We start from the raw sequence: 72089 nt of genomic DNA on the forward strand, positions 1-72089 counted from the left end.
CCAATCCTGCTTCTCAAGAGTTTGATCCCTCCTTTTGGTTACAATCACCACCTTCTTCATTCAGGTCCTGCTTACCTCCCATCCATTCTAGCCTCCATAAGAAACAGTCACACATAGTGATTCAGAATAGGTAAGAATACTGCCTTTACTGCTTAGTAACTGCATGGCTCAGGCAAGTTACTTAAACACTCTAAGCCTCAATTTCTGCATCTACAAAATGGGATAATAATACCTCTTGCTAGGAGTACTCAATTGGAGTATATATGTATATAAAGTGGTACCAGCAAAGTACTCACTAACAGTAGTGATTATCACTATCTGTTCTCTCAGTACTCCAATTCATTTTACTCACCACTGTTAGACTTACCTCAACAAGGCAGCGCTGATCATTTTTTACAAACTCTCAGTGCCCACATTCATTATCTTTCTAATACCTAACATTCCCATCCTGAAATTCCAGAATTTTCCATAAAGTACTTGTTCCATCTTCTGACCTCTTAGTCCCTTCTATGCTCCCTGTGTTCCAGTCAAATGGACCTCTTTGCCCTTCCCCACACCACCTCTATACTACAGCCTGTGTGTATTTGCTTGTGTTATATCTTCTATTTTATTCCTTCCTTATCCTTCAAGGTCTAACACAAAATAGCTTCTTTCTTATGTTTGAATGTCTTTTTCTCTCCTTTTAAAGTCTCAGCATATAATCACACCTTTCTACAGGATGGTTCACTTTCTTCCTGGTCCTGTAGTTGCCTGTGTGTTCATCTTAACCTCTCCAGCTGGAGGAACCTCCATTCCCCCAACCTCAAGTCTCTACATGTCAGGGTGAAAACTGGAACATTCAAGCATTCATTTCCCCCATCTGCCAACAAGATGCAAAATAACCAATTTGAACAAATTCTCCACCACATCAGTTGGCTAGATGAATGTTTGATGAACAAATAAGAGCCAAGGCTGGGAAAATAACTGAGACTATGAGAAAGGGAAATGATCCGACTGTTCTAGCTTAAGCAAAGTTCTGTTCACCCCATTTCATTCCCTGCTAATTCCCCTGCTTCTAAGCTCTCTGCTTTAGTGATTAGGAATGCAAGATTCCATGCAGGATGGGGTAGGTCAATTCCTATTTCTTGAATGTTTTTCAAATGAAACTTGTGCTTTTAGCAACAATGGATATAAATGTCAGTTCTCTTTAAACTCTTTTAGGACTCTCAGAAAATATTTGTTTTTCCAGTGGCTGCTTCTTTCAGAATCCATGCTAGTTTCCTTAAAACCCTTAAATTTACAATAAAATCCTTAAAATTATGAGTAGCAGTACTTTCTTCCAGACACTGACCACAGACGGGAGGGTGTGGGAGGAAAAGTATGAATCCTGCCAGAAAGCAATGCTTTAAAAATATGAGGTTAAATTTCATTTTGAAAAGTTTTAACACAAATTCCCTTCCCTCCAGAGCCCTACCTCACTTCATACTATTTTTTGCTCAATTCAAGAGTGTTTTAAAAAAATCTGTTTAAAAAATTTAAACAAAGAAATCAAGAAGATATTGTCAGTTTTAAGAGGAATATAAATTTAGGAAATATTTTATGAATGAGGCTAGGCCATTCAGGCTTAAAAGAATTATAAAAGCTTAAAATGTTTGTGTGTATGATCCTGCTTTTATAATTTTAATTTTTTGCATTGAAATATACCACACGGCACTGTTGACCCACGGTTCCACGAATGGCACTCAGACATGTCAGGTTTGCTTGATGGACTTATCTGTCTACAAAATACTTTAAAAATTTTATTTATTTATTTGTTTATTTATTTTTGGCTGCGTTGGGTCTTCATTGCTGCGTGAGGGCTTTCTCTAGTTGCGGCGAGAAGGGGCTAATCTTTGTTGTGGTGCACAGGCTTCTCATTGCAGTGGCTTTTCTTGTTGTGGAGCACGGGCTCTAGGCGCGCGGGCTTCAGTAATTGTGGTATGTGGGCTCTGTAATTGTGGCTTGTGGGCTCTAGAGCGCAGGCTCAGTAGCTGTGGCGCATGGGCTTAGTTGCTCCGTGACATGTGGGATCTTCCCGGACAAGGGATCGAATCTGTGTCCCCTGCATTGGCAGGTTGATTCTTAACTACTGTGCCACCAGGAAAGTCCCAATACTTCCTTTATTATTGTTTTGAAATTCATTTCTCTGATTTATTTTTACCTTTGCTTATGATGTTCTGAGTATATTTGTATTTGCTTTCCTCTTTCTCTTTTTTAAAAATAATTTTCTTAGGAAAAATTTCAAGCATACATAAAAGTAGAGAAAACAGAATAATGAACTTCAAATATCAATCACTCATATTCTAGAATTATCAGTATTTCCCCACTTTTCCTTCATCTATACCTTTATCTTTCTTCTCCCTTTCTTTTGGCTGAAGTATGTTAAAGCAAATCCCAAAATCATGTCATTTCACCCTATGTATTTATATGTGTGTTGCAAAAATATCAGTGGTTTCTTACATACCACCATACTATTATCACACCTATCAAAACCAACAAGAAAGAGTTTATTGGTATCGTCTAGCACACAGTCTGAAATCAAATTTCCCTTATTGTCTTAATGTGTTGCATTACACTTGGTTTGCTCATATCAGGATCCAAGCAAGGTCTATGCATTTTATTGAGTTGTTCGGGACTGGAGAAGAGTTTTAGGGTTTGGTAAGGGAGGGCAGGTGAAGCAGGTGAAGGGTGGGAGAGTACTGTGAACTGGGGGAAAGGTTTTTGAATCATGATCTTCAAGAGGCACAAGTAAAGGTTGAAACTATTCAGCTGCTAGATAGTAGTTACATTACTTTAAATGTAACTCCCTGCAGAGACTGAAATTTGAGGGAATCCAGGATTTGTTCTGTTCATGGACATGACTTCCAGAAGAACTAGTCTATCTCCTCCATCCCATCTTATTCCAGTTAATATCATAGAAGTTCCTTCCCAGACAGAAAAAATATTTAGAGTCTTCCAGAGTAGGCATTGCTAGCCATCCATTACAAAATTAGTTATTCCTGTTTCTGAGACATATTATGTGTAATCTCAATCTCTTTACCTACTACTCCATTCTCGGTAAAATAGACGTTGTGTTTGATAAGTCTGAACGTGCCCTGTGTCGATTTTAATGGCTTCTAAGTCTGCTAACCATAGCAGGATATATGTCAGCACCTCTAGTGTTAACAGTTTAGCCTATAAAAATCAATTCTAATGCAATCTGGGAGTATTGTGCAACCCACCTGTTCGTTAATATTTCACCAGCTGGGGATCCTAGTGAAAAATAGGTCTAATTCAAAGGTTTCACTTCAAATATATTTTCTTTGGCTCTGGAGACAAAAGTAATTGGCAATAAACAGTGGTAGGGGCAGCTTCTGTCAACGCACAGTGTCAGTCAGGGAAGAACTCTCAACTCCTACAGCTCTTCCCAGCAGACTTCAAACACATATTTTTCATCCAACAGGGAGTCCTCCAGCCTCCTAATCACCGACCCAGTGGGATCCCAAGTTGCTGGGAATTTCATAAAGCAAAATTCCCCAGGGAGTTTCAACAGAGGTGCTCAGGAAGCCAAAACCCCATTAGCTCTTTGGCCCAACTCAAAAGCCCAGCTGCAGAATTACCTCCCACACTCTAGGCCCCAGTCACTCTCGTTCAGCAGCTGCATTGTTCTCCTCAGTGTCAACTGCTGTCCATAGCAGGGTAACTCTTGAAAGTGAGAGTGGTCTAGATGGGGCAGGGTTGGGGAGAAAACACCATCATACCCACTGTCATTATCATGCCATATGTTTCTATAGTACTCTATGGTTGCAAATTATGTTCATGAACATGGTACTCTTGATCCTCATAGTGACTCTGTAAGGTAGAGAATGTAAGAGCATCTTTAACTTTTTTTTTTTTTTTTCCTGTACGCCGGCCTCTCACTGTTGTGGCCTCTCCCGTTGCAGAGCACAGGCTCCGGATGCGCAGGCTCAGCGGCCATGGCTCACAGGCCCAGCCGCTCCGCGGCATGTGGGATCCTCCCGGACCGGGGCACGAACCCGTGTCCCCTGCACCGGCAGGCGGACTCTCAACCACTGCGCCACTAGGGAAGCCCTTTAACTTTGTTTTATACATAAGCCAACTGAGGCACACTGAGGTTAAGGGCAGTGTCCAAGTCCTACACGTGGCAGAGCTAGAACCAAAGTATTGGTCTTTGGCCTTCATTCCAGTGCCTTGTCCTCCTCCCCATGTGGGCTCAGTCTAGGCTTGGCCCAGCCTTTGACTGAGTTTCCTAACTGGTGGACCCAGCTCACTTGTGCAAAAGAGAGGTCTTCCTCAGTCTTTGGGAACTTGAGTGGACCTGGAGTGACACAGGTCAGTAACCTCTGCCTCAAATGACCTAATCTTTTTACCTTAGTACCATAAAATTGTTGTCATTGTCTGTGTGTACAATGACATGGAAAATGTTGTAAATCATTATCTTAAAGGAAAATTTAAATGTTCCCTCTTTCCACTGAATTTTATATCTGACAGCCAGTTTGTATGCCTGGCCCTAAAGAGTCAGGTTCATCAATCAGAACTAGAAAATAAAATTTAATTGACTACTTGTCAGTGAATTTTTAAAATCTACAATATTTTCCCCAGTGAGCCTCTTGGAACATACATTGTGGGTTGAAGGCTATTTGAATGTTTCTTTTTGAACACTTTATGGTCAGTTGCCATGGAAAAACTTTTTGTTTCTTTTCTCTCTCTCCTCCAATGGAGTAATTAGTCTCCATCTCCCCCACCTCTGTTATATTTAGGCTAGGTTCCCTATCTACCCTCTACTTCCTGGTATTTAGTTCTGACACAAAATAAGTCAGTCCCATTGCTTAGAGTAATTTCTTTGTTTATACAAATTGGATTAGCTCATGTCATTACTTTCACTTGGGCTATTGTGAAAAATTTTCTTTTCTCCGTGGGTTTTGTTTTTATTAAGTTTTTCAGTTCTGCTCTTGATTTGGGTCGAAAGGCCAATTAATGGAAACATGGCCACAGGCAAAATTAAGCTGTTCATTTTATTAATTAAAATGTTTTCTTAATTTTTAAATTTATTTTTTGTCCAATTTTGAAAGGTTACTTTCCATTTACAGTTATTACAAAATATTGGTGGGCTTCCCTGGTGGCACAGTGGTTGAGAGTCCGCCTGCTGTTGCAGGGGACACGGGTTCGTGCCCCAGTCCGGGAAGATCCCACATGCCGCAGAGCGGCTGGGCCCGTGAGCCATGGCCGCTGAGCCTGCATGTCCGGAGTCTGTGCTCCGCAACGGGAGAGGCCACAACAGTGAGAGGCCTGTGTACAGCAAAAAAAAAAAAAAAAAAAAAAAAAAAAAAAATATATATATATATATATATATATATATATATATATATATATATAGGCTCTATTCCCCATCCTTGAGCCTATCTTACCCCCCATAGTTTGTACCTTCCACTCCCCTGTCCTTATACTGTGCCTCCCTGCCCCGTAACCACTAGTTTGTTCTCTATATCTGTGAGTCTGCCTCTTTTTTGTTATATTCACTAGTTTGTTGTAATTTTTAGATTCCACGTATAAGTGATATCATACAGTATATTTGTCTTTCTCTATCTGACTTATTTCACTTAGCATAATGCCCTCCAGGTCCATCCATGTTGCTGCAGATGGCAAAATTTCATTCTTTTTTATGGATGAGCAGTATTCCATCTTCTTTATCCATTCCTCTGTAGATGGACACTTAGGTTGCTTCCATGTCTTGGCAATTGTAAATAATGCTGCTAGGAACATTGGGGTGCATGTATCTTTTTGAATTAGTGTTTTTGGTTTTTTTGATATATACCCAGAAGTAGAATTGATGGGTTATATGGTAGTTCCATTTTTAGTTTTTTGAGAAACTTCCATACTGTTTTCCACAGTGGCTGCACCAATTTACATTCCTATCAACAGTGTACGAGGGTTCCCTTTTCTCCACATCCTTGCCAACATTTGTTAGTTGTGTCCTTTTTGATCATAGCCCTTCTGACAGGTGTGAGATGGTATCTTGTTGTGATTTCGATTTGCATTTCCCTGATGATTAGTGATGTTCAGCATCTTTTCATGTGCTTGTTGGCCAAGATGTTCATTTTCAATACATATCAATTCCTCTATCTTCACCTATTCTGGCCTCTTCCCTTAATCATTCTAGTATACCTTAGGACCCTGTACCCAGAGCCTTACATATTTTCTATCCTCTCGCCATTAACTCATATTGAGAAAGTCAATTCACACTGAGGTATATGAATATTACCTCTTAATGGTGCTCATTTTATTATTTACAAAACTGTTTCTCACAGGCTTCTGGGTGTAGGGGTGATTTCTAGTGAAGAAGTGTTTTTGTGTTGATCTGTCCCAGAAGAGCATCTGGGTTATCTTTTGCATGAGGAACCAACCAATGATCCATGGGAAGACTGCTGTACTCGTTGTGAACCTTTTCATTCAAGTGACAGAAATTCAACTCAACTAGCTTAAACAAAAAGATAATGTATTTTCTCATGTAACTGAAAAGTCCATGGGTATGTTTCAGTTACGCCTGGATCCACAGTCTCAGACCATATCATAAGGGCCCAGTCTCTTTCCAACTCTTGGTTCTGCTTTATCCTCTGTGGACTCTCTTTTCACATAGACTCTCCCTTCCTGATGGACCAGTGGCCATCAGCAACTTCACAATTACATCCTTGTGGCTACAAGTCCAGAAGTAAAGAGTTGGAATCTTATCCAGTTCTTTAAAGACGAGTCTAGAATTAATTCTGATTGGCTCTGTTTGGTTCCTGTCTACATCTTTGAGCCAGTCCTTTGGCCCAGGAGAGGGAATGTTTTGAGTGGCAAAGTCTGGGTAACATGTCCACCCCTGGAGTCATAGATTGATTGAGTATGGACTAAAAGTGGAGTAAGAATGGTCCCCTAAAGCACAATCAGGGTGACAGGAAGGCACAAAACAACTGTCTACTTCAACTGGCAATGAAAACATTTAGATGGCCAGTCTAAGAACAGTGTGGACAGACAAGTAACTCACCTTGAGGTGGGAGAGAATCCAGGTGTGTGGCAGACTTATCATTTTTTAATGTTCTTGGTACTAAAAAAAAAAAAAAATTCTTCTGACCGAACCTCTAGAGAATTTGTTCTAAGCTTGTGGTTGGAGAAACAAGTTCAGAGAAGCGGAGAGGGGGAGCAAAGGGGGCACCTGTAAGAGATCTGGAAGCTTAGCTTCTACATATACAGAATACCAGGGCACCATAAAAAGACTAGAGCACAAAGACACCATGTTAGGAACCTAGTTAGAGAACCATGAGATTGGTTGGCAAAGACCTCTCTTATCTCAGAGAGAGCTGAAGCAAGGCTATAAGAGTGATAAGGTCAACAGATATGAGGATAGAATTAATGAAAGCACAGAAAAATAGTAAGACCAGGTTCCAGTGTCACAGCAAGGTCAGCCAGTATAGCAGCAGCAGCCAATGCATAAAGCACAGCAGTTAATGGCTAGTAGTTCTGGACCCAGACACACCTTGACTCATATCCTCACACTTCCTGACTGTGTAAACCTGGGTACATTTCCTCCTCTAAGTGGGAATAATGATATTGTGCCTCCCTCTTTGGGTTGTGTGAGGACTGAATTGAATAATATCTCAGATGTGAAAGAGCTTAGCACAACACTCAGTAAATAGTAGCTGGTGGGAACTAGATGTTAAAATTTTTGAAGTTGTCATTCTAAGTTCTCAGAAGCCATTTTGGGTGAATAATGTCTGGAATTCTGGGAAGAATTACGTGAGCGGTCCCTTTGGGATTTGCAGTTTTAAGGCAATTATCTACCTCTTGGAGGAATTTTTGATTTGGGGTTTAGATGCTGTCGTCATACCTCGTCAGGCTGTGCTGTTTCCTCTCTAACCCCATATCTATTTGCTAACGTAAGTTTAAAGAAGAAGGAATCCTTCGTAGGAACAAGGATTTGCGGTTCACATTTATTAAACTATCTGATGATCAGAGCTGGACCTAAGGGAGGGCACACAGCAGGGTAGGACTACTGATCAAGAGGGGAGGGGACTGTGGACTAATGACTCCCATCTAACACTAGGGTCCACCAGCCCAATGCAAATGATGTGTCTTAGACAAGTGTGTGTGTGTGTGTGTGTGTGTGCACGCACATACATATACTGAAGGAATTTAACACTTGGAGTCAGAGCACTCCAGACGTCCACAGTTTTATTCTGAACACCTGGGATCTAGCCTGGCACAGAAAGAACAACCTTCCCTTCCAGCAAGATTGGGCTGGAGCTGTTGGAAGTGGGGTTACAGGCAGCCCCCGCCTTGACATGACTGTGAAACACGTCAAAGCAGCAGCAGCTCTGTCTGGAATTTCATCTTCCCCTTCTGCCTTCAGCAGCTGAGGTTAGATTTAACATTTTTTTTAAAAAGGGGGCGCATCTGACCTTCTAACCCACCCAAAGGCAAATTTGGGGGTCATTACCCAATGACACTGAATAGGACAAATGTCTTTTATGAGCCTTTAACTGCAGTGAGGACATATTAACAACCCTTATCAGTTATGAAATCGGACTTGAGGACCAATGACAGTCATTAACATTCCTGGAGCTGTGCTGGCCTGTTACTGGTAAATAATTTCAACCCCTGATATGCCTGCTAATTAGAAGAGAATGGCTGCCAACTTTCCATTACTTCTTTGACCCCACATGCCACATAAATGAAATGTCGGAAAAGAATAAAAGTTGAAATGCCTAACCTGGAATAATATTTAGAAACCTCAGGGAAGGTCAAGATTCAAAAAAAAAGAGCTTGATGCTGGTCCAAGAATCTTCCTCTTAGAAATATATAACAATAGGTCTAGAGGTTTCTCCATTACCCTTTAACTGCTCCCAGAGTGCTGGTTAAGTGATGGCCAGGAATTAAGTGGCAAAGAGAAACAGGTTGAATCTTGCCCTTTATCCCTTAATTAGTCTCACCCTAAACCCCACCCCACAAGCTCTTTTGAACAAGGAGGTTAGAGGAGAAATAAAAGTCAAGAGCAGAGAATTATGGGAGAAGACAGGCAAATATTCTGAATCATTGATTCTTAAAGCTGGCTGCACATTGGAGTCACCTGGGGAGCCTTAAAAATACTGATGCCTGAATCCTGTCCCCAAAGATTCTGCTTTCAATGGTATAGGGTATGACCTAGGCATCAGGATTTTATAAAGCTCCCCAGGGGGGCTTCCCTGGTGGCGCAGTGGTTGAGAGTCCACCTGCCGATGCAGGGGACACGGGTTCGTGCCCCGGTCCGGGAAGATCCCACATGCCGCGGAGCGGCTGGGCCCGTGAGCCATGGCCGCTGAGCCTGCGCGTCCGGAGCCTGTGCTCCGCAGCGGGAGAGGCCACAGCGATGAGAGGCCCACGTACCACGAAAAAAACAAACAAACAAGCTCCCCAGGGGGATGCAGCCAAGGTTGAAAACCATTGTTTTAATGTAACTCAGAAGAGAGAATCAGGAAATGAATTTGTGATCACCTCGTACCTGGCAAGACTCCTTAATGGTAGTGTTTCTAAACCCTGGCTGAATATCAGAATCATCTAGGCAGCTTTTAAAACATCCAATGCCAGGATCCCACTGCAGTCAAATTAATTCAGGGTCTCTAGCAGTTGGATATGAGCAGTAGCGTTATAATATATTGATTCTCCTTTGAGCCACGATCAAGAACTACTAAGACATGGTTCTCAAACTTTTAGCATACCTAGAAATCACCCAGTGAGACTATTAAAAATATATATTCTTGCATTCTCTCCCCAGAGGGTGGGCCTATAACAGACCCCGCAGGTGATTTTGAGGAAGGTGATCATTAAGACCACTCTTGTCCATTGCTCTTATTGTTTTCTCACGCTGACCAAGATGTGCTTTGCTCAACAAAAATGCACCTCTGCCATCTGGTCTTTGGTGGTTCTCAATTGAAGGGGTGGGGAGGGGAAGCAGTACCACCTTCCTGGGGGCATTTGGAAGTATCTAGGCTTATCTTCAAATGATCATGGTTGAAGCTGCAGCAGATATTTAGTGAATGAAGGCCATGGATGCCAAACAGCCTGTCCTACAAAAAGAATTGTCCTGGCCAAATATCAATAGTGCTTTCAGTGAGAGACACCAGAAGGTGAAATGGTTTGGATTGTGTGTGACCTGAAGTATCAAGGTAGAGATTTTAGCACCAGGTAGCCATCAAAGTCAGTGGTCATTAGATTTGAGGAAAGGTCTCAAAGTTCAGGAAGTCAAGAAATGTGGAAAAGCATCTTTCCCAGATATCTACATTTCTCTCTTCTCCTTGTCTCTCCATGGAGGCAATTCTAACTCCTTCACCCTAACCCTGGCCCCAGTCTCTATTAGGGACTCAGATATGGACCCCAAAGTCCTCTGCTCATTTTTGGTGAAGTCACAACACAGGCAGTACTCCCACTCGCCCCCAGACTGTCATCCTAGCCAGGTGACCCTGGGCGATTCACATAATCAAGCAGAGCTTGTGTTCTCCATCTGCAAAATCAGTAGGTTGAGCTGTGTGGTTTCTACAGCCCCATTTATTTCCAGCATTTAATGGTTCTATTCCAGGTTAGGAAGTCTTGGTCTCAGTAGAGAACTGTCTCAAGATATCATTCCTATCTGTTCAGTTGATACCTGAAATACCGTTACTGGAGCCAAATTTTGAATCTATAATGAGAGATCAGGCTTAAACTAAATTGTCCTGAAAGAAGGGTTACATTAACTTGAATTCCATCTCAGGACCTAGTAACTATCACATGGACCTTATCTGAGAGCAGAGTTTGATTCAGTGACATATATTCACTTTTTCCCCCCATTAAACGTTAATTATGTACTCTTTGTCCTAGGTCCAGGTTTCTATTGACATTTTGGGGTCTAGTAACATTTTGTTGTGGGAGGGCTATCCCGTGCATTGGAGGATGTTTATCTGTATCCCTGGCCTCTATTCACTGGGAGTTAGTAGGACTGCCCTCCCGTCATGTAAACCAAAAATGTCTACAGACATTGCCAAATATCCCCTGGGGGAAAATGCCACTCCCAGTTGGGAAGCACTATCCTAGATGTTGGGGATGTGATGACTAAGATCCATGCCCTGCTCACAAGTATCTCATGGTCCAGAAGTGAGGAGAGACCCATTGAACAGGTATGATACCTCAAGGGGGTGTTGTGATGAAGTATGCAGGGTATTTAGGGAGCAGAAAGGGCGCTAGGTCAAGGAACAGTCTCCTGGGCTGAGTCTTCATGGATTAGTAGGAGTTGGCCAAGTAAAGGCCAAGGTGAGGTGGTGTAGCACAGGTGACAGCAGAAATACAGACAGAGAAATAGCTTGGGGTGGGTGATGGATGTCTTGCTCAACCGTAAGGCAGAGGGCAGGTAGAGGTGACATTGAAGAGTCAGGCAAGGCTTTGTAAGCCTTCTCAGATGTTTTTTTCTAGGAAACAGGAGGCAAGGGACAAACATGCTCAGCTTTACATTGTAAATAGGTCCACTACACCTCTCTGAAAAGTCTGGATTGTAGCAGACACGTTCCAAGGATGTTGAAACAGGAAATCCATGCAAGAGAAGGTGAAGGCCTGAGCCCAGGCAAGGGGTGAGGCGCTGGAGAGGAGACAGGAGTAGGGTGCTGAGGAGGCAGTATCCCAGGAGCAGCAAGGGAGACCCCTTTGCACCCAGGGCCAGGACCCACATTCCAGTGAAGGTACACAAAGCATCAATATCGAACAAAATCATCATCCATCTATCATCTATCTATCTATCTATCATCTGTCATCTATCTATCTATCTATCTGTCATCTATCTATCTATCATCTATCTATCATCTATCTATCTATCTATCTATCTATCTATCTATCTATCTATCTATCTATCTATCTATCTTTGTAACTAACCCATCGGCCAGCCAAGCTTTTGACTAGTTTTAAATATGTCAGGAAAGACAAGCCTTCTTTCATTTGCAGCTCTGCAGCCAGTGGGTGGTGTTTTGCTGACAGCCAACTGTGCTCTGTAAGAGAGCTCGCCTTTACATTTCCACATGCTCCTCGGCAGATCCAAACCATAGTGGGCCACCCTGGGGAATTTCTGGAGTCAGGAGGGCTTCAACCATTACCAGCTGCTAATGCTGCTGCCCTAATTTTGGCCAAATGGACCCTGAGAGCTAGGTTGACGAAGATTGCAGGGAAGAAGCAAGGGGCACATACTGGGCTGACAGACAGTTTGGCACAGGTGTGATGGCTAGTTGGGGAGCTGTGTGTTTTCCCAGAGCCCCTGAAATCTTTCCTTGGTGGTAACTAAATTGTGCCATGAGTTACATTCGAGTTCCTTTAAGTCAGAGATCAAGCTGGACAAACAGCAGGGATGTAATAAGTACGTGTGAAATCGAACCAACAAGAGAGCAAAAACTTTTCCTCAGCTTCAATAAAGCTCCCAGGAGGGAAGCAGGAGTGACACCTGAAATCTTGGAGTCCAGGTGGAGACAGGACAAGTGTTTGTAACCTGGAGGACCGGGGTTATTTTGGCATGCAGAGCTGACCTGAGGCAAACCCAAGAATTAGACAAACTCTATTTTTCTACCTTTGTTTTCATGCCATCCCTGGCTTCCCAGGGCTCCTCACTTAGGCTGTTAGGTAGGACCGTGCCAGATGGCACTCTGCTTCTAGATTTTTCCTTCAGTCCTCCACCCCATGCGAACTCATCTCCTCTAGGACCTATGCTGACATGCTCTGCTCTCTGATCTTGGGGAATGTCGTTCATGAATGTTAAATAACAGCAGAAGTCCTCCATATTCTGTAAGTGAAAGGTTTTTTTTCTGCTTGGCTCTGTAAGGGTATAGATTTCCAGTTGCAAAATTTGGGTAGGTGAGGAGAGGCTTGATGGGCTTTGAACTGATGACACAATGATGGGCAAGAAGAGACAGGAAGTCTCTTCCTCAGAAATATCTACCTTCGTGGTAGACCATTTAGAGATTTATTGGCATTGAGCTCTGTGTTTAGAATGAATTGCTTTACATTGGAACATAATATCCTCCGCTGATTGAGATAAAATTCTGGGAATAGAAATTTTGCCTGGGCTTGAGAGGAGAAAGGAGGAATGTTGTGTTTTGCAGTAGATTTAAGGGACTAAATCCCTTAGTGAGGTGGGGAGTCTTCTGAAAGCAAGGCAGGGGAGAGTTGGGAAGGGGTTCCAAAACAGAGGTAGCCGTCAACAAGGGAAAGTTTGCCTTACATTGTGATGCCAATTAGTTTGTCTAGAGCTTTGTGATTGAATTCCAAATGTCACACAAACCCTTTTGTTCCAGAATGCTGAATCAAGGAGAGGCTGTCTCTATAGATCAGCACCTTTGCCATCCTCACCCCTGATCTAGGGCAAGGTGGAGAAAGCAGAAAGGAAACTAACAATGAGCAGAGAAAAAATATTTCCTGAAATTCCTTCATGAGGTACTTAGAATTCTAGGAAGTTAAAGCTGTGAGGGACCCAAGCGATCCCCTCATTTAATGCTTCTTTTTTATAGCTGAGGCCCAGAAAGAGTAAGAGTCAACTCTAGAACCCAGGCATGGTAGTTCAAAGACTAGGATCTGCCTAGCATCCAGTGGTATGGCGCTTAGCATGGGAGAAAAATGGTTTTTCTTATGAAACAAGAATACCTGAGTTGGGACTTCCCTGGTGGCGAAGTGGTTGAGAATCTGCCTGCCAATGCAGGGGACACGGGTTTGATCCCTGGTCCAGGAAGATCCCACGTGCCATGGAGCAGCTAAGCCCATGCACCACAACTACTGATCCTGAGCTCTAGAGCCTGCAAGCCACAGCTACTGAGCCCGAGTGCCACAACTACTGAAGTCCGCATGCCTAGAGCCCAAGCTCTGCAACAAGAGAAGCCACCACAATAAGAAGCCCAAGCACTGCAACGAAGAGCAGCCCCCGCTTGCTGCAACTAGAGAAAGCCTGCACACAGCAATGAAGACCCAATGCAGCCAAAAATAAATAAATTTATTAAAAAAAAAACAAAACAAGAATACCTGAGCAGAAAGGATATTCCACAGTGGCTGCATGGCTTTGGTTAAACCTCTTGCAATTACCCATCCCATAGCTGAGATCCGGAATTTCTGCTTCTTGATGGTGCTTGCCATTAGGCTTATTAAAGGGTCTGTCTCATGTCAAGCTGACGGTGACCTCACGGTCGAGGGAGGCAGAAGTGGCTCAATCTGCCTGAAGAAAACAGCCTCAGAAGAGCAGCTTTGCCAAACACGAGGCCATCGCCAGGTGAAGCTGTGTGTTCACAGCATATCTGCATTGGCTTCCTTATAGAAATGTGCACCGGGTTTATCCTGTAGCTTTGCGTTCCCTCTGGCTGCAAAACTCCCAGGGTGGCTGTACCTCAGTTTAAGCTGTGAGGCCTTAGACTAAGTACAAGTATGTTCCTCTCCAAGTATCAACCCAGATTCTCAGAGAAACTAAGTAGACAGAATTGTTTTATGAACTACCTCACCTTCCCTTCAGAGCTGAAGACGGGCTGCAATGTTCTTTTTTTTTAATTTTTATAAATTTATTTATTTATTTTACTTACTTTTGGCTGCGTTGGGTCTTCGTTGCTGTGCGCGGGCTTTCTCTAGTTGCGGCGAGCAAGGGCTACTCTTCGTTGTGGTGTGCGGGCTTCTCATTGCAGTGGCTTCTCTTGTTGCGGAGCACGGGCTCTAGGTGCACAGGCTTCAGTAGTTGTGGCTCATGGGCTCTAGAGCGCAGGCTCAGTCGTTGTGGCACACGGGCTTAGTTGCTCCACGGCATGTGGGATCTTCCCAGACCAGGGCTTGAACCCGTGTCCCCTGAGTTGGCAGGCGGATTCTTAACCACTGCGCCACCAGGGAAGTCCTGCAATGTTCTTGCCTAGAATTTTTAAAGAAGAGACTTCAGTGGATTGTGAGGTATGGTATACCAAACCATAAAGATTATAACCAAATACCTCAGGCATGAAAGACTTGTGACCTACAAGTACAAGGACAGGAAGTGTGAAACATATACTCAGTTTTCTGTATCCTGAATGCCATGAGCGAAAACTAAAATGACTTAAATCCTGTTTCGAAGCAAAAGTTTAGGAGGATAGCTCAGAGGTGTGTCTCCTAGGATCACTGAGAAGAGACAGAGTCTCAAGCTTGGGCAGGGCAGAGAGAGCAACAGAAACATGCCCAGGAACGAGCATTACACAATGGTGTGCTTTACCAACAAGTCCTCTAACCTTTACTCCCAACCGCAAGGGGTCTTTCTCTACAGCATCTTCCTAATACGAGCAGCCTCCTGGCATTTCCAGTTTACACAGCTGTATGTATAATTCAGTGGCTCATGGGGAAGTTGAATATAGGCAATTCATATTAAATCGTCATACGAAACTTTCAACAGAAATCCACCCAATTGTATTTCTCTTATTGGGCAATTATCCCCCAAAGTAAGAGTCATTCTCTACCTTGGTTTTTCAATTTATCGACTTTATCACTGGAGGGACATTTCAGCCCACATCCATAACTTCCATGTCCCTCCTCTAAGTACCGCTCAAGACCACCTCAACGGCCCCAGGATGAGCACCCAGAAGCCCTGCTGGCTATCTCATCAAATGTGGGTTCAGATAGTTTGTTCTGGCACATGTGGTCTACTTTAAAAATCTGTGCTTGGATTTAAAACAAAGGGGAAGTATTCAATGAACACTTTCAACTCCATCATACCCCCTTTGTGTCCACAAGAGAATACTTTGGGTTCAAAACCAGGGACCAATGGGGGATCCAATTTACCTTACACCTTATCCCCAAGGCCAATTCAGTTTTAGTATAAATAGCTTAGAGGTGATGGCCTAGTCCAGGTCAGGTTTAGGGAGTGAGATCTCTTCTGCCCAGAGATCATCTCCCCAAAAAACCAGGCATTAAATTCCACACTTTCTCCTCTAGTCTGTTTCATTTTCTGCTTCACTCTGAATGCTTAGGACTCAGCCCCCTCATGAGTTGTGAGACCACCTGCCTTGGCCAAAGTCACAGCTAGAGTTTCTATTTTACAGTGTTCTTCAGAGACAGGCCACTTAGCAAAACACAGGATGTTTTTTCAACAAGGGTCACTTCTAAGAAAGGGCTAGTCTTCACAGCCGGTATTTGACTTGCTTCACTGCCAATAAAATGGGGTTGGAGTGAGCAGCATCTGGCAGTCTCTTCTTGGCCCTATTAGCTTATTTAAAAAGGCCTTCATTTTCAGCCTTACTGAATCGTTATTTGTTTGGCTGCACCCCCCAACCCCAGTGATTTTTCTGGTCTGCCCACCATCCTCTGAGAAGAGTGACCAAAAGCAAAGTTGGAGTGACCCCCCGACCCCCAATCCCAGTTCCTGTTCTCAGCCTCTGCTCCACACACTAGGCCCCCCTGGGGTTTGATCTGCCCTTCAAACAATGAATCTCCAATATCGTGATAGGCATGTTTGTGTTGGGGTTTCTAACCCCTCACTGGAGTTAATACAATATAAAGCAACTCTGGATTTACAGCTTGCATTTGGCTTGGTCAGTGCAATCATTATCTGCCAAGGGAAATATCAGCAGGGGACAGAGACTAGTGAGAGAATCAAACAAACATGATTTACTCCTTACTAAACCAGAAAGCAAACCTGCCATCTGTGTCCACATATCCTTTTGCAGGAGGCTTGGAAGCAAATTCTCTTGACTTCAAAGTGGCAATTCCATACACTCGGCAGAGGTTCCTGTAGCTTCCTTTGAGTAAGACGCTCTCTGAAACCCTTCAGAATTAGAAGTTACCCTCTGAATAACCTATGCATTCTCTCCAACTCTCAGTGTTTTAGGAGGAATTCATTATAATTAATTCCCCATTCCCTCTTTTATTTTCCTGTAGAAGTTCACTGTGTGGTTGGCTCAGCTTCACTCACTAACATCCTCTTCATCTCAGGTTCTTTTGCCCGAAGTTCTTGTTATCAGGCGCTGGTTCCTGGGCCAGCTGCAGTCGCTGAAGCTGTTATGTCAACTTTTCTCCCCCTCCTGAACTTTGCTTCACTTGGCTTCATCTTCTGAATACATTTTTGTCTGAGATGGAATGAGAGGACTGAGAGGGGAAAAGCTGTTCTCTCAAAGCTGTGCCCACTCCTGAAAGATTGACCCGTTAGCTGAGTTCCGTAGGCTGAAAAGCAGTTTTATCCCCAAATAATAAAAAACTGAGCAAAATATATGACTCCAAGGAGTCTGTTTCCAGTTGCCTTTTTCTTCAAAGAAAGTTTCCTCCAATGGGTTCTCCAACCAAATGAACTCTTTTACACACAACTTTTGTTCAGAATGTGAGGGGAGGCCAAGGGGAGGCCGGAGGCATCCCCGCAGTGAAACCCAGGAGGTTTCATGAAGGCACTGTGATTTTCTGCCTGATAAAGATCCTATAACATCTTGCCACATAAACCAAAAGATTCCACCAATCCTCTGTCCATCAAGCTTCTGTCATTTCTCTAAATGAGAGAAGCTTCCTTCCCCAGGAAATGGCAGAAGCCTATGTAGGTGGGTCATGGTCTATGTAAAGGTGACACAGTTTTCCCCCTTTGGCAAATCCCTGACCTGTGTTTGGATCTCTGAGCAGCCAGATTCCTGTGAATCTTCTTGAGTCTGTTATTGGTGTCCATGGCTTCCTTCTGGTAGAACTTCTTGGAGGTCTCCATGTTAAAAACTCTGCTGCCCTCTTGGGAGCATCACCAACCAGAAGCTGAGGGACACAGTCTCATTTATCTTCCCTTTACTGTCCCTCACAACAGTGTATGCTCCCTTCCAGCACTGACAGTCAGCCTTCTTCTCTGATGGACAGATGGACCCATTCATGCTTGTAGCTTTGGTACCCAGCTCATAGGTCCTTAGTAGGTCCTCAGTAAGTGGCTCTATGGAATTTAGTAAATGGTCCCTTTTTGTCCCTGAAGGGCCAACACGAAAAGAAATAGACATAACATGACTTATTCTCATTCCTCATCAACTCCATTATAGTTCTCTCCTCAATTCTTTGCAAGGACCCAGCATTCCCAAACAGTTTCCTTAGGCTCTAGAATTTTCTCTTCTTTCTCACTCCACAATTCATCACCAGAGAGGTGCTTCCCTCCGAGCTGATATGTCAATAGCTGATGATGGTTTAATTCTACTAAAGCAGTTGCATTTCATCTGATGCCTGCATATAAAGACAAAACGAACAGGGAAAGTTTAGGTACCACTAGGAGCCACTGAGGAAGTTCCTTTTGACCAACAGTAGTCATCACCAAAAATGTCAGTATTATGTCTTGGAAACTTATGTCTCCTCAGCTTGTATACAACTGGATGACTCAATACTCTCTGATATTTGAGGACATGTATTCCAGGAACTCTGTTTACATAGATCAAACCTGCCCAAACAGTTGCAATGAAGAGTAGCCCCCGCTCGCCCCAACTAGAGAAAGCCCGCATGCAGCAACAAAGACCCAACGCAGCCAAAAATAAATAAATTAAATTAATTAATTTAAAAAAATTCTGCATTCAGTGGCATCACATTAATAGCTTGAAATCAGTTATGTCATGAGTATTTTCAACATGGAGATTAGCAAACTCTACAAAGCAGGGCTCCCCCCCTCTTCCCAACGCCTCCAGAGAGCCAGCACATCACTGTTATGTTGCTAAAGTCAATGGTCAGTTCTCAGTCCTTATCCTACCTGACGTCTGCACATGACAACACAGTTGATCACTCTCTCTTTTTGAGAGCACTGTCTTCACTCAGCTCCCAGGAGACCCTACTTCTCAATCTGCCTTGCTCATTCCTTCTCTTTTCTCTGATCTCTTAACATTGAGTGACCCAGGGATTTCAGTCCTGAACCTCTTCTCTTCCCTCCCCTACCTTCGCTCATTCTTTGGTGGTCTCGTTCAGTTTCATGTCTCTAAACTCCATCTGTGTGCTGAGGACTTCAAAATGTATATTATTACCAGTTTGGACTTCTCTGAATTACAGTCCTGCATACCAAGTTGCCTATACTGTATCTCTACTTGGATATTTAATAGACCTCTCAATTCGAAATGGACATCTCAATTCAACTGAAGCCCTGTGATTCCCTCCAAAACCTGCTCCATCTACAGCTTTTTTTCCATCTCAGTTAATGGCAGCTTCATCCTTGTAGCTGCTCAGGCCAAAACCCTTGAAGTCATGTTTGACCTCATTATGTCTTTCACAACCTCACATCTAATCCACCAGCAAATCCTAATGGCTCTGCTTTCAGAATCTGTATATCCGGAATCTGACCACTTCTCGTAACTGACCGTAACCACCCTCCAGGTCTAGATTTCTGCAATATTCTTCTAATTGCTCTCCTGTTTCCACCTTGCCTGCTTACAGTCTCTCAGGGAGAGTGAAAGTTCCATTCATTACAACGGACTACTGGGCCTTACTGAGCTGACCCTTCCAGCCTCTCTGACCTGATCTCATCCCCTACTGACTCACTGCAGGTGCATGGGCCCCTCCTGGTTTCTACCACACGTCAGGAATGCCTCCACTGTAGGCCTGTGCACTGCTGTTCTTTCTGCCCTCCCCGTGAAGTTGCTAAGCTTACTCCCTCACCTCTTTCATGAACATTCTCAAGCATCATTTGATTCTTAGTTAGGACTATATTGATCATTGCATTTTGGAAAACCCCCCCAGAAAAACAACAGTAACAACAACAAAAAGCTGGGTCTACGCAGGATACTCTCCATCTCCCGTTCCCTGCTTTATTTTTTCCATTGTGCTTATCATCTTCTAACATTACTGTATCAGTGACTTATTTTTTTCGTTTATGTTTTCTTCTCACTTCTAGAATGTAAACTCCATGAGGGCAGGAATTTTTGTCCGTTTTGTTCACTATTGCATCTCCAGGGCTTACAACAGTCCTGGTACAGTGGATACTCATTATTCATGATAGCTATGCTCTATAAAGCTGCCTCAAATACTGAATTAGCAAATCCTAAATGATTGCTTCTAAAAGAAATACAAGCTTAGGTTCCTGTGAACCTCTGGTCACAATATTTTTGCCAAATGATCAAAATATAACCTTGTCTTATGTGTGTGTCTGTTAAAAGACACCTTATTTAACATATATCATTGATTCATGAGCATTGTACTCACACAAAGAGCACTATAACTCATGCCCAAACAAAGCTTAAGTAACACAGGTATTTTCTCTGTAAGAGACATCATAGACTTATTGTTCTTAGGAACACCAGACAGTGCTTCAGCGCTACACTTGGGGGCCATTTTAAAGAGTGAAATCATCAACAAAAAGTACAAAAATGTGAAAACATGCTCTAAGTGGACCTGAAAGGACACTTGTTTACAGTATTAGAGGATGCAAAAAGTGAGGAAGGCAAAACATTGCCTTGTTGGACCTCAGCTGTCAATGGGCAAATCAAGTGACTGAAATTTTTCGCTGCTCTGTGCATGTCTATAAATGACCGTGAAAGCAATGTGAATACTGATTTGGGGGTTACAAATAAATTTTAGTGAGTAGGCAAATTTGCAAATATAGAATTCAAGAATTATGAGGTTTGGCTGTATATGCTTAGCATGTATTTTTTTGAGAGTATAAACTTGACCTTCTGACATCATCAGACATGTGGCCTCTAGAAATCTTGGTTAAAGATCTATAGGGCCTCTATCTGGTATATTTTGGGTAGTTCCTTAGAGCTGCATGTCTTAAAGTCTTTTCCTATTTCTCTTTAGCCTGGTTTGAAAAATCCACCAGAGGATTCACTCCCTGGGGATTCAAATCATCCTTGTTATATTGAACATATGTTGTAAATGATTAGGACGAGGAACACAGGAAGGCCAGGAGAGCTAAGGAGGAGAGAAGAGCAAACAGCACTTCCTCATTTGAACAATAGCATGTGATGGGTAGCAGACTGCATTTCCCAAAGATGGCCAGTGTCTCCCATCCCACATACCCTTCCACAGTGTGACCTTGCCCCTTTCTCATCAAGACAGAGAGTCTATTTTCTTCTCCCTTGAATCCAAGTGGGTTTGTGATTATTTAAACAGTAAAGTAGGCGAAAATGACACTGTTTGACTTCTGGATGATAAAAAATGATGCACTTTCCTCTTTATTTGTTAGAATATTAGCTCTTGGAGCCCTGAGTCTGACCACCCTGAGGTCACCATATTGTGAGCAAGCCACCCCATGTGGAGAGGCCATGGAAAAGGGCTTGGTTATCAGTCCTAGTCGTTGAGTTATTTTAGCTTAGGAACAAGACATGTGAGGGAGGGAGCCAAGAGATGATTTTAACTCTCAGCCATTGAGTAATTCCCAGTCTTTAAATCTTTCCAGTTGAAGTTCAAGACATTGTAGAGCAGAGGCAGACATTGCTACCGTGTCCTGGTTGAATATACCTAACTCACAGGATCCCCGAGCATGATAAAATGGTTGTTTTAAGCTGCTATATGTTTGGGGGTTAGTTTGTTTTACAGTAAGTGACCAGAACAGATGGTTATTAAATTCACTGGTATTGCTAAGCCAGACTTTGAGAGAAGGGAACACAGGACATGCATATTTTGATTGAGGGCATAGTCTGGTATACTACAATCAACTACAGTTTTGCATACTACAATTAACTACTAGAACTATTCAGGTTGCTGCAAGATTGCTGCTTCTCTCTAGCTTGTAGCATTCATCAACACTTGCTTGATAAATCTTTATTGAGCACCTACTAATTTTAAGAACAGGACTTACAGTAATAACAAGAAAGTCTGGTGGGCAAGAAAGATGATAAATCCTATAAAACAAACAAACAAACAAACAAATCTTGTCATGTTTAAGGCCACAGAATCTGGTGGAAGGGAACGTGTGCATGAGATGAGGCTGAAGAGATGAGCAGAAGCAAGATTGTGAAGGGTCTTTAGGCCGTGGGAAGAAGTTTGAACTCTCCTGAATTCATGGGAATCCACTGGATGGGTGCTGTGATCATCCACCTTTTGATAAAGTACTCTGGATGAACTGGATGAAGCAAGAAAAGCTATAAGGAGACTCATCCAGGCAAAAGATGATAGTGACTTGGAACAGGAAAGTGTCAGAGAGGACAGAAAGAAATGGCCAGTTTTGAGACTATTTTGGAAGTAGAATTGACAAAACTTGGGTCGAATGTCTGGGTTGAGGAATAGGTAAGTGGGCATGCCATTTATTGAGGTGGAGAAGATAAGGAGGGGACAGATATTTTAGAGGGAAGCGCGAGAGAGATTTGTGCATTTCATGTTTACAATGCCTGTGAGACATTCAAGTGGAGATGGACAGTGGTCACTGGGACAAATGATTCTGGAGCTCAGACCTCAAGCCTGAGATTTGAGATGCTATTAAAACCATAGGAATGATCTAGAAGGAAGGACAGAAAGAGAAGAGAAAGAAGAGCAGGTGGAGAAGGAGAAGGAGAAAGAGGAGGAGTTAGAAGAGGAGGAAGAGGAAGGCGAAGGAGAGGAGAAGGCGAAGGAGAGGAGAAGGAGAAGGAGAGGAGAAGGAGAAGGAGAGGAGAAGGAGAAGGAGAAGGAGAGGAGAAGGCGAAGGAGAGGAGAAGGAGAAGGAGAGGAGAAGATGAAGGAGAGGAGAAGATGAAGGAGGAGAAGAGCTCCAAAACTTAGGAGGAGGAGTCTGCCAAGGTCCTTGTTCAGGACAGCCCTGCCAAGACTTGTCTACCCAGCAGAGTATCTAGAGGCACCATAGAGGGAGCCACCCCCCATCCTTGGACCAGAGTCCACCGTACCGCCTGTTCAGACCCGCCAATACATGCAAGGATGTCATTGATGCCTCTGGTATGACAGTCACTGCCCACCTGTTCTTTGCTTGTTTATTTGGTTCTTCTGACACCAACCCCAATCTATTTGTTTAGAATTTCCTGATGGCCTGTTGCCTCCAGTTTTGCTTGATTCTTTGGACCCCAACTGTTAAGAAGGCATCCTTCCTGCCAGGCCATACATTTGCCCCCAGAGTAGCATTTTTTAACCCCATCCTTTTGTCTGTACTATGCCTTGAGAACTGCTGAACCCCCTGACCCGTTCCACACCTGGGCCTCTGCTAAGTGGGCTGTAGAAAAGGAAAGTGAGAAATTGAGGGAAACCATTTGCTCACCATAAGCCTTTCTTGGAAGTGGGATTAGTTATCCAATCTGTAACAAAGTAGACAATGTTCTATCATATTTAATAATGACTCAGGAAACTACTAAAATATGGCCACTCCTCTTCAGTCTGCTTGTCCAGTTTTTAATGACCCAGATAGCTTTTTTCCACTTGCTCTGCATACTGAGTGTTAGAAGAGCCCAGATCAAGAGCAAGAATGGGAGATGAAGCTGAAATTAACAACTGTTTCTTGCTCAATTTGTCTACTTTGCAGCTTAAAAGTGAATTTTTGTTGTTGCTGTGGTTCTTGAACAAGAAGACCTGATCCAGGGACTTTGGGATGACTAGACCTTTTATTCATCCATTAATAACAAGGATGACAAACTGTCTCTTTTCCACTATCTATCCTGAATTTCCGTCTGCGTGCTTATAGTACCGAGTGATTAGCCTTCAAGAGAAACAGCCTGATTGTAGCTTGTGACATCATTGATCAACTTTTCTTCATAAACAGTCTCACTGGACTGGGGGAGGGCTAGGGAAGGACAAAGAGTTTCTCAGGCAAAGACTTTCTGGGAAATTCCCAGAGCAGTCAGTCTAGCTGAGAAAAAATCCAGGCCAAAGCCACCTGGTGCTGCTTCTAGGTCCATGTTGGGAGTTTGTTTCTGGGACAGGGGTCTGCACAGACCAGGGAGGACTTGCTGGTCTTGCTGGGCCTCTAAGAGGCTGAAGTGGGCCACGGCTTACCCAGAGGTGTGAGTCCAGGGGAGCTCTGGTCCTTTCCTGGCGTCTCAGAGGGAAACACCTATTGTTGGCTCAGCTTAGAACCACACATGAGTCCATTGGGTCAGCTCTGGATCTGACAGGCTCAAGGTGAGGGGGTGAGCATCTTTGGGAGTAGGAAGTGATCAGGACCCTGACCAGGCCAGCTGAGTCCACTTTAGGAAGGTAAGTGGAAAAAAATTTATTTTTTGGGTCATTTTTGCCTTGATGTGACACACAACTAGGCCAGGCCTTCTGAGATATATATGGGCCAGGTCATTTAAAAATTCTCTTTTCTATAATTTTTAATCATGACTTCAGTACAAGGCAAGATGGTCCATTCTTCAGTAGCAAAGGTGGGCAAGAGAAGAGGTTGGAATCCAGCATGAGATTGAATCACTCCAGAGGGGCAGCTGGGTTGGCTCTGAAGGGAAAGGCCATTCTGTCTGAGCAGCAGACAGGAGTCTGGTGGGGTTCCCATCAGCTGATATTGGGAAAGGGTTTTGGAGCAGCACAGGCTGCTGCTGGGCTGGGTTAGGGGACAAGGGAGGAAGTCCCAACCAGCAAGGCAGAAGGGTCTCTAGACATCAGACTGAGGATCAGGGCAGGGCTGCCATCCTGAAGGGGCTAGGGAATAGTTTGGGTTAATGGGCCAGAACTAAAGAACAGGCACCCAGGCAGAGGATAACATGGGTTTGGGGAATGGGAGAGGATAACATCACCAATAGTTCATTTAACATGGATTTAATGCACAATCAAGATATTTGTTTACCATCCAGAGTAAATTATCCCAGGCACAGGGAACAGTGAAGCAGGAATGTTTCTTTTGGTGCCTCCCATGTCTACTTTCACAGACTACATTTAGCTCCCCATTCATCTATCTTACCCCCTCTTCTTTCTCCCTCTCTTCCAACCCTTTCTCCCTCCCTCCCTCCTTCTTTCCTTCCTTCCTTCCTTCCTTCCTTCCTTCCTTCCTTCCTTCTTTCCTTTCTCAAATGTCTATTGAACCCCTACTATGTGCCGAGGGTATAGCAGAAAGGTCTCTTGTGGATCTTTTATTCTATTCAGGTGAGCCGTACTACAAACAAGTATATAACCATTAAACATATCGAGTGGTAAAAAAGTGCTATGAAAAAAAATAAAGTAGGATAAGGGTATGAGCATGGTGGCCAGGAAAGACCTGTCTGCCAAGATGACATCTGAGCAAAGCCCCAGATGAAGCAAGGGAGCAAGCCACAGAGATACGTGGGCAAGACCAGGATGGGCAAAGGCCATGAGGTAGGACAGCATGTGGCTGATTGATCATCAGTCAGGAGGCTTGTGTGGCCGCAGCCAAGTCGGGCAGGGAGGGGGTGTAGGAGGTGAAGTCAGAGGTGACTCCAAGTCAGCTCTTGTGGTAATAGCTAGCTGTATGCATTCAAGAATTTGTCTTTCCAGGGTAAATTCTCTTAGCGGCTTCTTAAATACCGAAGAAGTAGCAAAGCGAAAATGAATGAATCTAGAGTGTCCTTTCAAGGTCTGGGGGAAAGTGCTTTAAACCCCACCATGGATATCTGCCTTTCACAGCCTTGCTTCCCTTCTCCTCTCTAAGCGTTGTTTGCAGGCTGAGGATGTGGCAGGTGGCAGGGGACGACGGACTTCCTGCAGCAGGAACAGAAAACATGAGACTGTGTTCTCTGGCAGTGGGCCTCCTCCCACCCAGAGGATGTCTCCGGGGAGCGGGGGACGGCCGCGAGACAGGCGGGAGACCGGCCAAATGTGGCTTGGGCCCAGCTGCCCCTGCCCTCCTCATCGTGGGCGTCATCTTCTAGGGGCTCAAAACCTCGCAGCTGTCCACTGGTTATTCTTCCTCAAAAAGGCTAAGCCTTGGGATCCTGCAAGCTTTGAAGAAAGTCACGGACTTTTGGTAAACTCATGGCTTCCACTTGCTCTCTGAGACCCTTTCGCCTTACATCTGTGGGCTTGAATCACCAAGAGCTTTTCAGCTAAATTTGAATGTTGAAATGAATTACTGACCATTTTGTTTTTCTACTGAGAACAGGGGAACCAAGGGGCCAAATTGCATTTTAAAAAAATATGCATTTAACATGTGGAAAGAGAGGAAGTTTCTAGTTCCAAACAGCATCAGTTGGCAGTATTTCGTCAAAAAAGGGATAGAGGTCATGCTTTCTTTTCTGTTTTTTTTTTTTAAAGGACCAACTCCTTGACTGAAAGTTCCATTTTTGTGAGCAATGAGGTCTTTGTGAAAGGAAAGATCAATTTCTTCCAGTTCTTTGCTTCTTTACTAATAAGCTGTCTAAGAACTTACTTCTATTTGTCTTTCTACGTAAATGTGTCTAAGATGACAAAAATCACATAAGAATCAGGGAAAGAACATCACATGAGGAGCAAGCATTGATTAAAATACCTCCAGTCTGTCTAGTTTAATAGTCAACAAGACCAACTTACCAACACCTGGTGTTCCAGACTGGCACATCTTGGCCTTACTTGCCCCATGATACCTTTCTGCTGTGTAACATCCACCAGGTCGACTCCATCTAATTCTGGATCATCCCTTGCATTTTCCCTCACCTTTAGTTTTGTTTTTTTTTCAATTTACTTATTTTATTCATTTATTTTTGGCCGTGTTGGGTCTTTGTTGCTGCGCGCGGGCTTTCTCTAGTTGCGGTGAGCGGGGGCTACTCTTGGTTGTGGTGTACGGGCTTCTCATTGCGGTGGCTTCCCTTGTTGCGGAGGACGGGCTCTAGGCGCATGGGCTTCAGTAGTTGTGGCTCGCGGGCTCTAGAGCACAGGCTCAGTAGTTGTGGCACATGGGCTTAGGTGCTCCATGGCACGTGGGATCTTCCCAGACCGGGGCTGGAACCCATGTCCCCTGCACTGGCAGGTGGATTCTTAACCGCTGTGCCACCAGGGAGGACCAAGCTTATCTCCCTGTGCTATGCAGCTGCCACTCTCTCACTTTGTCCCAGCTTCCCCTTCCCCTTCCTCGTGTCCTCAGGTCCATTCTCCACGTCTCTGTCTTTATTCCTGTCCTGCCTCTAGGTTCATCAGAACCTTTGTTTTTTTTTTTTAGATTCCATATATATGTGTTAGCTTACGGCATTTGTTTTTCTCTTTCTTATTTACTTCACTCTGCATGACAGACTCTAGGTCCTTCCACCTCACTACAAATAGCTCAGTTTCATTTCTATTTATGGCTGAGTAATTGTTTGTTTGTTTTTGAAGTATATTGACCTACAACACTATGTTAGTTCCTGGTGCACAACAGTGATTGGATATTTCTATACGTTTCAAAATGATCACCACAATGAGTCTAGTTACCATCCCTCACCCTTAGTTTTTATACCTGGACCATGTACTGGATTCCCACCTTCAGAAGCTACCACCGTCTCTGTAGTCATCACTGACATCAACTCATTCCTGGCCATCAGTCACGGTTCCATACTTGGCTTAATAATCACCTTTACTTCACCAGGATTACCCTCTTCAGTATAATCCCAAACCATATCCTGCTCTTAGAAACACTGACCCTGTTCCACCAAGACAACTACAGCCCAGCCCAGCCAGAGGCTTGGCAATATAGGGAGCAATGCCTTGAAACGGAAACTTCTCATGCTTTAAGTAAGACAGTGAAGAACAGGTGAAGACCCGGGGCTTGTGATTCCCTGGATGATAGAGCCGTTTTTTTTTTTTTTTTTTTTTTTTTGCGGTACGTGGGCCTCTCACTGTTGTGGCCTCTCCCGTTGCGGAGCACAGGCTCCGGAATCACAGGCTCAGTGGCCATGGCTCACGGGCCCAGCTGCTCCGTGGCATGTGGGATCTTCCCGGACCGGGGCACGAACCCGTGTCCCCTGCATCGGCAGGCGGCAGACTCTCAACCACTGCGCCACCAGGGAAGCCCGATAGAGCCGTTTTGATGGCTTCTCATGGCTTAGAGGTAGGAAGGTCAAAGTGAGCCACCAGTCTCAACAATAGACATTTTTTTTTTGGCCCTGCCACAGGGCTTGTGGGATCTTAGTTCCCTGACCAGGGATTGAATCTGAGGCCACAGCAGTGAGAGTGCTGAGTCCTAACCACTGGACCACCAGGGAACTTCTAACAATAGACATTTTTGATGATGTTTTATAGTTTATCTTCCTGGCACCACAGTATCAATTTTTTAAAAAATATCAGTTTTAATATTCCAGTTTCATCTTCAACGAAGAAGCAAAGAATTCTTCTTAGAAGCCTAATTGCAATGAACCAATTTACTTTGTTTCCGTGGGACTTGATTTTCTTGCTGCCTTACCATTCCCTTCAGCATCCTCCTCTGCTTAGATAATTTGTTAGACAGGTAGAGATAGACCTAAGCATGATTAGAAAAGAGAATCATGGAAGAGTAAGTTTTATTCATTTATTCGCTTTAATAAATATTTATTAAACACCTACACTATGCTTGATGCTAGAGATGTAAGAGTGAGCAAAAACGGACACAATTTTTTATTTCATGGAGCTTAAAATTTGGCAGAGGTATCATACATGAATGAAATAATCATGGTAACTATTGTAAAATTACAACTGCTCTAAGCACTACAAATGAGAGATACATTGTGCCAATATGAACATAGCAGAGTGACACTTACTTGGTCAAGGGGTTCAGGGAAGGTTTCCTCCAGAAAAGGACAATTGATTTCAGACCTGGGGGAAGAGAAGGAGTTAACCAGGTGATGAGGAGAGAAAAGAGCATTTCATACAGATGGAAGAGCACAGGCAAAGACTAGAGGCAGGGGCTTCCCTGGTGGCGCAGTGGTTGAGAGTCCGCCTGCCGATGCAGGGGACGCGGGCTCGTGCCCTCCGGGAAGATCCCACATGCCGCGGAGCGGCTGCGCCCGTGAGCCATGGCCGCTGAGCCTGCGCGTCCGGAGCCTGTGCTCCGCAACGGGAGAGGCCACAACAGTGAGAGGCCCGCGTACCGCAAAAAAAAAAAAAAAAAAAAAAAAAGACCAGAGGCAGGATGAAAGCTAAAGGGCTGAGACAGTACCAGGATGACAGAAAAGCAGAGAGCAAGGAAAGCATGGTAAGATAAGTCAAGAGAGGGCCAGTCCATGTTGATAATTTCTGTTTACATCCTAAGCCTTTTTTTTTTTTTTTTTTTTTTGCGGTACGCGGGCCTCTCACTGTTGTGGCCTCTCCCGTTGCGGAGCACAGGCTCTGGACGCGCAGGCTCAGCGGCCATGGCTCACGGGCCCAGCCGCTCCGCGGCATGTGGGATCTTCCCAGACCGGGGCACCCGTGTCCCCTGCCTCAGCAGGCGGACTCTCAACCACTGCGCCACCAGGGAAGCCCCATCCTAAGCCTTCTTTTAAGCTGTGTGTGTGTGTGTGTGTGAGAGAGAGAGAGAGAGAGAGAGAGAGAGAGAGAGAGAGAAAGAGAGAGAGAATGAGAGGGAGAGAATTAAATTTGCATGATTAGATTTGCAGATTCACATTTCAAAAATATCATCCTGGCCATGGTGTGAATGGACTCTTGCAGGGACGGACTAGATGTGCACAGATGAGTTTTGAGCTCTTTCAGTAATGCAGGTAAGAGGAGATGGGAGCTAAAAACTGGGTGTAGTGGAAGGAATGGCAATGGAGGGAAGTGGGAGGATAATATCAACAAAATTTGGAGATGGGGTGTATATAGGAGGTGGGGAACAGAGAGGTGTTGAGGTGCCTATATTTCAAATATGCATAATTGAATTGATGGTGGTATCAGTCATTAAAATTTATATGAGCTTCATTCTGGACATATTGAGTTTGCCATTGAAAGAGGTAGTAATTACTCTGGAGCTCAGAGAAGAGGTCTCAACTAAATTTGCATGGTTTTAAATCAACAGTGTATAGATGCTGATTGAAGAGAGAGTGTAGATGAGATTGCCTAGGGAGAAAATGTAATGTGATAAAAGACACGGAATAGGATTGAGCCATGAAGATTTCTAACATTTAAGGGTCAGGTAGAGGATAATGAGTGTTAAAGAAGATGGACAGGGTGCCAGAGAAGTAGGAGAAAACCCCAGAGATGATTGAGTCACAGAGGCCAAGAGAAAAAAGCTTTTTTTCTTCCAGTTTTATTGAGATATAATTGACATATAGCACTGTATAAGTTTGTGTACAGCATAATGATCTGCCTTACATATATCATGAAATGATTATCACAGAAAGTTTAGTGAACATCCAACATCTCATATAGGTACAAAATTAAAGAAATAGGAAAAATTTTAGGTTTTACTTTTTTTTTGCCATACGTGGGCCTCTCACTGCTGTGGCCTCTCCCGTTGCGGAGCACGGGCTCCGGACGCGCAGGTTCTGGACGCGCAGCCTCAGTGGCCATGGCTCACGGGCCCAGCCACTCCACGGCATGTGGGATCTTCCTGGACCAGGGCACGAACCCGTGTCCCCTGCATCGGCAGGTGGACTCTCAACCACTGAGCCACCAGGGAAGCCCTGTCTTACTCTTAACAACTTCCATATGTAACATACAGCAGTATTAATTATATTTACCATGTTGTACATTATATCCTTAGTACTTACTTATTTTATAACTGGAAGTTTGTACCTTTTGACTACCTTCATCCAATTATCCCCCCCACATCCTGCCTCTGGTAACTACAAATCTGGTCTCTTTTTCTACAAGTTTGTTTTTTAACATCTTTATTGGAGTATAATTGCTTTACAATGTTGTGTTAGTTTCTGCTATATAACAAAGTGAATCAGCTGTACGTACACATATATCCCCATATCTCCTCCCTCTTGCGTCTCCCTCTCACCCTCCCTATCCCACCCCTCTAGGTGGACACAGAGCACCAAGCTTATCTCCCTGTGCTATGCAGCTGCCACTCTCTCACTTCGTCCCAGCTTCCCCTTCCCCTTCCCCATGTCCTCAGGTCCATTCTCCACGTCTCTGTCTTTATTCCTGTCCTGCCTCTAGGTTCATCAGAACCTTTGTTATTTTTTTTTTAGATTCCATATATATGTGTTAGCTTACGGCATTTGTTTTTCTCTTTCTTATTTACTTCACTCTGCATGACAGACTCTAGGTCCTTCCACCTCACTACAAATAGCTCAGTTTCATTTCTATTTATGGCTGAGTAATTGTTTGTTTGTTTTTGAAGTATATTGACCTACAACACTATGTTAGTTCCTGGTGCACAACAGTGATTGGATATTTCTATAGGTTTCAAAATGATCACCACAATGAGTCTAGTTACCATCTGTCACCATACAAAGATATTACACAATTATTGACTATATTCCCCTTGCTGTACGTTTCATACCTGTGACTCGTTTATTTTGTTACTGCAAGTTTTTTTTTTGTAGTTAAAGATGTCTTTACTGTCCTTTTTTTTTTCTTACAAATTTATTGGAGTATAATTGCTTCACAATGGTGTGTTAGCTTCTGCTTTATAACAAAGTGAATCAGTTATACATATACATCTGTTCCCATATCCCTTCCCTCTTGTAACTGCAAGTTTGTACCTCTTAATCTCCCTCGCCTATTTCTCTCCTCCCCACACCTCCCTTCCCTCTGGCAACCACCAATGGCTCTGTATCTATTTTTTTTTTTATGTTTGGGCATTTGTTTTAGTTTTTAGATTCCACATGTAAGTAAAATCATACAGTATTTGTCTTTCTCTGTCTGACTTATTTCACTTAGCATGATATCCTCTAGGTCCATCCATGTTGTTGAAAGTGTCAAGATTTCATTCCTTTTTATGGATGAATAACATATATATATATTCTCTAACCACTTGTCTATTGATAGGCACTCAGGTTGCTTCCATATCTTGGCTATTGTAAATAATGCTGCAATGAACACAGGGGTGCATATATCTTTTTGAATTAGTGTTTTCATTTTCTTTGGATAAATACCCAGGAGTGAAATCGCTGAATTGTATGGTAGTTTTATTTTTAATTTTTTGAGGAGCCTCCATAGTGTTTTCTATAGTGGCTGCACCAATTTACATTCCCACACGCAGTGCACAAGTGTTCCCTTTTCTTCACATCTTCGCCAACACTTGTTATTTGTTGTCTTTGTGATAATAGCCATTCTGACAGTTTTACACTGTAGCTATCTCATTGTGGTTTTGATTTGCATTTTCCTGATGATTAGGATATTTAGCATCGTTTCATGTGCCTGTTAGCCATCTGTATGTCTTTTTTGGAAAAATGTGTACTCAGGCCCTCTTCCCATTTTTTTTTTTTATGTTGAGTTGTATGAATTCTTTATATATTTTGGATATTAACCCCTTATCGGATATATCATTTGCAAATGTCTTTTCTGTTCACTAGGTGGCTTCTTTGTTTTGATGATAGTTTCCTTCACTATGCAAAAGCTTTTTAGTTTGATGTAGTCCCATTTGTTTATTTTTGCTTTTGACTCACTTACAAGGAGACATATCCAAAAAAATATTGCTAAGAACAATGTTAAAGCACATTGCCTATATTTTCTTCTAGAAGTTTTATAGTTTCAGATCTTACATTTAAGTCTTTAATCCATTTTGAGTTTATTTTTGTATACAGTGTGAAAAAATAGTCCACTTTGATTCTTTTGCATGTAGCTGTCTAGTTTTCCCAACACCATTTATTAAAGTGGTATATTCTTGCCTCCTTTGTCATAGATTAGTTGACCATATGAATGTAGGTTCATTTCTTGGCTCTCTATTCTGTTCTATTGATCTATGTCTGTCTGTTTTTGTGCAAATACCATACTGTTTTTTTTTTTTGGCGGTATGCAGGTCTCTCACCGTCGCGGCCTCTCCCGTTGCGGAGCACAGGCCCCGTACGCACAGGCCCAGCGGCTCACGGGCCCAGCTGCTCCGCGGCATGTGGGATCCTCTCGGACTGGGGCACGAACCCATGTCCCCTGCATCGGCAGGCGGACTTCTAACCACTGCACCACCAGGGAAGCCCTACCATACTGTTTTGATTACTGTCTTTGTAGTATAGTTTGAAATCCAGAAGTGTGAAACCTCCAGCTCTGTTCTTTCTCAAGATTGTTTTGGCTATTCAGGGTCTCTCGTGTTTCCATACAAATTTTAGAATTATTTGTTCTAGTTGTATGAAAAATGCCACTGGTATTTTGATAAGGATTGCATTGAATCCGCAGATTGCCTTGGGTAGTATAGTCATTTTAACAATATTAATTCTGATAGCAGCTACTCTTCATCAGTCACTTACTACGTCTGGCTGCCCGCTGGTTACTTTATAGTAAGTCCTCATGGCAACTCAGAAGGAGGCACGATTTTTATAGATGAGCAAATTGAGCCACAGTGCAGTTAACCATTAGCACAAGGTCACTTCAATGTAAGCAGAGGAACCAAGCTTTAAGTGTGTTTGACACCAACACAGCGTATCTTTGTTACTCTGTGGTGGTACACCATTTTCCTTCATCTTCTCTTTCCTTCATCAGCCTAAGGCCCAGAATAGTGGCCATTTTTGAGCTACTCAACTCCACAAATATTCACCACATTGAGTGAGATTGTAAATTTGCCTGTATCTAACTTTCTGGAAAAGTTTAGTCAATCTACGCTGAGGAAATCAAGATTCCCCAAAGAGCTAAAGCTCTCTTGCCTCCCACTCCCCCAAACACCCATCAAATAAGAGACCTCACTGGAGAATCAGGAAGGACAGAGGTGGAGCTCTCTGAAATCCCTGTCGGCAACTCCAGGCTTCAACACCTGCAGCCAATGAGAGACAGCAAAGGACATCCTGGGCCTCTGACTGCCCCCCTGCTGCAACATCGCACTGTGGTTAATCAGATCCAATTAATTTAGGGTGGGGGCAATTTGAAAGGGGTTCTTCTGTCACAACTTGGGGAGTGGAGGTGGGAAAGAGCATTGCACCTCTGGTAGGAAGACAACACAGCCTGAGTTATGGAATCCAGCTCCATTCTGCCTTCCAAATGTTTCTGGGGCGTCAGATCTATGGCAGAGTTAAGGGCATATTCTTGGAACCATTTCCCCCTCCCTGTAATCTCTGAGTTCTTCTAGCTTCTTGCTGACATTATACTAAGAGACTATTAGCATCCCCTTAGAGCCAATGCTGCAGTTTAAAAAAAGTGCAGGTATAAACCCCTGTTCCCTCGAAAACCAAGAGAAGGGAGCAGGGGAAGGCATTAAAAGGCAGGTCTTCAAAAGAGGTTTGACAATTGCACCATTAAAAGGACCTCAGGGAAGTCTCATGCCACGCTTGTCCTGGGACAAGGGACCTGACTCATGCTAGAGTAAACTGCATTTCTTTGAGCCTCTCTGCCTGAAATCTTGAGAGCCTCAGCCTAGGACAACCTGTCAAATTTTGTAGGAAGAATGGTATTCTTGGCCGCTCTCTGCTGACGTCACTCCGCTTCTTGGGGACTCCAGGCCCTTAGCTGGAGAGGACTCTTACTGCAGACACGCACTGCTCTGCATGCAATGTTCTGCTGAATGAACTCCAAAACCCCTGTGGAGTTTTGTCTCGTTCCCCTGAACCCAGGCCACTGTGTCCTGCCCTGGCCTCTGCCTATCCCTGATGGAGGCCCCAACATGTGTGCCACAGACCAGACAGGTCCCCAGAGATTAGCAGAGCATCCGCGCACACCACCTTCTGCGTCAGTGGCGCCCGCCCACGCCCAGCATCTGCAGTGTCTGGGAACTTACTAACGAACGAATGCATCTTACATATTCAGGATCCTGGCGCACTCATGGTCTCAAGGAAGCTTATTTTTTGTCTTTTCCAATTCGTGCTTCCACCAGGCGGTTTACCAGTACTCCAGGCGTTTACATTTACCATCAGCAGGAGGGCAGCCGGCCAGAGGAAGGATGGGTCAGTAAGTTCCTGTCCTTGGGTTCTGCACAAACAGTACTTTAAAAGTAAATAATGAGCTTTAAAAAATGAACTTAGAGGGTAATTTCCACCCTCTCTCATCTCTGCTCTGATACTCTAGAGGTTTGCTGTGTTTTTTTTGCATCTCTGGGCATGTTCCCATACTACCTGCGTGGACTCTGTTTCTTCAACCTGTTTGGAAAAGGAAACACATTAAAGGAGGCCTCTGTCTGAGCTCCTTTGTAACCCCAGCCTTAGTTTCAGGGCCTTCCCTGCAGAAATAGTTAAAACAATTCAATGAAAACTTGCTGAAAATGTTTTGAAACATGGAAGCTTCAAGGCCATTCTTTAAATGGATATCTGCCAAGCTGGCCTATATACTGGCTTTTGTTACTTTTCTGAACTGAGTGGGAATGTGAGCCCCTGGAAGAGAGGTCCCAAAGAGGGGGTGCTCCCTCAGCCCTCGGAGGAAGAATGGGAGCAGCCTGGGTGTGGGTCCTGGGCAGAGCCAAGTGAACAGGCCATAGGTCTCCTGGAGATAAGTGGTCAGGGGAGCACAGGTTATGTCGGGGCAGGGCCAGGGTCAGGAAGGTTGAAGGAGAGATACCCAAAGGACAGCTGCGAGTGTGCCATAATGCCAAGATCACGCGCTGAAAACTTCTGTCTTCCTGTGTGAGGAAGAGGCTCATATTGTTTCTTTTTAAGAGAGGACGCTAATACACATCTGGTGACACAGTTAAGAGACACAACATTTGAAAGTTGCTGATTGAGTGCCACCTAGCACTCCTTCCGTGTACTAGACCCAAGTTAGCATCCACAGGGCATACCCACCACTCACTGCTACTTCAGCCCCACCCCAGAGCCGGGCCCAGCCTGGCAGGCTATCTGTGGATCCCATGCTTCAAGCCAGAGAACTTAGGAGACTGTGATCTGTTGTGCCAGTCTGGAGGGTAAGGGCTCTGGAGGGCTAGGTACCCATCCTCTGACCGTCACTCCAAAGCCCTTTTATTCTTGGGCCAATATGTAGCTTGTGTCCAAGACCTTCCTGGGGACCAAGAGTGACACAAGTCATTCAGGAGGCACTCGATATCAGCTGTATGGAGCTAGCCTTCCCTTACTATCTGGCATAGTTCTTTTCTAGCATAGAACTCTCTAGTTCATAAAGGGATTGACTCTTGCAGGGGCCAGCAAACTATGTCCTGTGGGTTGCAGGTGAACTCTGACCACATCCATTCATATAAATATATTGTCTAATGACTGTTTGTAAATGGCACAGTTGAGTAACAAAGACGGAAAAGTCCACAAAGGCAAAAATATGTAGTATCTGGCCCTTTCCAGAAGCAGTTTGCTGGCCCTGAGTCAGAATAAGACCAATTTTTCTGGAGGCAAGGAGTTATCCTTGCTCTTGGTCAATGTCCCTAGTAAACGTAGGAGAGGGAGTCCCTTTTATCCAGTTGATTCCGATGAGAATACCAGGGTGGTCCAAGTGGGGTGTCGTAGCATTTAATGTTTGGGGCAAGTGTCTCCATCTTGCCCACCCAGTCATTCCATGGAGCTGGAATAGACAGTCCTCACAGTAGGGAATCTTAACTATTTGGGGACCCCACACACACAAAAGTAAAAAGAACAAGGGATTCACGTTTGTGTTTCATGTAAAATGAATCCAGTTACCAATACTACTAAGGGATTGGTTGCCAGTCCCTCTGAGGTAGATACAGCTATGATCACATTTGGACACGTGTGATTTAGAACTTCCCTGAAACAGGCCTGTTCCTTCAATCAGAGGTAAAGCCCAAACGACAACACTGCAAATCCTTTCCATCTACAGTGGCTCAGGAGATGTCAAATAACCTTAAACGTTGTTAAGCTCCTGCATATTTACCATGCCCGAACCTTGAGGCAAAAATCTAAATCCAAATCGTTGCAAGTAATTGCCATTTGTTGGGTCATACTTTTCCAAAAGAATCATGTCTTCGAAGAGGATGACTGATTTCTCAAAAGCCATCAGTGCTTATTCCTGTGTCAGCAACAGCAGTCTGGGTCAATGCTTAAAACTTGCATGGGAAGATGTTTTCAAACCCAGCTCTGTGCCTTTGTGGTGGTTCTATAATAGCCTCCATACGGAGAATCATTACAAACGGACGCATTTCTCTCATGCTGAGGCGGCATTTTATAATCTGGAGGACTATTCTGGAGGAAGGTGGTTGGTTAAAGACAGGCGAAGTGAAGAAGAGAGATATTTTAACAACATTTTAATATTGATTTGGTCTCAACATGCAGCCGTCATGATTTTTTGTCCACAGAGCATTTTAGCAATGAATATTTTTTTGGTGTGCTGAAAAGTGGTATGCTGATTAAATTATTTGTACGTTATAAATCACTCTAATATAATATAATGACATTATTTTGGAGTTTAGTGGGACCTCAAAAGATCCTCCATCACCAGGCAAATTGTTTCCTCGTTTACAGATAAGGAAATAGAGCATCACGGAGGCTGTGTAACCAGTCAAGGCCCCTCCATATCCTCTCTTTCTAGCTACCCCCAAATCCTTAGTCTGCTTGCAGAAATGAAAAAGATTTCTTTTCTCAGGAGTCAGCTTCTTTAGACTATATTGACTCTCTGAAGAGAATTCCAGAAGCAACTCCTGGATTCAACCTTTTCTGTGTATTGCCACCACCACACTCCATCAGCCACATGACAAGAGTAATGTGCAGTAGGAAGAAAAACCAGACATGGACCACAACAGCCTTTCCATACCTTCCTCCGCTCACCCTCAGTGGTGGCCTGCACGGTGGGGAGTGGCCACACTAAACCGTTGCCCTGTGGCCAGGGCTGCTGGAATTACTTATCCTGCTCCATCCACAGCCCAGGGTTTTCTTCCCCTTTCCTTAACATCCACAAGAATGCAATTGTAGACCAGAACTTCCCCTAATGAACAGGACCACAGTCCATCCCCAAAGGGTCCTGGATCTGATATAAATCCTGCTATGGGCAAAACCCAAATCCACTTAGAGACAATTAAGGGCGAACGTGAAGGGGAACAGAAGTCCCAGAGCAACATGGGGATGGTAACTGGACTAGTTCCACCAGTCATTTCCTCCCTGCCACATTCCCTTCTTCAAGAGCCTAACCTTGCCCACTGTCTCTGAGGGGCAACTACATGACCGATGTTCCCGGCCATCAGTAATTGAGCCAGGAGTGGACATCTGACCCACTTGGAGTCAATCAGATCTTTTCATATAGAGCTTGGAGTTGGGACACTGAGAGCCTGAGGCTGTTAGTTTCCTGTGGGTGCTGGACCCATATGATCCTGTGGCAGGACCCTGTGAGGCAACGTAGTAGTCTTAATTCATGTGCAAATGAAGGACACTGGATTACAGGGAGGAGATGGAGCAGATGCTCAGAGACAAAGAAAACTGAGAGAAAGGGAAGAGGAAGGGTAGCTGCCTGTGACTCTTCAGGGCCCCAGGAGTAATTCTCAACATTGGGTTTCATAATATTCCCTTATAAATGTACAAGCAATCTCCATCTCCATAAGTTAGTCTGAATGGGTTTCTCGTTCTAGAAACTGAATGCTCCCCCCACCCTAAGATGAAATGGTTGGGGTGTAGGTGAGGGGTGGAGGCGGGGAGAGGAGGTGAGAGAAGGAATCAGGAGGAAAGATAACTCTGGGCACTTTTCTGGGGAGAATAAATTTTAGAGCCCAAGTACATGCATAATATCCACACGTTCCAAATTTTATGAGACAGCCCTATTTCCAATGAGTTGGCTTGCCTGAATTTCTGTTGACAGAAATATGCTGTATCTGTTTAAATATATAATCTTAGCATTGGGCAGGTCTTCCTACCTAAGACAAAACCAGGACACCATACAGAAAAGACCAACAGGTGAGATTACGCATCCTCAAATTTTAAATGGCCTTTGACAAAAGACATCAGCAAGAAAATTCAAAGTGAAGGGTCTACGTGTAAGTTGGAGACCCCCTGTGCTGTTACAGACTCCCTCCTGCTGAAGACCAGATGCTCCCTCAAGGTCGCTAGACGGGGTCCAACCCTGGCTTTGTGGCTGCCATGACTACTGAGGGTGTCGCAACTGTTGGCAGCAAGACCGTGACCTCTCACTGTCCCAAAATGAGGAAATGAAAGGGAAAAAAGAGGAAATGGGATGGAATGAAAAATGGATGACAACAACAGAGAGGGAGCAAGAAACAGTGAGAAGGATAAAAGAATAAGATGTTTATGTCTCCTCTGCTTCTGGGCCCTCTCCTTGGTGATACCCCAGTGGTACATCAACTCATCGAACTGTTGTTATCTCAGTCACGGGCTCCTGCAGAAAGGGAGATGTGGGAACCGACACTGACCGTGTGGTCATAGTTGTGGCTTAGGAATTCAACCCACTCCATCTGACCCCCAGCCCGTGGTTGGATAAATTACATCCATGGATTATCCAAAAGGCTTCTAAATAAAAGCTTTCCTCCCTGTTCTTGTCATTTCCTCTTCCCCTAAACTAAATTCCCTTTATTCTTATCACCCACCAGAATAGAGAATTGAAATTAGGTTCTTTTACTTAATAGCTTGCCAAACTGTAAACAACTCTCTCAAACTAAGCTGCATCTCATCTAGGGAGAGGGCAATAAAAATAATGGTCTATGTGGTCAAGAGTGCAGTGAAACATTTTTGTAGCATCACAGATGGCTTTCCAAATTGCAGAGTGGCTTTGTTTCTTTCTGTGTATCTCAATTTCTCAGTCCATAATTTGAAAATAGTAATAGCTGTCCACTGCGTACCTTTTGGGTGAATTGGTTAGATCACTAAGGCCTCTATATAAAAGCACTTAGAATCTTAGAGAGGAGGTGCAAAAGCCATACGGGAACCTCACATAATGAGAAGGCTCGACGTATTGCTATATCTGGGGGGAAATGATTTGGGCCAGAGAACACTTGACTCCATGCAGTATCAAGCTGCTTAAGAGGACTCAAATCTAAACAGTGCACTGTTATTTCAGATAAGTCTCTGGTAGCTCTAAAGTTATCGAAGCTACTAAAAGTGTCTATGGGGTGGGAAGGTGAGAGAAATGAGATTTGCATTTACACCCTACTCCTCCTAGCAATTTTAAAGATAAAACTGCCCAACTTTGGTTTTTGTCATGGTCCCTTTACAGCTTTGGCTTCACCCCTGGCTCTGCACACAGACCCTGTTCCAACTTCAGCCTTAGGTATGCATTAGGTTTTTCTCTCAGCACACCACCTTTTCCTTCTACCCAAACCAGAGGTGCTGGGTCCCTGAGATTTGACAACCCAGATCAGAGGCGGTACCTGCAGTGATGAGAACACTGGTCCTGGAGCAAGGCTGATTGGGTGTGAATTCCAATGGCCCCTCTGACCTGGACCATCTCCTCATCTGTAAAATGGGCACAACACTAATATACCTACTCGTAGGGCTATTGAGATAATTATATGAGACAGGGCTCAAAAAGCACTTAGCACACTGCTTGCTGTATATATGGTGACTCTACTTTTTATAGGCATGTTGTGAAAGACATAATGGGGCTGGGCAGGATAAAAACAATTGGATTGGCCACTTTAGAAAACAATATGATGGTTCCTCAAAAAATTAAAAATAGAATTGTAAAATGATTCCAGGAATTCTCCTTCTGTGTATATACTCAAAAGAATCGAAAGCAGGGTCTTCAATAGATATTTGTACATACATGTTCATGGCAGCATGATTCACGATAGCTTAGAAGCAACCCAAATGTCCATTGATGGATGAATGAATAAGCAAAATGTGGTATATAAATACAATGGGATACTATTCAGCCTTAAAAAAGGAAGGAAATCCTGATACATGCTACAATATGGATGAACCTTAAGGACATTATGTTAAATGAAATAAACCAATCACAAAAACAGAAACCACTATGGAGAATAGTATGGAGGTTTCTTTAAAAACTAAAAATAGAACTACCATATGACCCAGCAATCCCACTACTGGGCATATACCCTGAGAAAACCATAATTCAAAAAGAGACATGTACCACAATGTTCATTGCAGCACTATTTACAATAGCCAGGACATGGAAGCAACCTAAGTGTCCATCGACAGATGAATGGATAAAGAAGATGTGGCACATATATGCAATGGAATATTACTCAGCCGTAAAAAGAAATGAAATTGAGTTATTTGTAGTGAGGTGGTTGGACCTAGAGTCTGTCATACAGAGTGAAGTAAGTCAGAAAGAGAAAAACAAATACCATATGCTAACACATATATATGGAATCTGAAAAGAAAAAAATGGTACTGATGAGCCTAGTGGCAGGACAGGAATAAAGCTGTAGCCATAGAGAATGGACTTGAGGACATGGGGTGGGGGGAGGGGGAAGCTGGGGCGAAGTGAGAGTGGCATCGACGTATATACACGACCGACTGTAAAATAGGTGGCTGGTGGGAAGCAGCCACATGGCACAGGGAGATCAGCTCGGTGCTTTGCAATGACCTAGAGATGTGGGATAGGGAGGGTGGGGGGGAGGCTCAAGATAGAGGGGATATGGCGATATATGTGTGCATATGGCTGATTCATTTTGTTGTACAACAGAAACTAACACAGTATTGTGAAACAATTATACTCCAATAAAGATCTATTTTTAAAAAAGACAGAGAGCTTCCCTGGTGGTGCAGTGGTTAAGAATCTGCCTGCCAGTGCAGGGAACATGGGTTCGAGCCCTGGTCCGGGAAGATCCCACATGACGTGGAGCAGCTAAGCCCATGTGCCACAACTACTGAGCTTGAGCTTTAGAGCCCACAAGCCACAACTACTGAACCAGCATGCCACAACTACTGAACCCACGTGCCACAACTACTGAAGCCCGAGCACCTAGAGCCTGTGCTCTGCAACAAGAGAAGCCACCGCAATGAGAAGCCTGCGCACCGCAACAAAGAGTAGCCCCCGCTCACCGCAACTAGAGAAAAAGACCCAATGCAGCCAAAAATAAATAAATTGAAAAAAAAAAAGCAGAAGTGCTGTTTGATTCTACTTAGTTCCTTAGAGTAGTCAAAATCTGAGAGAAAGCAGATAGGTGGTTGTCCCGGGGCTGGGGGACAGATAGGGAGTTATTGTTTAACGGGTACAAAGTTTCAGTTTTGTGAGGTGGAAAGAGTTCTGAAGTTGGATGGTGGTGATGGTTGTGTAACAATATGAATGTATTTAATACCACTGAACTGTACACACAAAAAATGGTTAAGATGGTAAATTTTAGGTTATGTGTATTTTACCACAATAAGAAAATTTTGAAAAAATATGGAATTAGTGGTTCTTCCAGAGATGGCATTCAATGTTTGTATTTTAAGTAAATTTTATGTTATTTATTTCTTTTTATTTTTGGCTGTATTGGGTCTTTGTTGCTGCACGCAGGCTTTCTCTAGTTGCGGTGAGCAGGGGCTACTCTTTGTTTCTGTGTGTAGGCTTCTCATTGCGGTGGCTTCTCTTGTTGTGGAGCATGGGCTCTAGGTGTGCGGGCTTCAGTAGCTGTGGCACGTGGGCTTCAGTAGTTGTGGCACACGGGCTCCGTAGTAGTGGCTCGTGGGCTCTAGAGCTCAGGCTTAGTAGTTGTGGCACATGGACTTAGTTGCTCCGCAGTGTGTGGGATCCTTCTGGACCAGGGCTCGAACCTGTGTCCCCTGCATTGGCAGGTGGATTCTTAACCACTGCACCACCGGGGAAGTCCTGGCATTCAATGTTTTTCTTTGCTTTTATTTATTTTTTCTTGCAGGAAATTTATTTTTTTTAACTGAGGCCAAATAAATAGAACTATTACTTATGTTTTTATAATTTACATGGCTCAATGAAAATAATTTTGATGTTTCTGTCATGCTTCTGATTGTAACCAAAAATTCTCTTCTTTGTCTTCTGAGATTCAGTGTGTTACACTGGAAAATAGGTACTAAGTTGATATGGGGCAGGGGCCATGGTGCAGATCCTCTAAAACCCATCTCCTCCACACTCTAAGATTATATTTACATTAACCCATATCCTTGAACTTGGGACCAATCATAAGATCCTACATCCCATGGTTCCCAGAGAAAGAACATAAGAATTAAATATGTATTGACCATTGCCTGCCGGTGTATAGTGGGCTAAGTGCTTTCCATGCACTAGCTCATTCAGTCCTCCACCCTTTGAAGCAAGTACATTCCCAATTTTACAGATGTAGAAACTGAGCCTTTGAGAGGGAATTGCCATAGGTCACACATGTAGGAAATGATGGAGTCAAAATCTGAACCCAGGGCATCTGGATCCAGAGCTCTTGTTTTTGCAACTTGCTGTGGCTTTAATGCATCAGAATGCAGCAGCTGCAGGCCTGCATAGACTAGCCTTAGATTCAGAGTTGCTCTGCCATCCCACAGTGGTTAACAGGTTCACACGAGGCCACTGGCAGCTGGTGCCAAACTACCAGGTGCAGTATCTGCTCTGAATCTGAAGTTGGTAAGAAAATCAACGACACATGGAAGAGAGGAAGAAAGATTATATCAGATGGAATGTGTGTGTCCAAATATATCTATATATTTAAAAACAGGCAACGCCTTATTTTTAGACATACTCTACACGCAGAAAATGCACATGCATTTCTTTATGTGGAAATATGTTAGCTAAATTACATTCCTTCTTCTTGATAAAATGGTCAAATTTTGCTTAAAAATGCCTTTTATCACAAAATAGGAATAACCTCATTCACTACCTACTGTTTCTTCTCTTATTCCTTAAATTCTCCCCCATCCCCTCTCTTTCCTTGCCTCTTCTCTCATTCTACTCCTTCGTAAGAATTTGAGCAATTCATTTACATAATGTTGAGTCACATGTGCTTCCTCTTGGAAACCACTTTCCTCTTTTCCGTGACTGGCTGGGTGGGCTGTTACCTCTGGGTAACAATTTTGCCAGAGGTGTTGGAGAAAAGAAGGATGACATTTCCTCTTAGACATTAACCATCTCATAATGGTTTTATAAGGCCGTACTGGTACCCCAGAATAGAGGCCAACACGGCTCACCTTTATTGAGTGCTCACTGGGTACCAGGCATGGTGAATTTGCTTGCCCAGAGTCATTGGTATATGGTAGATTCAGGATTCAACCCAGGTCTCTCTGTCTCTGGAGCCTATGCTCTTAACCACTATACTATACTGCCTTTCTTGCCAAGGTCAGGCATAATATGTCCATCCATGGTAACTTTCCCTAGCAGTGTAGACAGTCATGGTAGAGTCACTAGGTGCCACCTGCTATAGGTAGCTCTTGGAGGTGGTACCAGACTGTGGCTGGGCTTTCTGTTCTAGGGCAAAGAGAAATGAGGGTGACAGGGAAGGTTCCATTTCTGGAAGAGACAGAAATACCCAAGATTCAGGGAGAAGAATGTGGTGAAGTATATGATATCTGGTCATGGTATTTTAGAGCTGAGCTGGACTTTAAAGATGATCTCCTCTAACGCCTTATTTGTAGTGAGGAAATTGAAGATCTGAGAGGTTAAGTGAATTGTCTAAGGACACACAGCCAGTTAGGTAGATGCAGTGCCAAGACCTAATTTTTTTGATTCAGGAAAAATTGCTTTTTCCACTCCACCTTCACTCTACTTGAGGTTTACTTGTTATTAAGAAGTCTCAAAGATCAGAAAATTAAATTGTTTTTAGCAATATAATTTCATGTTATCCAGCCCTGCTGAAAGTCATCATAACAATAACACAAACAGATCTCTCAAATTCAGGGGTTCCAAAATGTCTCTGCCTTTTGCTAAGCTAATATATATAATTTCAAGGCCATATTTATACCACATGAAATTTCCAAAGAACTGGGCAATTTCCTATAAAAACTCAGTCGTGTACTGATTGCCAAGTTGGAAAACTCAGGGTTTCCTGGCAACTCCTACTTTCCTTATGCTCTAGGGCATGCACAATCCTCAGCAAACAACCTCTCCTGACTTACCTCCTCCACGGTGGCCATGGCTCAGCTCTGACCCACCAGCCCTTTCCGATGCTCCTGCCTCCCGTGCTTACCTTTTGCAAGAACCTACAATCTTGCCTTAAACCCTTATCAGCTGAATAAACTTAAGTGGTAAATTCCTGGCACGGAGTGTCCACATTTCTTCCACATTAGAAGGAATACTGGACTAGAACTCAGGCGAACTCACTTCTGGTCCTGGTTCAAACACTAAGAAGTCCTTTAAATTCCCTGGTCTTTAGTTTCTTTGTGGGTGAAATAGGGACAGTAATCGCTGTCTACTTACTTTTTGGGGCTGTTTTGGAGATTTTGAAAGTTAGAAATTCACAGAATCATGGAGAAAAACTGGCCCTATTGAGTCTAACCCCCTATGTTAGAGTTGAGAAAACAGAGACCCAGAGGTTCTGTGACCCCCCCCCCCACCACCAATCCCCTTCGCCCTTGAGGTCACAGATGTTTTGGTTAATGGCAAAATTGGTACCAAGCTTCAGGTCTTCCCCAGATGCTCTTTCCCCACTCAGTGCTGCCTGTGATGATAAATATGGAAGCCTGCTTAACATTATAAATCACGAAACTGGCAACATGGAATTATCTAGGTATTAATTAATAGACTGTGTATGGAGTCAGCACTAATCACATTTTTTTCATGCCTTCACAGGGCTGTCAATTGCTGGGAATGTCTAAAGATGGCAAAGATATTCTGTCTAAAGACAAATCCTTCCCCTTCCTGTAAATACAAGGAAAGCAGGAAGTTTAACCAGAGGTATTTAAGCTCAGCCTCCCCCAGCAGCCATCTCTTGTTGCTTTAAAAAAATTATTATTGAGATACAAGCCACATAGCATAGAATTCACCATTTTAAGGTGTACATGTCATTGGTTTTTAGTGTATTCATAAGGCTGGGTAACCATCGCTACTATCTACTTCCAGAACATTTCTTTTATGCTGCTGCTTTTGGAGTGCCATTCTGGTCAGGCCGTGTGTAGCATCACAGAGGCTTGGCTGTTGATTCAGGCACATGGCGTCTGGCCCCTGTGTTCATGTTGACAGAGACAACCAGATACCCTAAGATCACCCTCTATTTGGAGAGCTCTGCGTCTACTAAAGGCCTGACTCCCTCAGAGATGAGCCAGGAGGAGGAATGATATAGGCACTGAACCTCAAATTAAGCCCTAACAATGAAAATCAGAACCTGAAAAGCAAAGCTCAGTCACCAAGGCTAAAATAGGAGGAAATGTCCCAGGATAAGAGTGAGGAGAACTACAAGTGGGAAGTGTGGCTGGTTTAAAGACACAGGGTTGAAAACCATCGGAGAGTTTGAGTTTTTGAGCACAAGCCACCCGTTCTCCTTGCTTGGTCCTGCAATAAACTTTTCTCTGTCCCCCCACCTCCCCAAAAGTAAAATAAAATAAAATATAAAATAAAGACGCAGTGTTCAGGTGGTGGAGGACTCTCCCAAGGTCATTCTCCTATGCCTCGGACTATTTTTTCTTTTTTTTTCTAAATTTTATTTATGTTTTTGGCTGTGTTGTGTCTTCGTTGCTGCGTGCGGGCTTTTCTCTAGCTGCGGAGAGCAGGGGCTACTCTTCATTGCAGTGTGCGGGCATCTCATTGCGGTGTCTTCTCTTGTTGCGGAGCATGGGGTCTGGGCACATGAGCTTCAGTAGTTCTGGTGCGCAGCCTCAGTAGTTATGGCTCATGGGCTTAGTTGCTCTGTGGCACGTGGGATCTTCCCAGACCAGGGATCGAACCTATGTCCCCTGCATTGACAGGCAGATTCTTAACCACTGCACCACCAGGGAAGTCTCCACCTCGGACTTTTTATGCATGCCGAATCACACCCCCATCCCCTCACTATCACTTGATCTAAGCCTCCTGGGGTCCCTGGGGACCCACTGCTGTAGGTGTCTAAACTTCTTCCCCTATGGTAGCCTTTCTCACCTTGTGGTACTGTGATGACCTGCTTACTTGTCTGAATTCCTGAATAGACCATAAGCTTCTAAAGGGAAGAAGTCCTTAATTTTTAACCTACTCACCCTGCCCTCAGCATCACCTGGCACCACGCACAATAAAGATTTCATGATCAAGTTATTAAGTTGGCCACAAGCCCCAAATTTTTCTATGTCCCTACAATGCTCAAATTAAAATCAAGTGCTGGGAACTACCCAAGCATCCTGTAGTTCTTCACGGTAGCTCTACAAATCAACAATGATGCTGGGTCAAAGCTGCCTTCCTGTAGTTTTCACTAAGTAGCCCTAGTTCTAGTCCAAAGAACAAGAGAGAATAAATCTCTGCCCTCTTCTCTATGGTAACCTTCAAGTATTTGAAATGAGCTGTCATGTCTTTATAGCTTTCATTTTCCAGGTTAAACATATGTACTTCCTTCAAAAATTATGCATAAAATATGCCTTCATTTACTCATTCATTCATCCAACACATATGTTTGAGCATGTTCAATATATGACACTGTGTCAGGGACAGTGGGTTCAAGAGAGGGCATGACCTAGACTCTGCCCTAAAGAAGCCTAAAGACTATGCTGGTTGTGTTGTTCTCGCTCTCCAGAGTTTCTCTAATTGGTCAATACCCTTTTCCAAATGTTGTTTCCAGAACTTGACACTATATTCCCCAGTGGCCTGACCAGGGCAGAGTTCAGAAGAACTATGACTTCATGATATGGATCCTGTGCTTCCCAGAACTTTTGATTGTTCATATTATTCTTAGGAAGTGCTCAGGGTCTACTAATGTAGTGTGTGTATGTAATTTAATACACGCAATGTTATATAATACACGCGTGCACTTGTGTATGTAATATAAGAAGACATTTGGTTAAAATTTTTGTCAGACTGTCTGTTCTTTGTGATTAAACCAAATATGTGGTAGCATTTCTGGTGATAAAAGTTCAAGTCAAAGAGATCCTTATCCTGCCCCCCCTCCAAAAAAACAACAAACAAACAAAAAACCCGACCCTTAGGAATAAGCAGATTGCAATCTTCATATCAAACTGAACTCATAAGGTTGGACAGATTTTTTTTACAAAAGAACATTTCACACGGTCACTAATGGTTCTTTATGATGTTTCTGAAAATAATTGGAAGGGAAGCATGGACATCTGGCATGTGACTAAAGCTGTTTCTAATTATGGGGGGCTGTTGTCTTCAAAGCAGAATGGACAGTGGGGTGCCCTTGGATGGGCTCTTCTGTAATGATACTTGCTCAGGACATGGGAGCCTCCAAACTTCACCTATTTAAAGAATGTGGGGTGGGCCACCTCATTTTAGCTTCTGACCTGAATAATTTTGGTCCTTAAAATCCAGCAGGCCTGGGGAGGGCTCACGCCAAGGAGTACTTCCCAGAACTTCTGCTGTCAGTGTCCTTGTCCCTGCGGTGAGCCACAGCCAACCCCTACCTCTGCAGGAGACCCTCCAACACTAGCAGCCGTGTGGCTGACAGGGTCTTGGTGCTTTTGCCGGGTGTCAGGCCTGTGCCTCTGAGGTGGGAGAGCCAAGTTCAGGACATTGGTCCACCAGAGACCTCCCGGCTCCATGTAATATCAAACAGCAGAAGCTCTCCCAGAGATCTCCATCTTAATGCTAAGACCCAGCTCCACTCAATGACCAGCAAGCTACAGTGCTGGACACCCTATGCCGAACAACTAGCAAGACAGGAACACAACCCCACCCCTTAGCAGAGAGGCTGCCTAAAATCATAATAAGGTCACAGGCATCCCAAACACACCACTGGATGTGGTCCTGCCCACCAGAAAGACAAGATCCAGCCTCATCCACCAGAACACAGGCACTAGGGCCCTCCACCAGTAAGCCTACACAACCCACTGAACCAACCTTAGCCACTGGGGACAGACACCAAAAACAATGGGAACTACGAACCTGCAGCCTGCAAAAAGGAGACCCCAAACACAGTAAGTTAAGCAAAATGAGAAGACAGAGAAATACACAGCAGATGAAGGAGCAAGGTAAAAACCCACCAGACCAAACAAATGAAGAGGAAATAGGCAGTCTACCTGAAAAAGAATTCAGAGTAATGATAGTAAAGATGATCCAAAATCTTGGAAATAGAATGGAGAAAATACAAGAAACGTTTAACAAGGACCTAGAAGAACTAAAGATCAAACAAACAATGATGAACAACACAATAAATGAAATTAAAAATTCTCTAGAAGGAATCAATAGCAGAATAACTGAGGCAGAAGAACGGATAAGTGACCTGGAAGATAAAATAGTGGAAATAACTACTGCAGAGCAGAATAAAGAAAAAAAGAATGAAAAGAATTGGGGACAGTCTCAGAGACCTCTGGGACAACATTAAACACCCCAACATTCAAATTATAGGGGGCCCAGAAGAAGAAGAGAAAAAGGAAGGGACTGAGAAAATATTTGAAGAGATTACAGTTGAAAACTTCCCTAATATGGGAAAGGAAATAGTCAGTCAAGTCCAGGAAGCGCAGAGAGTCCCATACAGGATAAATCCAAGGATAAACGAGCCAAGACACTTATTAATCAAACTATTAAAAATTAAATACAAAGAAAAAATATTAAAAACAGTAAGGGGAAAACAACAAATAACATACAATGGAATCCCCGTAAAGTTAACAGCTGATCTTTCAGCAGAAACTCTGCAAGCCAGAAGGGAGTGGCAGGACATATTTAAAGTGATGAAAGGGAAAACCTACAACCAAGATTACTCTACCCAGCAAGCATCTCATTCAGATTCGGTGGAGAAATTAAAACCTTTACAGACAAGCAAAAGCTAAGAGAATTCAGAGCCACCAAACCAGCTTTACAACAAATGCTAAAGGAACTTCTCTTGATTGCTTATGTAACTTCATTTGGGGTACCTTTTCCAAAAAACACAGTCCAGTGTAAGAAAAAAAAAAAAAAATCCAGCAGGCTTTGGGCATCTTTTTTTGGCGGGGGGGTTGTTTTGAGACTGAAAATGTGAATTTTTTGGTCATGCCATTTCCTGGGTACTTTCCATATGTGCAGGAGACAGACTCACCAGAGGCTGGAAGGTCAACAGAAGAGAAAGCACTTCTCCTCTGTGATAACAGGGATAAATGTGGGAGAGCTCCACAAGACTTGGGTGGTCAGGAAACCCAGGACTGATTCCAGGAAAAGCAGAGTGTACTATCCTCTACCCTAAAATAATTTGTAGAAGGCAATGTGCTGAGTATTCAAATTGGTAATTTCACTGTTTAATATTTTCCAATCATTTTTCTTGGCCTAACATCTCTTTACTTACCCAATATTTATTAGGCACTATGTGCCAGGAACTTCAAACTTCAGAAATAAATATTATCCTAAGTATTGTCTTAAGAAGGATCTGTAGCTTTTTGTTCTCCCCATGAGCCCCAAAGCACGTATTGTGCTTCACTTATTGGCCATGGATACAGTGACCAATCTTTGAAGGCAGCTGAGGGCAGAAATTTTAGAATCCTTCCAAGCGATGCTTTTTATCCTAAGATTTCATCAACACTGAGGATAGGTCTGAGAAGACCGTTGCAGGGGCCACTGTGATGGCTGTTGCCACTACTCCCTGACTCTAATTCCCTTGTGGAACCCTCTGATATCTGGCATCTATGTCTGAAAACCAGTGTTCTGGTGAAAAGAAAATTATTTAATTAAGTGAAAATATTTTAAAAACCAACAGACATTTTTTCTGATTATAACGTTCTCACCAAAGAAATCCTTTGCTATACAATCTCACCAAAGAAATGTAGCAAATAGAGGTAAACGCAAAGTAGGAAATGAAAATCATCCTTTCTCCACTATGCAAAGATAAGCACTGATAAAATGTGGGTGTCTACATCTCTTCATTTTTCTAGATCTGATTTCCTTTTACAACAGTCTTATAGCCTGCTTTTTAATGTAACAATATATTGTGAACATTTCTGTAGGCCACTGCTTTTTCTTCTACCATAAAATTGTAATAGCTGCATATTCCATATGTAGATATTCCATTGTATCTATGTACCAAAATTGACCTAACTAACTGCATATTATTGGGCTCTCAGATTGTTTCCATTTTTTCAAGCACACACACAGGATAAACATTCTTGTCTCTAACTCTTTATTCCTATTTTTTTCATTTATTATTTTATTAAAATAATCCCCAGAAAAAGACTATCTGGGTAAAAAGATAAGCCCCAAATTTAAACCTTTCAGAACGTACATAGAGAAGCCTTGGATTTTGATGAGTAAGGTCTTTGGTCCGAGCTCTAACCCAACTGTGTGACCTTGAGCTTAACTACTCCATCTGTAAAATAGGGAACACGGTCCCACAACCCCATTGTATTTCAAAAGATGATTCTGAAAAGAATGTGGTGAGGCTTTTGAAATATAGCATGTGGGAGACACTAATGGTTATCTGCTCAGCAGCCATTCTTCACCATCCCTGACTACCTCGGTCGGTGCCAGGTAGTCACCCCGTGGTCCTTGTACATTTTGGGTTAGCCTAAATTTTTTTAAAAATATTTATTTATTTATTTGGCTGTGCCTGGATCTTCGTTGTGGCATGCGGGATCTTTTAGTTGTGGCATGCAGGCTTCTAGTTGCGGCATGTGGGATCTAGTTCCCTGACCAGGGATCGAACGAACCCAGGCCCTCTGCAATGGGAGTGCAGAGCCTTAACCACTGGACCACCACGGAAGTCCCGGCCTAAACTGTTTACATGTAATTGCATCACCCCTGCCAGCAACAAGTTCAGGAATAGGCATATGAACCAATTCAATTTCATGAGATTCAAGGGGAAGTTTGCTGGGGCTTCTGGAAAATACCCCATCCTTAGGAGAGCCGCAGGAAGGGAGAGTCCGTCTCCTTGGACATTGTCACCTGCAAAAGTAAAGCTTGGCCCTGTTGCTACAATAGCCATGTTACCCCCAGCCTGAGAATAAAACTGAACACAGACGAGGCAAACCTGTGCATCGTGGGGAAGAGGGACTGCAGCTCCTGGATGAGTTAACCTTAAAGGCCACCCTGCCCTACTCTGCTGAGACCCAGTTTCAGTGGTGTGCACTCTTGGAATAAGTCAATTTGAAATATAACCCCAATTCTGATTGCCGTCTTTTTCATTTTCTTTCTTAATTATAGAAAATGTTTTTTAATAGTCTCTTAGAGGTTTCCTTTCCCGATTTTCTAAGAAATTATTTATGTCTCAAGGGAATATTTGACTGAAGAGAATAGCGCCTAGGCCAGCAATTCAGAAATGACTCATTAAATCTGCTGAGCTGAAAGAGCCCAACCCTGGCTTTCCGATTTGGTCACAGAATCAGACTGTTTTTTCGCATTGGAAGGAAACTTAGGGCTCAGTAGATCCTGATCCCCTGATTCTGTTCTGTAGTTGAGAAAACTGAGGTTCAGAAAGATTTATAATGATTTGCTGTGAAATCCATGACAATTGGGTGCTCCCCAGGGAGCAGCTGCAAGAGCCTTACCTGGAGTGTCAGTTTGACTCCTGCCATGTTTCAGTGGGGAATTTAAGCAAAACCATACCATAATTGATTCTTCACACCCTTTGTGTCCTGGCAAATCAAACCATCCCAATTGTATCCATAGTAAGAGCCCAAAGAGCAATGCTCCTATCCACCACACTGGAAGTCCAGTCTTTTTTTTGTGTGTGATATGCGGGCCTCTCACTGTTGTGGCCTCTCCCGTTGCGGAGCACAGGCTCCGGACACGCAGGCTCAGCGGCCATGGCTCACGGGCCCAGCCGCTCCACGGCATGTGGGATCCTCCCAGACCGGGACACGAACCCGCGTCCTCTGCATCGGCAGGCGGACTCTCAACCACTGTGCCACCAGGGAAGCCCAAGTCCAGACTTCTTTTAGTCCCCCTTAGTGATGTTTTCTAGAAGTCCTTGGGATCTCACAAATAATCCAGACTTCTTCCTGTAGCTCTATAGTGCCTCTGCTCTTGGTCTACACCTCTTGTTGCCCATCTGCTACTCTGACTATTATTTCTCTGTATTCCTGGGTCACAGTCCATGCTGCTGCCAAACGCCCACCAACATCATCTCCATTTAGCCCATGGGTAACGCCCATGCTCTCTGACTGCCCCTGGACTGCCAACTACTCGTGCTCTTCCTCTCCAGCCAATAAGACAACGCTTGTTTCTCATGGCTGCTGAGTCTGACTGGGTTCCCCCAACGGAGCTGGAGCTCTGCGGGGTGGCTGCTATCCCTCTTACTCAGCCTGGTCCTGCAGAGAGAACACGTGCACTCCAGGAGTGGGTTGTGCCAGGGCTAGTCTGACACAGCATCCTGCTGTGTGTGGGACCACATCTCCCTCTAGCATCCAGCTAGGCTAGGCGGCTTCTTCACTTGTGGTGTTTCTCAGAAACCTCATTTCCAAATTATGGGGTGGACCAGAGCAGCAATTCTCAATGTACGAAGAACTCTAGGGGTGGAGGTTGGGCATCCATGAACCCTTTAAAATTGTATTCAAAGTTTTGTGTAAAATTACATTTTATAGGATCAAAACCCTCTAATTTTTATCAGAGTGTCAAAGAGGTCTATGACCCTGTAATGGTTGAGAACCACTGGTCTCTAGAAGGTCTCTAAACCAGCTGGTCTCTAAAGCTGTTTAAGTTCTAGTGTTCTCTGTGATTTACCCAAAGCGAAATCATTCAGTGACTCTCACAAACTGCTCTATTACATTCCTAAGTGGGTACATGAATTTATGCAAGAAGTTTTAGCCTTAATTGCACTGTTGACGTTATATTTTTTAAGAGAATAACAAAGGATTAGGAGTTGAAGCTTTTATTAGCAAGATATTAGTGCTCTATCTCATAAAAAGATTATTTATTTTAACCTCAAGTATTGTAAATATTGGGAGATCTTTCTTTTCATAGCAACAAGATCTTGGAAACTATGCTGACTGGAAGAATGATGGGAAAAAGATGGTACTTAGAACTGTCTGCCTTTCCAGATGTCCTTCCAAGGAGTGGAAGGCCTGGGGGAGAGGTCTTCCTCCTTCTTCTGGGTGTAGCCTGTCTTTCCGGGATTGACCCCTAGACGGTGTTCTTGTGTTAGGAAGGGGTGTGGTCAGCACTTACATGGGAACTTGTGACCAATGGCTGAAATTGTCAATTGGTCAAATGATAAGAAGTGAAATATAGACGACTGTTTAACCACAACTGGAAGACAGAATTGGAATAGTGACATAAAAATCTTCCTATACTACTTATAGTAAAAATTGGAAACATTTAGCATTAGCCCAGCCATTAAAAACATGATTTAAGTGTGACATTTAGAGGAACCTGTCAATATTTCTTCAATTGTGGTAAAATACACATAACATAAAATCTACCATCTTAAACATTTTCAAGTGTATGGTTCAGGAGGTTTAAGTACATTCACAACGTTGTGCAATCAATCTCCAGAATTCTTTTCTTCTTGCAAAACTGACACTGTGTATGACATCCCCATGACTTATTTATTTTATAACTGGAAATTTGTACCTTTTGACCCCCTTCACTCATATGACTGGACTACTGACTCAGGCAGACAGCTTCACAGGCAAATGCTCTTGCTTCACTCCAAGTCAAACCATACCCCCTGCAATGCCCACCAGGAGGTCTTCTTCTAAGGCTCTACCAAACATACAGACCCACAAGACTGCCATGCCACACAGGGCACATTTGACTCAGAAGGAAGCACAGGCCAGGATGCAGAGTGTGCCAGCAGGAAACATCTGGCATTCCTCTCCTGCAGCTGACCACAAAACCATCCACATTATATCCACAAGCTATTCTCCTGAGCCGCAGGTGATGATGCAGATGTGAAGCAGTGAGACTCACATCAGGAGGGTATGGAAGCCAGCCTGGATTGGAAGCTCCCTGCTCCACAGCAACTAATATCTTTTGGAAGAACACCACAGGTCTACACCCACAGGGTCATGCCAGTTACAAGAGTGACTGCACTTAGGGAAACCCAGAAATAGAGCTTTCAAGCTGGTATTTATAGTTGTCCCAGTCCAGACAGAGTTTACCAATCAGGGCCATTTTTACTTTCTTTTATCAGGTCTTCAGGGAAACAGTGCTAGGACAAGTACCAAAAGTCAAATGCTCAGGCCAAAGGGGAGAGGGTTCTGTTATGCCTTTATTCACAGTCCTTCAAATGGTTGAATTATAATTTCTGGCAAAACATCTGGTTAAATAGAAAGGAGTCAGAATGACACACTGATATAAAGAACTAAATTACACAATGAAATTTGTCATCTCTTATTGGTTACAGTTCTCTTCCCCAACTCACACAGACTGATAGTGATGGAGCTATAATTAGAAACTCAGATGCCTGACAACATGCCCATCAAATATCATGTTCTCTCCTAAGAGAAGGAAGAGGAAGCATGTGGAAAGGGAAGAAAAGGGGTGCTGATCTAGGAAGAAGGCAATAGGGAAAGGGGAAGGCACAAGGCATTTTTTTCATGGCAATGGCTGCTCCCCTGGCAGCAGAATAGTAGCTCTCTGAGATGCCGGATGGGACTCCACATGGGTAGGAAGGGGAATTAAGGCAGGAATTTGTGAATTCTCCCATCTTGCTAAAGAAGAGTCTCTTTTTGTCTTCGAAAGAGGCAAGTAATTTACTACACCAGTCACTCTGCAGGTGCTTTGAATTTCAAATAGAAAAACTGTGACAGCCTATGAGGTAGTGGTTCTGGGCTAGGACCTTCCCAACCTGTTCCTATCCACCCCCCGAGTCCTTTGAAAGGTCAGCATTTGTGGAAAGTGGACTAGATAGGTTGTCCCTGTACCTCTTTCTCTTTCACTGAAGACAGGAATTCCTCTCTCTGTATTATGTACTTAATATACAGAAAGACATTTCTGGATCTTCATTTATGATAAGGAGGTCATGACAAGAAGAAACCTGAAAGATGGTTGCAAAGTCACTGTCACACTGGGAACAATTAGAAAATGAAGAAGCAGCTGGTCCATGAGTGAGGGAAGAGCCAGTTTGAGGGATGGAAGAGGGAGGTTTGGCCTGACTGGAGGAAGGTCCTATGTGAACATTGAAGCCAGGAGAGGTTTCCCGTTGGGCTGAACTCAAGAGTAGGGTTTGGAGCTTAGAGAATGAACTTACGGTTACAGGGTGGGAGGGAAGGGATAGGGAGTTTGGGACGGACATGTACACACTGCTATATTTAAAAAAGATAACCAACAAGGACCTACTGTATAGCACAGGGAACTCTGCTCAATATTATGTAACAACCTAAAGGAGAAAAGAATTCGAAAAAGAATAGATACATGAATATGTATAACTGAATCACTTTTCTGTACACCTGAAACTAACACAACATTGTTAATCAACTATATACTCCAATATAAAATAAAAAGTTAAAAAGAAAAGAGTAGGGTCTGGAGAAAGCAAGCAAAGGACTTCCTTCTCTGGCAGAAGGAACTAGGAGCAAGAACTCCAGTCCCTACTGAGATAAGGAAAAAGAAGAAGAGATGTCAGCACTGGGAAGGGATTGAGTGGGGGAGGCATCAGTTGGGACAATAGCTAGGCGAGCTCAAACATCTACTTGTAATTTGTACAAGCCAGAAGGGAGTTCCCATCCAGGGCACGGTCACACAGGAGTGAAGCTTCACAAGGACAGAGAGTTTTCTTCTTTGTAACTCCAGTCTCTGGAATTACTTAGCATCGAGTAAGTTATTCAATATGGCTGAACAAATATGGCCAGTGGGGAATGCTGCTGGATGCCTCACTATTGGGAAACCCATTTCCCCCAACTTTTCCAGACCGTTCTTAATTTCTGACCCATGGCCAACCAGTGAACACTGATTTTTAGTTCAAAAAATGTGCTTGCTCTAGAGATGGGAAGAGCTATAATCCATGAGATGAACCCACAGCATCTCAGGAGGTAACAATAGATGGGACATTGAAAAGAGCAGGAATCTCTTGCTCTGTGTGTGTGTGTATGTGTGTGTGTATCTGTGTGTGTGCATCCTCCAGGGTTCTCTCTTAGGACCCAGATATGTTTTTTTTTGTTGTTGTTTGTTTGTTTTTTTAAGCTTTGTGCCATCTGACAGCATTCAGTCTCTCCTCCAAGCTAATGCTCAAAGAAACTAAGGTGACCCTGTGTCACTAAATCATCACCAGCTGTGTCTTGCTTGAAAAAAATCTGTTATTAATATCAGAGCTGAATGCTTATTAATCATTTACTGGTATGTGGTGATGCTTAGAGTTAAGCCCCCGAAGACAACTCCCTGGCAGCTCAGAATTTATGGGTTTTTACAAAGTGAATAACAACAGAATGGGAGCGGTGCCACCAGGACACAGAGGAAAAGGGTGCAGGAGAACATAAACATACAAGCCTTGGCCTAGTACACTGTTCCACTTAAGCCTTTTAAAATGCTTAGACAAAAGGGATGGCAGGAACCTTTGAGGAAAGGAAGCACTTAATGTCAGAAGAGATCCAGACCTCTGAAAGTGAGGATGAAACCTAATTCTGCAGGATCAGGGACTTAGTCCCTGTTGCCACCCTCAGCTGGAGGCCAACAGCCTGAGGGAGCTTGGCTGGCAGAGTGTTTCCTCTCTCCCATACGCCTGGAGCTCATCAGTGTTAGGGTCAAGTTCTCTGGAGGTGTCCTCTCTAAATGCTACAGAATGTGACGTCACCTGTGAACCCTTCTGCCAAAAGGCATTTGAGCAAAGCTGCAGGTCAACAAATCATCCTGCTGTCCCCTTCCCCCTTCTCTCCCCATCCCCAGAGAGTGACAGTGGAGACCAAAGGCAGGGTCCCTGGTGGCCTTATTTGAGGGAGAGGGACTGGGAGTGGCCACCTGCCGGAAACCTTCGTGGAAGGTATTGGCTACCTTGGTAGCAGTACTAGAAGACTGTCTCTCCAGAAATGTGGTCTGAGGTTACACAGGACTCAAGAACTCACCAGAGACAAAAAGGATCCTGGTTGAAATAGAAGGAGGAGCCCAGAGCTTTGGAACACATGCATGCGTGCATACGTGTATTCATACCACGTGTGCGTGTGAGTGTACATTTGTGGACAAGTGCTCACAATCACGGAACTGGAGCATCTCACCACACTCTCCTTGTGTTTTATTTCTCAAATTTCAGTTTTATTTCAGAAACAGTTGATCAGGGTAGGAAAAGAAAATCAGAAAACACAGAAAAGTTTAATGAAGAAAATAATCCCATCACCGAGAGAAACATTTAATATTTTGTATCTGGCACTCTGGTCTTGGCAGACTGGGATTTCTTTACGTTGTTTTGAAAAACTGGGATTGTACTCAATATACTGTTTGCTTTATGCTAACAATGTACTGTGAACCTATTTTAAGTTAACGATATACTGTGAACGGGCTGCCGCGTTCCCACGATTTTCAGCGCTGGTCTAGCGTTCCATGTCTGCGCGGACCCAGCCAGACGCTGTAGCTACAATAGGGATAAACTCATTTATTCATAACCTTGGCTCAAGGCGTAAGTAAAACTGATTAGATCTTGACTCGGGCCCTGCAACCTCCAAAGTCCCAGGATGTCAGTATTTTACTGAGCGCTGGGGGCACAGAGCAGGACTGCTTTTTTTTTTTTTTTTTTTTAATTTTTATTGGAGTATAGTTGCTTTACAATGTTGTGTCTGTTTCTACTGTACAGCAAAGTGAATCAGCTATACATATACAGGGCTGCCTATCTTTCTTGTGAGTGTTTCTGGGAGGAGAGGCCATTTTCTACTCTCCTGTGACTGGATTTCTTTTCTCTCTCTCTGCTCACTTGTTTGCCAGGAACCCCCATGTGTGTTGTTTTAGCATTTCTGAGTGGTTCAGGGCAGTGACAGGGAAGTGGGGAGGAAGGGGAAGCTTCAGCACTCAGGGAAACTACAAACCTCTCCTCCTTGAGTGTCAGCCTGCAGGCATTCCCTGGTCTGAAAAGCCACCCTCACTCTTCCAGAACTAGTGACCGAGGAAGCGCGGCTGTCGGGTGGGTGCTGAGCCGTGACTTGCCCCTCCTCCTATCTGCTACCATTTAAAACCATCTGGGGGCAGGGAGGCAATCTGCTCAGCCCTTCAACTTTGTGACCACACACATTCTCTAAAGACATCTTTACTAGCTGCACAGGGGAAGAAATCTTCTTAGAAAAGTTGAAAAGATATCCTCAGTTTTCTCTGCTTTCCCTTGTCTGATTCTCCATAAGAAGGTATTTGTGGCCTCTGTAAACCGTGCCTCAGTTTCTCCCTTGGGCTTCAACATTTTCCTCACAACCTCCTCTTGCTACTGTGAAATGCAGTTGCCTGAGGTGGCTTTTCTTTTCTGCCCTGGTTCTAATTCCCCCCCAAAATCCATGGGCCCATGTCTTAGTGAGGGAGGAAGGGAGGAAGACATGGCTCGAGTCCTGCACGGGGTCATTCTTCTGACCCACACAGTCCAGCCTACTCAACCCTGGCCCCGGGGGCGGTCGGTGGGGGGAGCCCACCTCTGGGTCGCAGAGACCCAAGCTGTTGACATGACCCCATGAGGATCGCACATACACTGGACAGAAAAACACGGGACCTTTTCTTTTTCAGAATTTTACCCCCCCTTTTTTTTTCTCTTCTTATTTCTTTCTCTGGGTCAATAACCCTAAGGAGAAAGAGTAAATGTGATTGTGTAAGCCTAGGGAAGGTGAGGAAAAGCAGGATGGGAACCAATAACAGATAATAATGACCAAGAACACATCACAGTTGATAGCGCTTTACAGTTTACAAAGCAGTTTCATCTCCTTTACCTCAGCGCCTCACAACAGCCTGAAGAGGAAGACTGAACAGGTATTCTGGTGATCTGGATAACTACAGACTAGGAACTGCAGGCCTGCAATGGATGCTGTCGTCTGCCACGCCCTCAGGAGAGAGGAACTCATTCCCCTGGCTGTGGGGAGTGCTGGCTGCTGCTGGCCGCATCTGAGTCCCTCACTGGGAACTGTCCTCTATGCAAGGGATCTGCCTCACCCTTCCTGGGCCCTTGCTTTGACTCTGGACAATTTTAAAAGGCCATCCCAGCTCCAGAACACCCTGTAGGATCAGCTGCATCAGAATTCAACAAATGGGGTTTTACTTTTTGCGCTGCTTTGAGAACTGCATTTCTCTTCACTCAGTAACTCATTACGGTTATCTGTCTATGACTCTATCAATGAATACATGCTTATAGTCTTTAACAGCTACAAAATATCCCATTGTATGGATATATCATTATTTATTTATCCAACCCCTTATTGTTGAATACTTAGATATTTCCCAATAATTTGCTATCAATTATAAGTACTTTGTTGAACATCTTTGTATATACATCTTCTCAAAAGGCGTCCAACTATCTTTAGGATGAATTCCTAATGGCTGGGTCAAAGGACACTGCCGTCCAGAAAAGTGGTAACAATCTACATTCCCACTCCAAGTGTTGGGAAAATCCCCACATCCAGTTGTCTTAGTTCAAATTCATGCTGATAAAACTCAAATGGACATGCAGCACTACAATCCTTCTACACAACCCTACATAGTTTACTTTCCTACTTTTTAAGGTAATTCTTTTAAATCTTTTCATTTCTTCTTAACCCTTCCACATCCCTTCCCTCTCTCACATGCCCAGCTGTTGTCCTGGTTTCATACCTAATAAAATTGAAGCCATCTAGGGCAACACTCTTTTTTTTGGCCGCCCCATGCAGCTTGTGACATCTTAGTTCCACTACCAAGGATTGAACCCGGGCCCGCGGCAGTGAAAGCGCAGAGTCCTAACCACTGGACCTCCAGGGAATTTCCAAGGGCAACACTCTTATCTGTCTACCCCCAATCAATACACACACACACACACACACACACACACCTTCCTCCTTCACCGTGGCAAAGAGTCTAGCAGTGGTCAACACTTTCCTTGAACCACATTGGCCCAGCTACTCAAGGACTTCTCTTCTGCAATGTTCTCTTTCTCTCCCACATCCTCCTCATCATCTCTTTCTTTCTCTCTCCTGGATCTTTCTCAAGAGCATAAAAAAATCTGTCAACTCCCATCTTAAAATACAAACAAATCAAAAATAACAAAATGAAAGAAAACCCTCTCTTGAGCCCACGTTTCCTCCAGCCTTCACTCCTTCACTTCTCTCGGGCTCCCTTCCCAGCAAAACTTCTTGAACAAGGTTCCTACACTCCCTGCCTCCAATTCCTCATTGCCATCCGCTCTCTACCCACGCCCAGTGAGTCCCCATCACTCGCCCGCACTGTTCTTGTCTAGATCACTGGTTCCTTTCATGTTGCCAAATCTAATGGACACGTCTTGGTTCTCACTTAATTGACTCTCAGTAGCAGCAGCACTGTCTACTACTGGCCACTCTTTCCTGAAACCCTCCCCGCTCTTCCCTTTTAACTTACAGGCTCCTCCTACCCAGACTTTTTGCTGCCTCCTCCCACTTTACGTGAATGCTGAAGGTTGGGGCGCCCCAGGGCTCAGTCCTTGGCCCTCTAAGCCCATCCCCTCTTCTCCTTCTCAGTATCTGGCACACGAAATCAATACCAAAACTTGACAAAGACAACCCAGGAAGAAAAATAGATACAGATCAATGTCGTATCTTTCATCCACTCATTCAATACATATTTACTGAACAACTACTCTTTGCCAGGCAGTGCGAGAAGAGAATGGTGAATGAGATAGACAAGCTCTCTGATCTCAAGAGACTTAAAAATCCCATGGCAGATATGTTGGGTTGGCCAAAAAGTTCGTTAAGATGTTACAGAGAAGCCGACAGAACTTTTTGGCCAACGAATAGATATAACCAAGAGACAAGATAAGCAGATTGAGATGGGTGCAAGCTAGAACACAGAGAGGATTATAGGCTTGAGAGCAATGGGGTGGGGATGGGGCACTGCTCTAGAGAGGAGGGTCAAGGAATGATGCTCTAAGACAACATATCTGATGAAGCCAGCCGTGCCAAGATCAGGGAAGAATTTTCCAGGCAGAAAAGAACAGCAAGCCCAGAAAGTCCAAGGCAAGAAAGAACTCTGACATTTGAGGCACTGCGAGGGGACCACAGAGTGGCTGGAGAGCAGTGTGTGAAGAAAGGTAGGAAGGGTCCAGGTGGGGTAGGCCACAGTTAGGGGGTGGAGATGTATTGTAAATTCATTGGGAATGTGTTAAAGAGTTTCAAGCAGCATGCTTAGAACTTAATATTTAAAAATTCTCTCGAGCTAACCTGTGGAAATTGAGTTGTATGGGAATTCAAAGGACTAGTTGGAAAATTATCTCTTTTTCTTAACTGAGTCATATGAAACTCCAGTAATACAATGATGTATTCATTTAAAAAAAAAAAAGAGCCATCTCAAAGGTACATACCGTAAAGTGCAAAAATCCCACACTCAAAACAGAGGTGAGTTCATTGTCAAGGTTCTTAAATGGGTTACTGCATGCAAAGCCCTCTTTTGTTTTTTTTAAACATTTAGCTTTATCAGAGGTTTTTTGTGTGTGTGTGTGCGCCTCTGAAAAAAAAATTTGGCATGGATTCTAAACAAACACACAAAAGATTCTCTAATCTCCTTTGATTCATAAATGAGCTATTTCCTTACCTAAGCACAATTAGGAATGGCTTATTTTCTCAATTTTAAGTGAGTTTCTGAAATATATCACGTGACTCAGAGGATAAATGGAAATTAGAAGCTGTTGCTGCTCTTTCTAGGTTATGAATTATACCATCCTGCTTCTCCTCTACAATTTGCTGCAACTAATGTCTGAAATCTAAGACCACTGCCATGAATTAACTTATAATGCTTAGTGAAAAGGAGATTACCCAACTCGGTACTGTAGCTGATTATTTACGTCAGGCATGTGGTGATCAGCTGGGAAATCCTTTGTGTATTTAAGATCCTCCTCTCAGAACTTTTGGATATCCATGTAACACTGCCTTCAGGAGAAAAGTAAGATGGGGGCCGGGGGTTGCTCTGGAGTTGTTTTCAGATATCTTAACACACATTTGTACCAAATATGTAGAAGGATACCATGTATACACACGCGTAGATTATTGCACCCCCAAACAACCACAGGTGAGGAACGTTTTTCGTGTACACACACTTATTCTACTGGCTTTCTGGCTTCATCTCTCCCTCCCCTTCAGATTTTGTGGGGCTGTTTTGACTCATGAATTTTCTAGGCTAATTATTCAGAGGATTTAAGCCTTTTGGGCATTGAGGCTGTGGTTGGTGCTATTTTGACTCTAAGATAAACGTTCTCCCCCATTTCACGATGCTCAAGACCTTTAAGGAGAGGTTTTAAATCCAAAGAAGTGTCTCCAGGGCCCTGGGGACTCAGGGAAGGCTCTCCTTCTCCCTGTGTCACAGACACCCTGCAAGTCGTGGAATTCTGCAACCAAAGCCAACTTCGCCTAGTGCTGATAAACAGACACTTATCTCGTGGCATCTTTAGAGCAGAGGTGAAGCGACACCTACACCTACGCACTCGGTGTCACAATCATTGCAGAAATTGTTGGGGGAGATTATAAGGTCAGATATTGCAATATCTCCCCTGCACTCCTGGCTCTTTCCTCTCCTTCCCCCATGCCCTTCCTGGGCTCGAAATGTCCCTTCTTAGATTCAGAAAGGAAAACGACCAGCTGCCTTTTCCCCAAAGTTGTTCTTCTTACACTTTCATTTTTCTGCTCCCGTCTATCGACCTAAATGCTGGAGACACTTTCTTCCCCCACCTACCAGCTTCCAACGCCACTACCTTCCTCACTCCCCTGCTTATCTTTGAGAGTCAACTTTGCCATGTTCGTGATCATTTCTGAGATGTCTTAGTAAAAAGTAAAAATGCCCCCCAACCCTTCCTTTTTCTCTAAGCCGGCATTCCAGCCAGGCTGGGAGGGGAAAGGTCAGCGTTTAGCTGCCTCTCCCCTCTGGGACTTGAGATTTTATTCATTTCCCCTCCTTTTCAGGAATGCTGCTCCCCCATTGCACTTGTGGCAGCAAACAGGTTTTATCTGCTTCATTTCTCCAGCATTTATTTAACTTGTCTCAGCCTTCTCTGTCTTCTCACTCTGTGAGACTGTTTTGTAAATTTGCATTTGTCATGCTTATCCCAATTATTAAAGAAAAAGGACATTAACTACCATCCAGTGAATTCCCGACCTAGTGCCCTCCTGGTCACCAGAAATGACCTCTTCTCCTTTGGCTCTTAGCGAGCTGGGGGTTAATGACTACATGCAGCAACCATGCAGATTCTTCTTCAGATATCTTTGGTGAGATAATTCACATATTTTAAGAAAAAGGCACCTCCGAGGACACAGTTATCGTAGCCCTTGGTTCTTTCAATAGTTATAATATTTTTAGCAAGATGATCAGCTTGTCAATGAACTTGATCCTTTTCTGAAGAAATTGCTCAAAATGTGTAGCGTCCTCAATGCCATCTTCCACGGGAGGGCCACAACCAAAGGTGGACTTCACAATCTGTTTTCTTGTGGGTTTTTTTTTTTTTTTTTTGGCTGCTCTTCATGACAAATTTTTTGTGTTTGTTTTTGTCGTAAAAGCTTTGCTGAATCTAAAATCACCTTTGCGATAACATAGCTCTTCTTTATCTCTCTACCACTGGGTTTAAAAGCACTGCACCTAAACTTTTCTTAATTAGGTGAACTTTTCGAATCCTCATTCATTTTAAAATGAGAATCAGGTTTTCTGCAAAATCTCTACTTAGTAAAAACCAAGGAATTTGCTTTAAATTAGAATTCACGTTCAGTAAGAAAAGACAAACCCACACACAACTTGATGCCTCCAAACAGGACTTTACACCAAAGGCAACAAAGGCAAAGGCGCATTCAAGGGTCCACCGTGGAGAAAGAGGAGGGCAAATGGAGGTGTTCAAAAGAAAGTTACCACGTCCTGGAAGAAGGAGGAGTCTGGGCAAGTACAACTAGAGAGCAATTGTTTCTAAGGTTTCAGAAAAGCTCCCAAGTAATTTGAGTTGGGTGCTATTTACAAAACACGGTGACAGGAGGGTCACCCGGTTGGTTCTAAGCCTGGCTAAGGAGAAGGGAGTATGCAGCCCCTCTTAGCAAGTGAGGCGAGACCAACTTTGCCCACCACCAAAAAGCCAGCTTTTCTCCTGGGACCCCCAAGCCTTGCCCGAGCCCTCAGCTTCCCTCTGATCATCAGCCTAACTGGGCTTCCTTGGGGGATGGAGATCTGTGCTGCTCAGTTCTGGCCGTGAACTTCTAACCCAAGGAGCATTCTTATCCCATTATGATGAAATCCACAGGGTTCCACAATTTAATTCCTCTATGACCACTGAATGTATACCAGGTGCCGGGGGAGGGGAGGAGGAGAGTGGGGAGACTGGGCTGTACACATGACCGAGTCCCCACTTTCCAGGTCCTGAGGGACTAGCTGAGCAGGGATATATTGGATATGAAACCAAAAATAACACCAGATAGAATAAAGTCAATGGAATAATAGTGCAAATTGCTCAAGGGATCCAGAGGGGAAAAGAATTCGTTCCACGTTGGGGAGAGGAGGAAAAGGGAATGAGAATTTTCACAGCAGAGAAAGGGAGAGGGCATGTTTGGCTGAGAGAACAGCCTTGAAATGGAGTCTGTATTTAGAGACCACTTTTTAATAGTCTGGCATGGCTGTGGGGGGAATTTGATAATTCGATGGGGGGTGAGACAGACACAGAACCTCCACATCAAATCCTATGGGGGGTGGGGTGGAAGGCAGTGAGTATCCTCCATGGGACTTAGGCAAATAAAAGTATTTTTTTTAATTTAAAAGAAGGTTTGCCTGGCTAAGGAAATCTTTGGAATTAGAGAAGGGAATCGATAGATAATGATAATGATAACAGTAATAGTTATAATAATAATAATGGCGGTGATTTGGTCAAACTGGAAGCAATTTAGGACATACATAGTCTTTTAGAGCTGAAGGAACTTTGAAGTCCATCTCCTCTAGCCCACTTATTTTAAAAACAGATGAGGAAATTGATGCCCAGAGAAAAGTCCCTTGTCTCAAATCCACAGCTAGTTAGGGGCAAAGCAGGGTTGGAGCAAAGATCTCTTTCTTCCTAAACCAGATCACTTTCCACTAAAATGTGTCCATCTGCAGCCTCCCAGCTATTTTTCAGAGAAGAAAAAGCAGTGAGGCAGGGGTTGGAGTTTAAGAGGGCTGCCTGAAGTCCCACAGCCACTGGTGGCTCAGACGGAACTCAAACCAAGGACATTAGAGTCATCCAGCCAACACTCTCCTGTAAACATTCTTACTAAAATTAAACCCATTCACAAGGGATGAAGCACGAGACAGAAGAGTGAGTGTGGTGATTAAAGCCCAAGATTGCACGTTTCTCCAATCACGACCTGGGTGAGAAAGTCAGGGGCCGCAGGAGTCTGCTTTGCCTCATCTGCCATCCGGCTCCACCACGCACAAGCCAAGCTACAGGGAGCTCTCTTTCTCCACCAGAGGCTTCGCTGCAATATGGTTTAAATTAGACATTTCTTGCCCGAGTAGAACAAATCACTTAGGTTATACGCTGACAAAACAGGAACAGTCTGCACGCCTGGAAAGCTTAGGGGGAATTAAATGACGTGCTGTTACTTCAGAGCTGCTCCTCTCTCCTCTCCTCCAGCACCTCTCAATTGCCTGCAGGAGTCCTGGAGCCTTGCGTGCAAGCTGAGCCATAACCCAGGGGCTTAACATAAACTCCGGGCTCTCAGGTCATTGGGAAATAACAGGTATATCCGGTTGGGTCTTTTGTGCTTGTCTGCACGCAAATTAAAAGCTCGTGCAAAGCTGAACTCCTTGGAGCCGCTGGTTAGGGAGAAGGTATGATGCCCTGGAAGAGAATTCTCACACAACCTCCGTGTTTACTTTTTCAGGGATGGGGGTGGAGGACTGAGCTTCTTATGGGAAGTTCGCACCGCTGGGCAGCTGAGCTCAGAAGGGGTGGGATGTGGAGGTGGCCTTGTGCCAGATGATCTGCTGGGAGCAGGGCTCTGAGGGACTCCAGGTCGGAGCTTTGCAGGGGTGCAGTTCTCGTAGACCTTCAGGGAGGGGAGTAGAGGTGGGCACGCCAATGCCTGCACTTCCTGGCTGGTGGCAACAATGACAAGAAGGCTTGCGGGGGCAGAGCTGGATGGGGAGGGGCACGGGATGGCGCCTGAAACTAAGGGGAGGGGCCGTGCACCAAGGGCTGTCACCTTCCTCCCCACCTCCCGCACTCTTTTGAAGACCCCACTGCAATTCAGCTTTGAACCCTCCAGAAGGCTGGTTGGAGTGGGAAAGGGTGTCCTCTCTGTCCCCAGGCTTCCTCTAATGGGAAGCAGTAATGTGCATGTCTCCTGCCCTTAGGATTTTGCTTACCTGGTCTGACTGGGAAGTAGCAGAGTGTTTCTGGAATCTGGTAGACCTGAATTCAAACTTTAGCTCAGCTACCACAGGAGCTGTGTGACCTTGGTTGATAATGCCAACTCCTCCTGTCTTGCTTTGTCTGTAGAAAGGGGATTATGGTTACTAGCTACCTTAAAGGTTTGGTTGTGAGGGATTCATGAAATGATTCATGTCAAGTGCTTGGCACACTGCCTGGCTCCAAGTGTTCAACAAACGGTAGTTCTTTCATTATTAGTTGTATATTATTACTGTCACGCTTGTTATTATTGGCAGAGCTGCTAACAAAAGAGCCGCTGCAATTTCAGGATGTGGCTCAGATGCCCTCCTGGCCCTACGCCTGAGTAGGATCTCTCCAACCTCTTCCCCTGAGCCACGGTCTCCCAGCCACTGACTCAGATGTCGCCTGGGCTCCGGGAAGCAGAGACGTGGGTACCATTCTGCTTGCCTCTTCTTCCTGGCCCTGCTTGGGGGTTAAGGTGCATCATCCCCACCAGACCCACCATCTGGGGGTGGTACCTCTGTGATAGTCCAGCAGGGTTGCAGCACTGTTTGAATGTGCCCACATGTGTCTAAGGGGCTTTCCTGCTAAAATCAGTCGCTGGGGCATGACTGCCTCTGAAATCTACCCTCACTCCCACCAACTTCCTACATCAAGACCATAGCTCTTTAAATACTTCTGGATGGATTTTTCTCAAAAAATCATTCTCAATATGTGGTCCAGGGACTTCTGGGGAGGGTGGGTGGTCCCTGAGACCCTCTCAGGAAACCCACAAGGTTAAAACCATGGTCATAAGATATTCTTTGCCTTTCTCCCTGTTATTCTCCCACAAGTTTACCAGGGGTCTCACAGTAAGAGATTAACAAGAATAATTAATAATGAAAATAGAAGAATTATAACAATATACTGTAATGAAAGTTATGTGAATGTGAAAAAAAAAAACCCAAGTTTACCAGGGGTCTTTCAGGGGCTACATGACATTTGATATCACTACAGATTGGATGCAGCATTGGATATGAGTATTCATCTGTCTTCTGTTAAATCAGAAATTAAAGAGATTTGTAAAAATGTAAAACAATGTCGCTCCTACTAAATATTTTTTGTTCTGGAAAATTTAGATATTTTTCAATATGCTATTTCTGTTAACATGTATTAGGTTTATTATTTTTTAATGAATAAATATTTAAAACTTTGTTCCATTTTCATTTCTAAAACTGTAAACACTGTTAGATATAACTTAGACTAAGCAATAGCTCTTTGGGTTCTGTAATAATTTTTAAGAGTATAAAGAGGTCCTGAAAACAAAACATTTGAGAAGCACTGAGCTAAGATTTTGGCACCGGGCCTGTGAAGTCATCTCTTTGCTCACTTACTTCTAAATAAAACTATCATTTCTGGGAGTTTGGAATGGTGTGAATTTTATAGTAAGTTCAATATAATGCATTTGAATGTAGCAGATCTAGTCATGAAGCCCATGTGGAGGCTGTATTCCAGTTCTCTGCATGTTCCAGCCACTGTTTTAAAGGAAATTTTTCGAAACCCTCCCAAGACTGGATTGTAAATTACAGAGATTGAACTGTGCAGGACAGATCCCAGAGTTACCCTCCACCGGGAGGAGAGAGGGCAGGTTTGAATCGCATCTCACACTGAAACCAAGATGGTTTTGCCTGTTGGGGTCCTGGCCTCCTGGGGGAGTAGGGGAGAGGGGGAGAGGCTTGGGATCACCCAGGTCCTTAACAGGCATGCTAGTGGCAGAGAAGGGTACACTTAGTGTAGAGTTAGAAGGGAGGGGATTCTGTATAATTCATGACCATAGGTAATCAGTTAAGGAGTGTTTACCACTGTGGTCTGGATAGGCTTTGGAGCCTGCTGACTTGAGTTCAAATCTTGACCTCTTCACTTGAAACCCGTGAGACTTTTGGCATATAGTTCCTTGTCCCTGGACCTTAATCCTCTTATACATAAGGTAGGCTAACAATAGCAATACTTTTAGGATGATCAGAAGTAAACGAAGTAGTAGATGTACAGCACAGAATACAGTGCCTGGCACTTGGAGGGAATATTAACTCCTTTCCTCTCTCTGTCCCAACTTGCTCTGTGGTGTTCGGTGCTTTAAGAGGGTAGAGGAGTATGGGCCACGGGCCCAGCCTTATGACTGTAACGTCCGAGGGGAGGATCGTCCTCCCGTTTTGCTGGGCATGGCGCTCTGCACGTGGCACTCAAAATCGTTGGAGTGGTTATTCCTTGTTAAATGAAATGATACGTGTAACCTGATTTTCACCTCTCTGATCTGCCTCAGGGAGCCTCGGGTATCGTACTCAGAGCCCAGCAGTAGGAGAGCACAGAAACGAGGCAGGACAGATACCAGAGGTACTCTCCACCGGGAGGGGAGAGGGCAGGTTTGAATCGCATCTCGCACTGAAACCAAGATGGCTTTGCCTGTTGGGGTCCTGGCCTTGTTATTCCTTGTTATTCCTCTGGACTAGCGGGACGCTAGTCCAGAGCCTCTCGTGTGTTCTTGCTGGGGAAGTAGATTTCCATTTTACCCCAGAGCCCCACATATTCCACTGGGTAACCCGGCAACCTGGGAGCTCAGGTGACTGCATCAGATGCTCCCTGAAACAGCGGACAGAGAGCAAGGGGCCTGGTAAGAGGTCCCAGCGCGTGCTTCCACAGCTCAGAACCTGATAAGCCCCTCCTTTCTTCTTCAATCAAACCCTTAAAATAAATAAGCCACCAGGGACTGAGCACAATGTGTAAAGTCACCTCCAAAAGTACACACGATTGAATTTGACTTTCCACAGTGGATAAGTGGATAAGGGAGCGTTTCCTCCCTTGCAGTTAAGAAAGAAGAGCTGAGAGGCTCCTTGCCCTGCCTTTTGGTCCAGGCTCCCCAGACGGCATGAGCTTCTTCAGTTATTAGATGTTCTGGATGCCCTTGGTCTGACCCACAGTCCACTTTCACCCAGACTTGTACTGGGAGGAAAGAAGGCGGTATCTTCTGGGAAGCGAGGGAACATTTCTTCATTTGTAGGAATCCCCGGGAGGTCCCACGACAGCACTCCCTTGGGTCCTCTCCCATTTGCACTCTGTAGAGTGGTGTTTTCTCAACTCTCCTTGGCAGGGAGTTGCATGAGTGCTGTCCCGGAGCCTCATTCCTGCAGGAGGGACTGGCCCAGAGCCTGGCTTGGAGGAAGGAACCCAGCATGGCCTCACCCAGGATCTTTTGGGAACATGGCATCTTCCTGCCTAAAGAGCTGCCTCTGTACTGAGGGTCCTAAAGCGGAGCTTGTCCAGGTGAGGTGAAACGAGGTGAAGAAGAAGTACTGTGTGCCTGCCCTCTGGGAGCTGGAGGAAACGCACACTGGCTGTTGGTGCTGAGGTCGACCTTGTAAAGGCAGTAGCAAGTGGCCTCCCCCAGAATAATGATCATAGCTGACACTGTCTGAGCCCCTCCCGGGTGCCAGGCACTGTTCTGAAATCTTTACAGGTATTAGCTCATTTAATCCTCAAATAGGTCCCGGTATGGTCTCCATTTTACCTAAGTGCAAACTGGACCCAGAGATTTGCAGCGCTGGAGTCACTCAGTTATGGGCGGTAGAGGCACATTCAGACCCTGACAGGCTCTGGAGTGGCGCTACTAACCACTCAAGTGCTGCCTCAGAAAGACGATAAGGAGGTGGCTTACGTCACCTTAGGCTTCCGGGAGCTGGCAGGTGGGTGACGGTGTGTCAGCCCAGGAGCCTCACACGGAACCAAGCAAACTATGTTTATTCCTGTGAGGTCCAAGTCCTTGTGTGACTCTAATTTTATTGGACAGGAATAAGGGTGCAATAGTAGTACTGGCCCTAGTAGTACCAATAATAATAATGGCTAACATTTTTCTTTTAACTTTTCATTTTATATTGGAGTATAGCCGATTAACAATGTTGTGCTAGTTTCAGGTGCACAGCAAAGGGACTCAGCCATACATACACGTGTATCCAATATAATGGCTAACCTTTATTGAGAACTCAATCTTTGCCGTCAACTATGCTGATTGGTATCCTCACAATATCTCATTTAATTCTCACAACGACCCTCTGTAGCCTTATCCCTCTTGTACAAATGAGGAAACTTGGGCTCCGAAGAGTTAACTCACATGGCCAAGGTCGCTGCTGATAAGTCAGAGAGCTGGGCCTCACACCCAAGAGTGCCTGGCTCCAGAAGCCAAACTCCTAATTATGTGTTATGTTGGCTTTACTGCTTTTAATCTCCTCTGGAGGATTAGACAAGCCCAGAAGGCACTTGGGCCTGGGCCCAGGGGCCTGTAAAGGACTGTCATCCTCTCAGAGAGGATATCAAGGCAGGCTGAGGTCACTCTCCCACCCTGGCTTCTGTGATGTCTTCCACAAGGATGTGAAAATCCGGAATGTTCCCCCCTAATGTCTTACTGGCTTTAATCTGGGGATTTCCCTCATCTGTCAAGAGGAGGAGACGATGTGAATACAAGCATATATATTCTTTAAAGTAAGGTACAGGTCTGAAAGACAAGTAATATTTTTGTTTTGTTTTCATTCGTTTGCAAAGCTAAATTACAGCAACAGTTCTTTGTAGAAGGAAAAGTATTTTGGCACGTGCTACTTGGTACAAAACCCCAGGTTCAAGATGCAAACTGGCCACCTTCTTGGAAGGCAATGAGGTGGTAGCAAGACACTTCAAAATGCACATCCCCTTGGTTCAAGCATCTCCACTGGGGAAACACTTGCAAATGTGTAGAGAATTGCACGGAAAAGTGAAGTCACTGCAAAGGAGTCTACAATAAGTTGGAAACAACACAAACGGCCATCGAAGCGAAATGGTTAAGTAAATTCTGTTACGTCATATTACGCAGCAGTTTAAAAGCATGCAGTAGATCTATACCCTCTGTTGAGGTCACCAAGACAATTGTTAAGTTGAAAAAAAAATCACTGAACAGTAATTTTGGTATGATCTCACTTGTATTAAAAATACATACATATGTACAAACATATGCTGTACATAAATGGAAGACACATGGTTCCTGTGGCTACATCTG

This window comes from Mesoplodon bidens (genome assembly GCF_964165515.1).
Source record: "Mesoplodon bidens genome assembly, chromosome: 14".
Lineage (NCBI taxonomy): Eukaryota > Metazoa > Chordata > Mammalia > Artiodactyla > Ziphiidae > Mesoplodon > Mesoplodon bidens.